Source organism: Salvelinus alpinus, chromosome 32, assembly GCF_045679555.1.
Source record: "Salvelinus alpinus chromosome 32, SLU_Salpinus.1, whole genome shotgun sequence".
Lineage (NCBI taxonomy): Eukaryota > Metazoa > Chordata > Actinopteri > Salmoniformes > Salmonidae > Salvelinus > Salvelinus alpinus.
The window spans coordinates 22656707-22728795 of record NC_092117.1 but is presented as its reverse complement, the minus strand read 5'-3'; the positions used below and the strand labels follow the sequence as shown (position 1 = coordinate 22728795).

The 72089-nt window shown below is 42.5% G+C and overlaps 2 protein-coding genes and 1 pseudogene across 2 annotated transcripts; all 3 read left to right on the top strand.

Annotated features, from left to right (window-relative positions):
- Window positions 1–13737: 13737 nt before the first annotated feature.
- On the top strand, window positions 13738–14993 carry LOC139562516 (beta-1,3-galactosyltransferase 2-like; annotated as a pseudogene).
- Window positions 14994–55998: 41005 nt separating this feature from the next.
- LOC139562457 (cytochrome P450 26B1-like) lies at window positions 55999–61947 on the top strand. The gene is made up of 7 exons (XM_071380175.1): window positions 55999–56332; window positions 56948–57202; window positions 57637–57861; window positions 58127–58402; window positions 58783–58938; window positions 59146–59589; window positions 60482–61947. The coding sequence occupies exons 2-7, from the start codon at window positions 56999–57001 to the stop codon at window positions 60815–60817; spliced, it is 1641 nt and encodes a 546-aa protein (XP_071236276.1). The 5' UTR covers window positions 55999–56332; window positions 56948–56998; the 3' UTR covers window positions 60818–61947.
- Window positions 61948–63522: 1575 nt separating this feature from the next.
- On the top strand, window positions 63523–71803 carry LOC139562493 (cytochrome P450 26A1-like). Its single transcript, XM_071380228.1, has 7 exons — window positions 63523–63844; window positions 64048–64272; window positions 64408–64689; window positions 64808–64957; window positions 65048–65182; window positions 70512–70664; window positions 71164–71803. Exons 1-7 carry the CDS (start codon window positions 63563–63565, stop codon window positions 71503–71505), a joined length of 1569 nt encoding a protein of 522 aa, XP_071236329.1. The 5' UTR covers window positions 63523–63562; the 3' UTR covers window positions 71506–71803.
- The last annotated feature ends 286 nt before the right edge of the window (window positions 71804–72089 follow it).

Genomic DNA, 72089 nt, shown 5'->3' with positions numbered 1-72089 from the left:
AGGACGGAGCTGACCAGCCAAGGCCTCCGCAGGATTAGCATTCATATTACCAGGGGAGAGAGATCACACTGACACGCACAGCGGCAGACTACCGACAGAGAACAAGGCGTAGTGGTGGGGCGTTGTCGGGTGGAAGTGTCAACGATTTTAGAAAGTAAACACAGTTGCAACCCCTTAAATCCATAATTTAGAAATAATTTCCTTCACAAAATTGGTATTCAGATACATATACTTTATTGTGGAATACAGAATGCACCACTGAGCTGCAAAACATGGCAGAGTTTCTGCTTCACTCGCACACATATCATGGGGAAAGGAGTGGGTGAGGTCCAGGCCAGTTCTCTTTAGCTCCCCTTACACTTGCACGGGTAAAATATGTGCACAGAATGGCGCGGAAGTAGTTAGCTCAAAGTTGCAATTAGACAGGCATTATATAAAGGATATTCAGATAACAAGGGGGCAGCTACGGCATCAATTAGGTCACTGTGCGTCTTTGTTGAAGAAATAATGAGATTTTTTTGATAAAACAAAATGTGCTTCCTTATTACGATGACCTAATGAGTTGTCCAGTATGTGGGAAAGTCTGGGGTCGCGCGGTCCCCCCTGCACCTGCGGCTCTGCTCTGCTACAGTGCAGTGGAGGTCCCCACATTTGATGTGAATCAGCCACCCAGTGTTTGTATTCAGCGGGAAATGAATGTTTAATTACCAGAAAAGGCTATCAGCATTTTGCCTCACACAATGAATGGCACATAGAGCTCATTGAGGTTATCAACAAGGGGCCCACTGGTCAATTGGGTCATTGATTTGAATTGTTTGACAGACCCGGAGGAGCAAGTAAAGTTCAAAAATCCCAAGTAAAATTGAGAAGTTTGTCACAGAATCTGTTAGAAAGGGCTGTCAGGAGTGATTAAAGTGCATGAAAGGGCCCAGCGATCAAACGGCCAAGTACCCCGCTGCAGATTTAATTTGAATTTGCATCCCTTTGTTCCTGACTCCTCATGAAGCATGATCTGATTACAAGGGTGAACAGTTACAACGGGGAATTGTGTGCTTATTTGTCTAATAAAACTGATCTTATTTTTTTCCGTCCATGTTATAGATGCCAATCAAAGTTTTTTTTTAAACAGAGGGCATGGTTAGATACACTTTACATTGCTTTACATGTAGTTTTATGTGACATGAACTTTTAGTGGAGTTAGTTGAGTTTGTTACGTAGCTGAGACAGTGCCGCCTCATTAATTGCGAGGCGCCTAGCCCTCTGACCTTGCTGATGTAGGGTGACAGGCCAAACGGGAGGAGGTGATTGGCCAGCAGGTTCAGCGGTTGAACGTGCCACCACTGGTGTCTCCGAAGAGAAAAACATACAGCCCTCCTCTCCGTTGTCAGATCCACTCATTCCATGGTCCTCAGCGCTCCTCACGTGAAAACAGCTTATCCCTGGTCCTTTCCACCTCATTTATGGGGGAAAAAGCATATTTGTCCCATCCAGGGCTGGCCCTAGTCAATAGCGCACATAAGCCATCGCTTAGGCCCCCTGGCTGCTTTTTAGGAACTCAGTCTGGGTCTCAACTTACTGTTGAGAGTTAGAATACAACATACAAGTTGCAATTTCAAAATTCGAAATGTGGTTTTGCATCAGCAGTTTCCCTCTTGTTATGTTAGCCCATGTCAGCTAACATTTTTTTGATTGATAAATTAGTCTAGCCAGCTATCTAAACTTATAGTAATCATTACCGAATTACCGACTGAACACGAAGAGCATGTGCCAAGGCAACATTTTCTCTACGTCCATTGGCAAGATCTGTGGAATTTAATGAAATTAACTTTAAAACTTAAAAATGTTCTCTTCCGCATCAAGGGGTGGGGCACTAAAATGCTTTGCCCGCGAGGTGGTGGGGCCCCCAACCAAATCTTACTTACTGTAGGGTTCCCGAAAGGCTAGTGCCAGCCCTGGTCCCATCACAACTTTAACGTTTATAGTTAACTTACAGCAAATGTATCACATTATTGTATTGGGTACAATCAATAAAGCCTTTAAATTGTGAATTATACATAAAAAAGAACACATGAAATTACCATGCATTTTTATTTTTAGATTTGAGTAAATGGAAATGTGTTCAATTGTCATTTTTGGAGGAACTGTAGTCTTCTGTGGTAGTCATTTTGTATTTCTCAAACCTTTAGGACATTTCCATCAGCCTCAATTGTTTCTTAATTTCCCACTTAGGATGGCTAAGAGAGAAATGACAAATGTCATATTTGTGTTTTCCTACAACATATACTGTAGTGCCTTCAGAAAGTATTCACACCTCTTGACTTTGTCCACATTTTGTTGTGTTACAGCCTGAATTTAAAATGTAATTAATGTAGATGTTTTGTCACTGGCCTACACACAATACCCCAAAATGTCAAAGTGGAATCATGTTTTTTGTTTATTTTGCAAATTAATAAAACATTTAAAGCTGAAATGTCTTGAGTCAGTAAGTATTCAACCCTTTTGTTATGGCAAGCCTAAATAAGTTCAGGAGTAAAAATGTGCTTAACAAGTACCCCACACATACAATTTTCTGTAAGGACCCTCAGTCGAGCAGTGAATTTCAAACACAGATTCAACCACAAAGAACAGGGAGATTTTCCAATGCCTAGCAAAGGGCACCTCACCACGAGGCCAATGGTGAATTTCGATCAGTTATAGAGTTGAATGGCTGTGATAGGAGAAAACTGACATTGTAGTTACTCTGCAATACTAACCTAATTTACAGAGTGAATAGAAGGAAGCCTGTACAGACTACAAATATTCCAAAACATGCATCCTGTTTGCAACATGGCACCAAAGTAATACTACAAAAAATGTGGCAAAGCAATTCATGTTTTGTCCTGAATAAAAAGTGTTAAGTTTGGTGCCAATCCAATACAACACATTACTGAGCACCACTCTCCATACTTTCAAGCATAGTGGTGGCTGCATCATGTTATCGGTATGCTTGTAATCGTTAAGGACTGGGGAGTTTTTCTGGATAAAGAATAAATGGAATTGACCTAAGCACAGGCAAAATCATACAGGAAAACCTGCTGCTTTCCACCAGAGACTGGGAGATGAATTCACCTTACAGCAGGACAATAACCTAAAACACAAGGCCAAATCTACAATTAGAGTTGCTTACCAAGAAGACAGGGAATGTTCCTGAGTGGCTGAGTTAGTGTTGACTTAAATCTACTTGAAAATATATGGCAAGAACTGAAAATGGTTGAATAGCAATGATCAACACCCAATTTGACAGAGCTTAAAGAATTTTGAAAAGAATAATGGGCAAATGTTGCACAATCCAGGTGTGGAAAGTTCTTAAAGACTTGCCCAGAAAGACTCACAGCTGTAACCACTGCCAAAGGTGCATCTACAAAGTATTGACTCAGGGGTGTGAATACTTATTTAAATGAGATTTTTCATTTTCAATCAATTTGCAAAACATTTCTCAAATCATGTTTTCACTTTGTCATTATAAGGCTTTGTGAGTAGATGGGTGAGAACAAATCAATTTAATACATTTTGAATTCAAGTAACACAACAAAATGTGTGTAGTTTCATGAGGAAAAAATATATTTAATCAATTTTAGAATAAGTCTGTAATGTAACAAAATGTGAAAAAAGTCAATGGGTATGAATATTTCATGAAGGCACTGTGTATATACAGTGCATTTGGAAAGTATTCAGACCCCTTGACATTTTTCATATTTTGTTAGGTTACAGACTTATTCTAAAATTGATTAAATCATTTTTTCCCCTCATAAAACTACACACAATACCACCTAATGACAAAGCAAAAAGAGGCTTTTAGAAATTGTTGCAATTATATTACAAATGAAAACCTGAAATATCACATTTACATAAGTATTCAGACCCTTTACTCAGTACTTTGTTGATGCATCTTTGGCAGCGATTACAGCCTTGAGTCTTCTTTGGTATGATGCTACAAGCTTGGCACACCTGTATTTTGGGGAGTTTCTCCCATTCTTTTCTGCAGATCCTCTTAAAGCTCTGTCAGGTTGGATGGGGACCGTCGCTGTACAGCTATTTTCAGGTCTCTCAAGAGATGTTTCGATTGGGCTCAAGTCCGGACTCTGGCTGGGCCACTCAAGGACATTCAAAGACTTGTCCCGAAGTCACTCCTGCGTTGTCTTGGCTGTGTGCTTAGGGTCGTTGTCCTGTTGGAAGGTGACCAGAGAATCATGTTTCTCGTGGTCTGAGAGTCTTTAGGTGCCTTTTGGCAAACTCCAACCGGGCCTTCATTTGCCCTTCTCCCATGATTGCTCAGTTTGGCCAGGCGGCCAGCTCTAGGAGGAGTCTTGGTGTTTCCAAACTTCTTCATTTAAGAATGATGGAGGCCACTATGTTCTACGGGACCTTCGATGTTGCAGAAATGTTTTGGTACCCTTCCCCAGATCTGTGCCTCGACACAATCCTGTCTTGGAGCTCTACGGCCAATTCCTTCGACGTCATGGCTTGGTTTTGGCTCTGACATGCACTGTCAACTGTGGGACCTTATATTGACAGGTGTGTGCCTTTTCAAATCAATCAATTGAATTTACCACAGGTGGACTCCAATCAAGTTGTAGAAACATCTCAAATATGATCAATGGAAACAAGATGCACCTGAGCTCAATTTTGAGTCTCATAGCAAAGGGTCTGAATACTTATATAAATAAGGTGTTTTTATTTTTAATACATTTGCAAAAATGTAAAAACCTGTTTTACGCTTTGTCATTATGGGGTATTGTGCGTAGGTTGATGAGGATTGTTTTTTATATACATTTTTGAAAATGTAGAAAAAGTCGAGGGGTCTGTAAACTTTCCGAATGCACTGTATATATATATACAGTGGGGAGAACAAGTATTTGATACACTGACGATTTTGCAGGTTTTCCTACTTACAAAGCATGTAGAGGTCTGTAATTTTTATCATAGGTACACTTCAACTGTGAGAGACGGAATCTAAAACAAAAATCCAGAAAATCACATTGTATGATTTTTAAGTAATTCATTTGCATTTTATTGCATGACATAAGTATTTGATCACCCACCAACCAGTAAGAATTCCGGCTCTCACAGACCTGTTAGTTTTTCATTAAGAAGCCCTCCTGTTCTCCACTCATTACCTGTATTAACTGCACCTGTTTGAACTCGTTACCTGTATAAAAACACCTGTCCACACACTCAATCAAACAGACTCCAACCTCTCCACAATGGCCAAGACCAGAGAGCTGTGTAAGGACATCAGGGATGAAATTGTAGACCTGCACAAGGCTGGGTTGGGCTACAGGACAATAGGTAAGCAGCTTGGTGAGAAGGCAACAACTGTTGGCGCAATTATTAGACAATGGAAGAAGTTCAAGATGACGGTCAATCACCCTCGGTCTGGGGCTCCATGCAAGATCTCACCTCGTGGGGCATCAATGATCATGAGGAAGGTGAGGGATCAGCCCAGAACTACACGGCAGGACCTGGTCAATGACCTGAAGAGAACTGGGACCACAGTCTCAAAAGAAAACCATTAGTAACACACTACGCCGTCATGGATTAAAATCCTGCAGCGCACTCAAGGTCCCCCTGCTCAAGCCAGCGCATGTCCAGGCCCGTCTGAAGTTTGCCAATGACCATCTGGATGATCCAGAGGAGGAATGGGAGAAGGTCATGTGGTCTGATGAGACAAAAATAGAGCTTTTTGGTCTAAACTCCACTCGCCGTGTTTGGAGGAAGAAGAAGGATGAGTACAACCCCAAGAATACCATCCCAACCATGAAGCATGGAGGTGGAAACATCATTCTTTGGGGATGCTTTTCTGCAAAGGGGACAGGACGACTGCACCGTATTGAGGGGAGGATGGATGGGGCCATGTATCGCGAGATCTTGGCCAACAACCTCCTTCCCTCAGTAAGAGCATTGAAGATGGGTCGTGGCTGGGTCTTCCAGCATGACAACGACCCAAAACACACAGCCAGGGCAACTAAGGAGTGGCTCCGTAAGAAGCATCTCAAGGTCCTGGAGTGCCCTAGCCAGTCTCCAGACCTGAACCCAATAGAAAATCTTTGGAGGGAGCTGAAAGTCCGTATTGCCCAGCGACAGCCCCGAAACCTGAAAGATCTGGAGAAGGTCTGTATGGAGGAGTGGGCCAAAATCCCTGCTGCAGTGTGTGCAAACCTGGTCAAGAACTACAGGAAACGTATGATCTCTGTAATTGCAAACAAAGGTTTCTGTACCAAATATTAAGTTCTGCTTTTCTGATGTATCAAATACTTATGTCATGCAATTAAATGCAAATTAATTACTTAAAAATCATACAATGTGATTTTCTGGATTTTTTGAAGTGTACCTATGATAAAAATTACAGACCTCTACATGCTTTGTAAGTAGGGAAACCTGCAAAATCGGCAGTGTATCAAATACTTGTTCTCCCCACTGTATATATATAGTTGAAGTCGGAAGTGTACATACACCTTAGCCAAATACATTTAAACTCAGTTTTTCACAATTCCTGACATTTAATCCTAGTAAAACAATTCCCTGTCTTAGGTCAGTTAGGATCACCACTTTACTTTAAGAATGTGAAATGTCAGAATAATAGTAGAGAGAATGATTTATTTCAGATTTTATTTCTTTCATCATATTCCCAGTGGGTCAGGATTTTACATACACTCAATTAGTATTTGATAGCATTGCCTTTAATTGTTTAACTTGGGTAAACGTTTCGGGTAGCCTTCCACAAGCTTCCCACAATAAGTTGGGTGAATTTTGGTCCATTCCTCCTGACAGACCTGGTGTAACTGAGTCAGTTTTGTAGGCCTCCTTGCTCACACACGCTTTTTCAGTTCTGCCCACACATTTTCTATAGGACTGAGGTCAGGGCTTTGAGATTGCCACTCCAAGACCTTGACTTTGTTGTCCTTAAGCCATTTTTCCACAACTTTGGAAGTATGCTTAGGGTCATTGTCCATTTGGAAAACCCATTTGTGACCAAGCTTTAATTTCCTGACTGATGTCTTGAGATGTTGCTTCAATATATCCGCATCAATTTCCTCCTCATGATGCCATCTATTTTGTGAAGTGAACTCGTAAACTGCTTGTCTTGTACTTTTCTGTATGTTGCTTGTTCATAAACAATTAATGTGTATAGAAGATTGGCAAGGTTTTATGAAGTCAAATTGACAAACTTGACGTCAAGATTACGGAAGTTGAAATGATATGATTTGATAAATTAAAATGGTTCGTTGAGGGGGAAAGAGCCTTCTGTTGTGAAGTACACTCTGAACTCTAAAATAATGACCCTTCCTTCATAAGCGTCTGCTTAGTCAGTCATAACACATCAGAAATGAGTTTAGTATTCCATCGCAAGACAATTGACCTTGTGTGTGCCCTTCTTCACCATAGAGCTGTCACAAGGCTTCATCCAAATTGAGGCAATTAGCGGCGATGTGTCTCTCCATTAAGCTGAGTCTCCACTGTGCGCTAATGACGGCGCCGGGACATGGCCTAATCAGTCTCGGATTCCCCCAGAGTTCACAACCGTCTCTGACTGGCTGAGAGGGGCCAAGCATACCACTCTCACAGCATCCAGCCCATTCAGGCCAGGGCAGCACGTAGTTCAGTGCTGCAAGCTTGTTGAAGAGCCCCTAGTGGACCTTTGGCATTTGAAATTGTATTTAGTTTAGCTACTGAGCCAGTAGCCTCCATGAGTTTTCAAGTCTTGTCATTCACAGTTTAATATAAATTGTTTTGGAACAGTGTTTTCCCTGCATTTTTCGTGGGAGCATCCTGTTGGCGAAGTGTAGAGAATGGATGAGCCAAGAATGAACCAACCAAGGAAATATGTCATTAAAACCCAGCTGAAAAACACTGCTTTGACAGTAGGCCTCACACTCTTGTGATCTTGTGTGGTGGTGTACTTTTGAACCAAGCACACACCCTCTTGCTTTATACATGTAATCTTTGGGGATTTGTCTGTCTGGGCCACAAGGGCGGAACAAGGTCGGGACAAGGTAATGTTCCCCTCTGCCTGCTGGGTAGGACCGCCACCGTCTCCTGTATGTCTGAAGGAGTAGGGGTTAACAACAACCATAATGCAACTCCATATATGACTCCACCCTTTAGTTATAGACACTGGTACACCTGGCTGGGAGAATAAGGGACTGGCCTCAGTGAATAAGGTCAAGTCCCTGTTATTAGAACTTGATTATTTGTTGCCATAGTCTAAATCTGTGTAGTAGTGAAACAGAAAATCATTATGATACATGCTGATTTGCATGGCTTTATGATTAGACTATCGTCCTTAAATATCACAATGTAATAACATCTAGGTGTATTTTGAGTACAGGCTTTGCGCATTACTCAGTTTCTGGTAACATTGAAATATTGCATATTCAGTGTTGTGACTTAAAGCCACGCAAAATCAACCTCAAAGGAATGATCAGCTGTAATGTTTTCAGACACTTTTTTGTCTTTAATTGCATTTATGAATTTATAGTTTTATGTTTTTACTACATCCTAAGCAGCCTGCTTTAATTGAATAATCTGTTTGCTAAGAATTCTAACTCGGAGCCAAAAAGGTATTTTGCAAAATGGAGACTGTTTAAATCTTGACCTGTAGCTGACCTAGAACAAGGCCCACATATTTTGGGCAAGGACCTGGCCTTCAGATAGATATAATTACTGTGAATCTGAGCTGGATAATAGTAATACTGATTAGCTTACTTGACACAACGCACACAGATACGCCCATCCGTATCATTCAAATTAAAACTTTTGATATTAATAAAAATGTTTATGCCTTTTTGAGGATTTAGAGTTCCTCTTTCATCTGTGTGCCTCTGTAAGAAGCGATAAGGGTGCAACCTATATGCAGAGCCATAGGCCTATGGTATTACTGAACCAAATCTGTGGAGGCGTCTGGGTCGGGGGCTGAGGGTGGTGGGGTAGGGGTGGGCACGGGACGTCTGGATCGGGGGCTGAGGGCGGTGGGGTAGGGATTAGAATGGGGCGAGTCTATTACATCCTACATTGGTGAGGGATAAGAGTCTTTCAGTTCAACCAGAACATGAATTAGATTTTTTCTTGGGTTTAAGGTTTAGGCCCTGTATGGGAAAGCACTGGCATGCTTTCCAGAGAAAGTGGTATATTTTTTCATCTGGTGTTTCCAATTGACCCCTTTTCTTTGTTGTCAGGTATGTCAGCAGCAGAAATTAGAATGAAAATGCATGTGACATTTATACTCTGAAGACATTGTAAAAAATCTTCAGAGGTGTTGCTAGATATGGAGAGAATAGTTTATGTAGCTGTTTTTACTAAATAAATCATATTGGTAAAATATGTTTTCAATACCTTCGAAAACACCTATTTCATATGTTTTATGGCAATCAAGACCTTTCATGGCAAGCTAGTTCTTTGTTCTACCAAAAGTAATAAAACACTCTCACACTCTCAAATAGGTATGGAACATTTTCTAAATCCATTGACACTACAGTTGACCCCTTACTCTCCCTGATCAATATAATTACCAGCCATTGTTTAGAAGACCCCTTTGATTTGCATGTTGTATAAGGTCATTACGTTACATAAGCTGCAGCTTTCCACTGTTTTTGACAGAAGTGTCAGCATCCTTACTGTGCTGTAAGGCTGAATTAAAACGTTTATTCAGCACAGGACTTTACTCTTTGTTTCATGCCATCCTCTAAGCCCAGTGACTGTTGTGAATTATTGAAACGTGTTCTTTAATACTGCAAACAGTTCAGAGTTTAATAGGTTTGACCTGTCAGTAACCTCTGGCAGGAGAAATAAAGAATGGGGGAAAAAATGAGCTTCTGTATTCATCTCATCTTGTGCACGAACTGCACTGCGCGGCAGATGAGTCAGCGTTGTGCTTCGGTGAAAAAGGGGGTAATAGGGGAGGGGAGGCGGGGGCTCCCCTCAATAGAGCCATTAATGAGAATACAGAGAGCGAGAGAGGGAAAGAGTTCAAGAGACCAGTAGAACGTATGAGAGAGCGACTGAAGGAGATAGGAGACAGAGAGGGAAAGAGTTCAAGAGACCAATAGAATGCATGACAGAGCAACTGGAGGAGATAGGAGACAGAGAGGGAAAGAGTTGAAGAGACCAATAGAACGTATGAGAGAGCGACTGAAGGAGATAGGAGACAGAGAGGGAAAGAGTTCAAGAGACCAATAGAACGTATGAGAGAGCGACTGAAGGAGATAGGAGACAGAGAGGGAAAGAGTTCAAGAGACCAATAGAATGCATGAGAGAGCAACTGAAGGAGATAGGAGACAGAGAGGGAAAGAGTTCAAGAGACCAATATAATGCATGACAGAGCAACTGAAGGAGATAGGAGACAGAGAGGGAAAGAGTTCAAGAGACCAATATAATGCATGACAGAGCAACTGAAGGAGATAGGAGACAGAGAGGGAGAAAGTGAGAAAGAAAGAACAGGAGAACGTCTGGGACAAACCAATGAGGTAGAAAAGGTAAATAAGAGGAAGGAGGTTACACGTTTGTACATCATTTCAAGTGGCACTAAGGTATAATTATGCTCAAAACAGGGGCACGGTCTGATGACCACGGTCTGTTTTTGGTTGAAGCTTAATAAACCCTGATCAATTTACATTCCGTCAGCAACATGAGCCTGACGTAAGGGTGTGGCAGTCAACCCACTACTACAGTATTCATTTTTTAAATACCTGTTGCTAGTGCAACATTTGGGCGAGGCTGCAACAGAAAAATACTAATGATTAGGAAAAATGTGTTTTCACTTGTCTTTACGAAGTACGTTGATGGTCAGAGTTAACTCTTAATTTTTAACCACTAGAGGCCACCATACACAAAACTCTGGCACCCCTACTGAGAGTTGAACTGCATTTACTAGACTAGTCAAGAAACCAACCGGATAAATATTGGACATGCATCTACAAGGTGGCAAACTACTTTTGTTGTGGTTTGGAAAGTTGCTGTTCCCCAAATAGCCACACTCATATCAGATCTGGGCAGAAAAGACATTGAACTTTTCATCCATTTTAATTCACTGTGAGGTAATGGATAGAGTATGACACCAGTTTAATTACAGCTGCTGTTGTGGAGTGTGCATCAAATAATACTCTCCTCACAGTTGCACTCTGGGCGTGGCTGGGTCCTGGATTCTCACGTCTTCTTGAGTCTTCTTGAACTCCGGAGCAAAAAGGATTTCTGCAAGAGGGAAAAGACATTCCAACCGAGGTGACATGTAACTTTTAGGCCCCATTTGTGTGTCTGTCCTCACTCTGTTGATGGCTGAGGGTTAAAAGGGCTCCTGAAGGTAGACATGGAGCTCCAAACATCTGTCAGAGACATCATGGACTGACCAAGGCCTCATGACTTTCCTTAAATTCTGTGTGGTGGGGTCCGGCACCGGGGTTTATATTTCAGCCACCTCTGACAAATGTCAGCTCCTCCTGACCCTCTCCTTCAGTCTCAAGGCGTATTCTCTCTCTCTCTCTCTCTCTCTCTCTCTCTCTCTCTCTCTCTCTCTCTCTCTCTCTCTCTCTCTCTCTCTCTCTCTCTCTCTCTCATTTTCTCTCACATCCTCTTTACGGTAAAAAGTGAAACTTCCTGTCGATTAGCAGGCTCTGTTCCAAGCCAAACAAAGTCTGGGAACTTTTCACCCCAAAGCCGACAAATAGTGAATTACGCATCTATGGAAAAAGAGCACTAGGCAGGAGAAGGAATGGTTTGGCTTCTGTACCATACCAAGCTCCATTTGTTGCTTAGTATCTAACACGTATGTGTTTGCTACTAAGCAACAAATGGTTAGAGTTGGGTATCTGTAAGGGTAAAGAAGCCTCTGGTGAAAATAGAGAAAGATTTGATAGATTACATGATTAGATTTACCATTACAAATAATGAGCACATTAATGTATTTGTATTTTGTATTTATAATGGATCCCCATGTATTATGGATGCCAAGGCAGCAGCTACTCTTCCTGGGGTCCAGCAAAATTAAGGCAGTTATACAATTTTTAAAACATTACAATAGATTCACAACAGATTTCACAACACATTAAGTGTGTGCACTCAGGCACCTACTCTCCTACCACATATCTACAACACCAAATTCATGTGTATGTGTGTGTATAGTGCGTATGTTTTAGTGTGTTTGTATGCATGTAGGGTATGCATATCATTCCACTCAATCTAACATGGACATACAGCTCAACAAAGTGTTTGTCTTCTCCAGTACCCATCAGTGTATTTCCGTAGAGGAGAAGGACAACTTATCTGGCCTGTGTTGGCAGATCCCAGGTGACCTCAAAGAGAGGCTGATGTGGTTTTAAGAGCCATTGTACAGGGCTTCACTCACTCTGTATACAATAACCTATGATATTTTCTGACAAAGCTGATACTGTATCCAATAATGTTTATAGCCCTGAGATTTCTAGAGCAAAGGCAAGGTTAAAGCAGCCAACTCAAGCCGGCTGTATGCCTATTTCCAAAGAAAGCGAGATGAACTCTTAGAGCAAATGGCAAGCATTAAGGGGGAGCCACAATGCTGTGACTGCTAGGTTTAAGAAGAGGAGGGAAACCAGTGTAGAGGGAGCAGTTTACCAGTGTGGCTACCTAATGGACTGGAAGCATGCCTAGTGAATGTGTAGTGTTTGTAGAAATGTTTGACATGTCATTTATAGTCCTTCAATCTTGATCTTTACCTACTGTAAGTATTTCCTATGTTAGTGTGATTTTGTTGCCATGTGTTCCACCTACCACTGCATTTGTTAGCCATTAGCTTAGTACCTAATCATTTATCCTTTTATAGCACATCTAATTAGGCCATCATCAATGTGTGATATAGTCTTTCCACAGTACGTGTGACTAAGGTCAACGTGTGACAGGTGCATTTGTTGCTTTTATTAACATATTATTTCCCTTTGCTTGCATGTTAATTATAGTATTAATATGTCACTATGTGAAACCCATTACCTGTGAAAAGCCCACCTGAGGTAGCGATTAAGAGGTCATTGGTGGTTCAGCACAAAACAGGAGGGCAATTCCATTGGAGGGCAATTCCACGATAACAGAGTGACAGACTCAGATTATTCACTTTAAAATGTGTGCCAAACAAAAAACAATGGCTGCAAAGTTAAGCAAACTATACAATTCTATGCACAATGACTACTTTTAACAATTTCCACTGAACATTTTACAAAAACAAATTAACTTAAAGAAGAGTGCAGATTTATAATGTGGTAACAGAATGACGGTTTGTGCTGTTTGTGCTATCATTCTGTTACCAAACTTTGCAGATGCACTGTTCTTCAAGTAAATGTGTTTTTGTTAAATTCTCTGTGGAAATTGTTAAAAGTAATCCTTGTGCACAGTTATATGGTTTGTTTAACTTCTCAATCATTGTTTTTTGTCTGACATACATTTTAAAAGTGTAAAATCTCAGTGGCACTCGTTGAGTCTCTTCCCAAAAAGCAATAATCCATTAAGCCCTCTCTCCTGCTCTGCTCCCAGTCAGGAGATGCCAGAAGGTGGGAGATACCGTCGGGTGTCCCGCTCCCACAACTATTTCCTCATACTCCTCCACAGTGATTATCATCATCTACACCAATCTCTCTGCAGAATGGGCTAGTTCAACAGTGTAACCGACTCCACTCCGCATTTCAACAAGTCAGAAACCTCAATTCAGAAACTCCAAAAAATAATGAAACCAGAACCATAATGACAGCACTGACCATAATCACTAACCTGACCACAGAAATCAAGGCAGTACTGACCACTCCAGCCCAGTATGTGTCCCCAGGATTGTACCATGTAGAAAAACCACATGAGTACCACTTCATCCTGGATGAGCCAGAGAAATGCCTGGAGCAGAACCCCTTCCTGATTCTGATAATACCAGTGGCGCCCGCAATACCAGTGGCGCCCTACGACAGGGTGGCTCGTGACAGCGCCCGCAATACTTAAGGTAGTGCTAGACAGGTACTGGGGAAAGAGGTGGGTCTGTTCTTCCTCCAGGAGAAAGGGCTGCAAGAGAGCAAAGAGCACTAGGATCTGCTGCAGAGTGATCTCAAGGACTGCTACAAAAACTTGACCATGGTGATGCTGGAGTGGCTGAGCTCTCACTGCCTCAACGCCTCCTGTGCCTTGAAGATCCACGCCGATGTGTTCCTCAAGGTGCACAACCTGATCAACATGCTGCTTAACGCTTCAAAGTTGAACTAAGTAACTGGACAGGTGATCTATTCAAACCCTGTTATAAGAGATCTCAACTCCAAATAATACATTCCCAAGGAGGAGTTTCCTGAGACTGTGTACCACAGGAGGCTGGTGGGAGGAGCTATAGGAGGACAGGTTTTGTAATGGCTGGACTGGAATAAATGGAACAGTCAAACAAAGGAAAGAGAAAGGGGGATACCTAGTCAGTTGTACAACTGAATGCATTCAACTGTCTTCCGCATTTAACCCTCTGAATCAGAGAGGTGCGGGAGGCTGCCTTAATCCACAACCATGTCATCGGCCCCTGGGGAGAAGTTGTTGTTGGGGGTTAACTGCCTTACTCAGGGTCAGAATGACAGATTTTTACCTTGTCAGCTAGGGGATTCGATCCAGCAAATATTCGGTTACTGGCACTAAGTTTGATACCGTTTCATTACAATGAGCCCGTCCTCCTTTAACTCCTCCCACTAGCCTCTTCTGCCTTATAAGCAACTAATACTGTGGGCCACAGCTATGTCTTCTCCATGGACCTCCCCAGGAAGCTTGTGGAGGCGTCCAAGCATTTTCAAGCCCTCTTCTTAGAGGATGTCTATATGGGACAGTGAATGAAGCACCTGTGCGTCCCACCAACTGACCCCTCCACTGGCCCCAGTGGTGCCCTCTTTCAGGAGGTTACAGGCACCCAGAACCGCTGTTTCTACAGCTCTGTCATCACAAGCGTCCTGGATCAGCAGTCACTGGACATACAGACAAATTAAACCACCTCGTCCAGGTTTCCCCCACCGCTTATAATCACTGCAGCTACAGTACGCCAGCCTGAGCGGTCACTGGTCAGAGTGAGTATGCTGACCCATGTGCTCCTAATTGAGAGCTTGTTAATTGCATTACATTTTGAGAAATGTGATGGGAAGGTACAGGTGACCCGGAAGCTGACGTTTGTGTTGAGAGGTAGCATCTCTTTTGTATGCCTTGGTTATGCCAAGAGATGAATTATTTTGATTGATTGACCCGAGTTAAAGTTCATGTTGAATCTAATTTTAGTTTTTTCTAATTGCTGCTTGGAGCTAGAATTGTGATCATGTATACTGTTCTAATACAGATACAAAAATACAGAGAACAAGCTACAATACAGTAAACTTAGCAAATGAGGCATTTGTGGTATGTGTACAGAGGCCGCCATCTTTATGCACGTCTGCCATTAATAAACATGAAATTCAGTTGACCCCAAACTTGAGACGCACTCACATACAATTACTGCTGCAGTCAGTGTTCATAAGGGTCTGACTGAGCTCATTATTAGATCAGGAGAACTTAATGAGCCGATGGATCACCGCCGGCTCATTAAATTCTCCGAACACATTTTTTTAACAAAATAAACTCCTCCTGTTTCTAACCCTACTGTTGCTAACCCTACTGTTGCTAACCCTACTGTTGCCAGTCCTACATTTCTTTTCACCACTTCACACATTTTTCAAAAGGAAGCGATGAGAGGATGGAAGAAGGTCGCAAGGAGTCACGAAATCCAATTGAGAAGAGGCCCATGGAAAGTGGAAATAAAATGGGCGCCTGCCTCCTGGGCTGATCACCTCTTTTGCTTTTTGTTTTAATTAACACATGGTTTCATGGTTACTAAAGTAAGAAGTCATTTTATACAACTTAAAGAATTAAGAGAATCTGAATGGAGAATGTGCTGAGAATTGATTGCAGTTATGAAAATAACCTTGCCTTAAAACGAAATGTTTGAAACTGGTATCATGTTTACCTGACATCTATTGTTAATGAAAAACATTTAATCACATACAGCAAAAAGATCACTCAGTCATACAGGTCCACAATGTGTGAAAGCTGCACAAAGGCTATGCCCTTGCCCCAACAATAGCTCAATTACAGGATAGGAAATACCAATCTAGTCTACGCTGTGTTAGTGAGTACTTAGTATGTGAACTGTTAACGGTGGGAGTTATTGTGGTCAGTGGAGAGACCTGCGCCCAGAGCTGCTGCGACGTGTCACAGCCAGACCTTTCCCTATTCAGCTAGGTGATTTACACACTCTCCCACACTGTCTGCCTCCCAGGCAGGTTGTGTGTGGGGGGGAGGGGGGCAGAAAGCAGGTCTGGGTGTCAATGTTTAACAAGGCAAACACACAGGCCCCACAGTCGCAAATCAACCCACAGACGCTTCTGTGGTAAAGGGTGGCTTTTGCGGAGCGTTGTCAGAGACAGTGGGAAGAGTTTTTACTTCTTTCTACATTGATTAATAACGGCTTGTATGCATCTTGTAGGGGTTGCAGTGAGGGGTGCAGCATTGATGAGGGTGTATCTAGTGGAAACGATAGCAGTATCTGTGTGTCCCTCAACCCAGAATCCTCTTTCGGCTCTCTCTTTCTATCTTTCTCTTTCTATCTTTCTCTTTTTTTCTTTCGCTCTCTCTTTCTTTCTCTCGTTCTCTTTCTTTCGCTCTCTCTTTCTTTCTTTCGCTCTCTCTTTTTCTCTCTCGATTTCTTTCACTCTCTCTTTCTCTCTCTCTTTCTTTCACTCTCTTTTTCTCTCTGTCACTTTCTTTCTTTCACTCTCTCTTTCTATCTCTTTTGCTTGCTTTATCTCACTCTCTCTTCCCCATTGTTTATCCTTGCTCCTGTTATGGGTTTTCTTCCTTCTCTTTTCTCTTTTGAAAGTGATCACTCTGAGGATTGGGACACTTTGGAGGCTTAGCTCCCTGTCTTATGAATAATGAACACTGGTTCAGACAATAAACTTACTTTGGAGATTCGTTTGAGAACCTCAAACACACACTGAGTTCTACGTTTTAATTTATAAGACCTGTACTATGTGCTCTATTAAAACATTTGTGCTGCAGTATTCTGTTTTAATTACTTATTTTAATAATGCCGTCAGATTACTTATTCTACTATAAATAGTTACATTGCCATAATAAAAGTTATAAAACATATGTGAGGAAGATCATCATTACAAGTGTTCTCTCAACAGGAGAATAACACAAAAATCCTTCTGAGGAATTAATATGCAATTACCTCACTAAATCTTATTATTTTTATAATCATATTTTGTTGTACTTTTTGTTCAATGTGCAAGCCCTGTTATAATGAGTCATCAAAATGCACATCACTGGTCACATACCCACACAACTTAAGTTCATAGACTCTCATGATGTGGTCTGTTTGATGTCAGATTTGCTTTCATACTCATACCCTCCTCTACCTTCTTCTGTCTAGCCCTTTCCTCCTAACCGTTCTTCTATGGTATTCCCCCTTTCCCCACTTTTAATTCCACCCCATGACCCAGGTATATAGGGCATGGCCCCAGCCCTGTAGTGGGGCCTCCTCCTTGAACATTAGGTCCCAAACACCTCAGAAGCCGCCCCATTAGACATCTTGCACCATCTCCTGATGCTAAGGACCCAAGCAGCGCCTTAAGCAGTCCCTGGGACACGTTTCTACGGTTACGAGGCCCCAGAACCCAGCCACTCTATATTAACGCAGGAGATTACTGGTGCGGAACAGTCGAAGGGAGATTCTAATTGACAGGCAGGACTTTCTGGCTCTCTGTAGTCTGCTCTGCTCATGGGGCCATTCTTATTAGTACACCCTGCGTGGGACTTGACCTATAACACACTTAATGTTTGGGGACCCAGGTTCACTGGACACAGGTTCACTGCCTAGTTTCATCCACAGATCAAGACCCCTGAGTGAACTATGTCAGGTATTACAAAGACTTAAAGGGAGGGAAGGTGTGTTGTTGAACTGCGCTGAACTCAAGATGCACTCTATGGTGATCAAACTATATAGCCTTTCATGTTTGTGAGCCTGGTATGTGGCACAGTGAGTTTTCATGTTGGAATTTGCAGGGACAGTGTTTGTTTCGTCAACTACAATGCAGTTGTTGAGCACCTTTCAGCACCAGGTAATCGTTTGGCCTGAACTGTGGCACTCCGTCGTTGCATAATACCCAGCAGAGTGACGGGAAATGGACGTATGTTTGTGTTTTACACAGAGGAGAGGAGAGGAGAGATGGAGACACGGAGACACAACAGAAGACATGACACAGCAGCAGTCTGGTCCCTGAGGAGAGGGGGGACCAAGAGGGGGGTGGGGGGAGCGAGGGAGGACGAAGAGTGTGTGGCGGGGGGGGGGGGGGGGTCAAATCCATCATCAGTGATTTTCCATTCTGTAATCCAGGGGATTGGAAGGATCTGTTGAGTGACTAGTAAGGCTCAGGCTTATATTTAGTCTAACCTTTGACCCCTTCACTAATTGCATATTGCTAAGAAAAAAGAGCTGATGGCAATGCACCTCTAGCCTGAAAACTACAGAAACCATGTCATGCAGCATTGCCAGGTTGTTTATAATGGGTACTGAGACTTTAGTACATCGGTTGTTTATCTGAAAGTCCATATGAAGTTTCCTAAAATTCCATCCAAAAACAACCTCTAGTCCATAAACCCCGTATATTTTGTAATGTTCTCTGCCCATGTAAGCACGAGACCCTGGGGTTAAATCATGTCATTTAACAGACGCTCTTATCTAGAGTGATTTACAGGAGCAAATAAGGTTGACTTTCAGTAGTTCATTACTTTTTACCATGTAACTACTAGAACTACCAACTACATAACAAAATAAATATACATATATGTATATACATATATCAAACTTTTTTTTGCAAAAAACTCCCTTTTTTTCTCTCTCACTGAACACTCAGCAAAGCCGACCCACTCACTTTCTAGCTGTCACACAGATCTCACTACACTGATAACATCTGACTACAGAATGATGTTCTTGCAGTTATGTTTCCTAACTTTTTATTATATGACATTTCAGATTTAGATATGATCATTTTTCATGAGGTACTGTAGTTTTGATGTAGTGAACTACTTTTTTAAACTATATTTCTCTTAAGGGTAGCTTTATTTCAGCTCAGCTTCTTCCAGTGTGAAGTAATTGGTAGTTTGGAAAACTATATTTTCAGAGTAGCTTCCCCAAAACTGCTTCATGTCCACACCCAGGCTCAACCCTAACCCTAACCCTAACCTTGATTTATCCTACTTTTATCCTACTTTTGTCTTTGGATTCATAAGGTGCTGGGTCTCAACTCTGCCTGGCTCTCCCTTTAATTCAAGGTGCAGGAGCCTGGCTCTGTTGCCTGGCTACCCAGACTCCTTGCTCCGGGCCAAACGCTACGCCATGCCCACAGACGTTAGTTTATTTTCCGCAATGAGTCTGCATCTGAGTACCTCCCTGACCCTTCACTGAATGCGAACACATTCGGGGCCATCTTTGAAATTTTGTCATAGGCTTTGATACTCTGATTGGTTAGAGACAATCCAATCGCTGATGACTTTGTTTTGTATAACGCCCATCGTGCCCCTCGTCACCACAAACGACTTCAATGATGGAAGTCTCAGACTAAAGTATGTAGCAAACGACAGAGGAAGAAGTTAGTGTGAGTTATCAGGCTACTGGCTATAGGTAGCTCCAGCTCAATTTACCTGATGAGAACCAACCTTGTCCATAGCCCTGTTGATAACTGTTGCTAAAATGCTTCATTTGTCCTGAACTTGTCCACATTCTGATTGTGCACACATTTTTGGACCGGTGTAGACTCATTGTGACATCAGGAGGTAGTCAGACACGCATTGAGTCTGAAAATCTTACAAGTGTAGACAGATCTAGACAGAGAAATCATTTAAATCATTATTATCCCACCTCTAAATTCATTGACAGGTGGAACCATTGACTTATGGCATCATGATGTGTTTTAAACAAATACATATTATTTTTGAAAGAATATGTCAAATCATTTGCATACAGGGAGGGACCAGGAAATCTGGTCACAATGCGGGCACAGTGGACAGATAAGAGACACATTTTCTTACAATGTGTAGATGCATGTCTGATAATTAGGGCACAAAAGTAATGTGGACAATATCAGGACAATGGACACATGTTAGCACAAGCCTACAGGTATAAACAGGGCTCTTGAAAAACCATATGCACGTACATGTACTTTGTCCTTACTAGGCATTTGCCGTTGTTTCAACCTGATGATGACTGTGCATGTGCCTACAAATTCAGTGGTTTCGGAGCACTATTGAGTAAATAGCACAGTGTGTATAGCACGCTGAAGTATTCCTGTTTTCAAAATACATGCCATAGACTAAGTATGTGTCTTCTGCAATAGGGACAGGTAAGGACAAATCCTTAGAGGGTAACACAGGAGATTTACACCGGTGAGAGAATCCTTTGCGTTCTTTCTCTTGTTATGAGAAGGATTCTCAGTACATTACAATACCTCATGTTCCTATTACTGGCTTACGAAAAGGGAACATACATTTTCCTTTTGTTGATGCACAAATATTAGCCAAGCACTAAAAATATTTGGTTTGAGCACAAACGTTTTATTCATCAACTTAACATCCTCTATCTGTTACAAACACATTAAACACCCATAGTGACAATGAATGAAAATAAGCCTTTCATCGCCTGCTAATTGCTGCTTTGTTGTGTCAACATTTGATCACAACTAGACTGATTCGCAACTGTCTGCCCAACACAGCTCAGTAGAAGCTGCTTAGTGGTTCTGGCTGTGAGAGGAGTCAATCAACTGAGCTGGAGAGAGCAATCACAGGCAGCTCTCTAACAGTCAGGTCATTAGCCAGGTAATTGGTGTTTGTTTAAACCACTGCTAATACAAACAAACTAATTAGATAAAGTCAGTAGACAATTTATAATGGTTTAGATTATATCAAGTGATTTAGCAGCTCATTTGAATCATTGATAGTTGTTTTGATAGGGGGTCAAAGGTTAGACTTTGACTGAACCTGAAAAACAATCTACTGTACTCTTGGATTTTCACACAACTGAACTTCCATTACTAGTAAAGTTTGTATTAGATTTACAATTATGTTATTACAACAACACGTCAAATAAATGTGCATATTGGAAATGATGTGCCCGCAAAGACGAAGACAAAGATGAAGAAGAAGAAGAAGAAGAAGAAGAAGAAGGGGTTTCTAGGGGTAGTGTTCATTAAAGGACAAGACCTCCATGTCTCCTCAAGGAATCTTTAAATCCACTGATGCTGAAGCCTGGGGGAGTGAATATACATTGTGTAATTGCTTGTAATTATTGCAATTAAATGGTGCAGCGTGAAGGTGAACAAAAAGGTAGAAAGAACTTTCCATCATAGTGGAGTGAGTGCGTAGGATGTGTTTTTGAACTCCTTGTAGTTGTAATTGTCTGTGGTCTTCAGTGGAGACATTGGCATCCAGTCAAAAATCTGCTATCGCTCAGACAAACGCTTGAGGTGGCGTGGGGGGTGGGAGGCACTGAGGTGCTGCTGGATATATGTTGCCTAAGGTATCCTCTGGCTGTTCTCTAAGAACCAAGAGAAGATCTAATACCCTTACAGTAGAATACTGTTTATCTCTCCTATTAGGTCATCATGCCTCATTCATCACCTGTTTAATTTACAACATTCAATAGGGTTATTATGGCTCTATGCAATTATCATATCAAGTTCAGAATGCTTGTGTCTAAGCTGAGCTCATTACCACTTAAGTTATGAGAGAAACCTGTTAGATGTAGGCCTATTTGCTGAAAGAAACCAGAGCTTTTTGTCACACTCAGTCCAATCATGTACACGCTAACCATGTTTCTGGGATGAGTCTGAAACTACTTCTTGCGCTGTAAGAGTACACGTTTCGGTTCATGTACAAAGCAATGTTTTTACAGACAGAAAAAATAAACTCCACAAACAGCTTGTTAAGTCAGACATGTATCAGAATGTTATTTTTGACTTATTCCGGAAAGACAGTTACCGGTTTGATTTGAATAGCCTCTGTCAGAACAGGAAGCGTTGCTGGTTGATATGATTATGGTTGCAGAAGGTACCGCAGCAGTTCACTGAACGGTTCAATGGCCCTTCTAGGTGGCATTTAATCCTATTACTGAATTCCATGAAAAGGGGAAAGAGACAATTACACTTATTTAGACTGGTTCACTTCGCAGCTCTGCTCCTGCAGCAGATTTAACTGCCCAAACAGGGTAGAAACAGCGTTTAAAGAACTTAACACAGCTAATCACAAATTGTTTTTACAGGGTTTGGTTTCAAAGGGTTTCTCATCGTATGATCCCACTCCTCTGTCATCATCTGTCTTCACTTGATATAGTTTTTGCTTTTTACATTCAGCTATTCGGGAGTACTTGAATATGTCTTTTGTCAACTGTCTCCAGAAATCAGCAAAACATTTTAATTGATTTAAAAGAATGGGTGTGTGTTCATGTAAGAGTGCATTTTCATGCATGCATGTGCGCACATCTGTGTGAGTGTGGAGCAGGAGGAGGAGGGTCCATTACTCAGCTGGAGGGATGGGGGGCAGCGGGCAGGGGGCAGGGGGCGCCCTGTTGTTCATTGTTGCTGTGATTGTCAGTTTGGGACCCCAGCTGGCACTGAAGTAGCCATCGTAGGAGAGTCCCCCCACACCACAACCCCTGGCTTCACACACACACACACACACACACTCACTCTCACACACACACATACACACAGAGCATCCCCCTCCACTATCCCCTGTCCCGTACCCCACCAGTAAGTTTGAAAGGATGTCAATCAGGGGTCCATTCTGGCCTGGGGCTGGGAGAATGGGCCTAGTGGCCGGACCAGGCTGATGTCACCTCACTCTGGGTTTGATTGGCATGGCCGGAGCAGGGAGGATGGATGGAGCTGTCACTGTCACGCCCTCACCTTAGAGATCCTTGTTATTCTCTATGTTTGGTTAGGTCAGGGTGTGATTTGGGTGGGCATTCAATGTTCTCTATTTCTTTGTGTTTGGCCGAGTGTGGTTCCCAATCAGAGGCAGCTGTCTTTCATTGTCTCTGATTGGGGATCATACTTAGGCAGCCCTTTTCCCTCTTTCAGTGTGGGATCTTTTCTTTGTTTGAGTGCATGTAGTTTGCACGACGAAGCTTTTTGTTCTTTGTATTGTTTATTGTTTTTTCTTGGTGGAACATTTAAATAAAAGAATGTACGCCTACCACGCTGCACCTTGGTCTCCTTCCGACGACAAACATTACAGTCACAGGGGCTTGGTTATGGTGCCGCTGCTTCAAGGCCCCAGAGCCGCCGCTCTTTACTCCCTAAATGGATCAATGCTAATGAAATTTGCAGATAGTAGTCATATTTCTCATTCAGGGAGCTCCCACGTCTCCCAATGCAAGATGTAAGTCATACTGACTGACGTTGCCCTCAATGATGAAAGCTCCCTGTCAGGCTCAACTTGTGGCAGTTCAAAAAACCGTGCAAATTTTTTTCCTCGCTACCTCCTCCTCTCTCTGTCTTCTGCTCGTTCCTCTTTGTTTTCTCAAGCAACCGAAAAAAGGAAAGAATGCATTGAATGGAAGTATGATTGACTCCATCGGAGACTCTCAGGAATGTTGCCTGAGAGCAAAATGTTATCTTTGTTGCAATTGTCCTTCCATTTTAAAAAGCTTTTCTCTAGGCCCAAGAAAGGTTTGATTGTGTCAGCAGATCTCCTTTTGAAATAGAAGTTGTTTGCTAAGGGGTTCTCTTCTTCACGTAGCCTGCTGCTGAAGACGGGTTAACGTGCCCATTGCTGATGGCAAAGTGTGAAGTCTTGAGCGTAGCCCCTGGAAATGCTTGGTGGTCAGTGTCCCAGTTCCACCAGATTTAATACCTACGTCTTGCAGAATCCATTCAAACAAAGGTCACATCAAAGGTCTACAAGGCAGGGATCCTTTACGTTTTCTATGACCGCCACCCTAATGAATATCAAGCTATATAAAGTATTCATTTCTTATTAATAGTATAACTTCAGAAAGATGGAATCTGTGTCTTCCACTCGGTATAGAAAAACGCACACATATACACAAACCCACACGCATTCACACTGACCACCCATGGCCACTTCAAGCAATCCCTTTAAAGCACACTCCTGTGCATATGCACCCAGATGTAATGGTTGTTTGAACTCTCCCTGACAGACGATTAATCTGGCTGTGCTCTTATTGTATTACAGAGAGGCAGAATGAATCAGAACGGAGAGAGCGAGAGGTGAGGGAGAGAGGGGCACCCCTATGCCATCCATTAGATTAAGACAACATTGTCTAATTAAGTATCTCCAACCTATTACTTCCTCATTTAATCACCCATTATTTCTCTGGCCAAACTTCCTCTCTCCTTTCATATTGATGGTGGCCCTCTTGGGTGGCGGGTTGGCATGGCTCTCCCAATATAATTACCAAGGGATGAGGGGGAGCCAAGGGGGACCAGGGCCCTCCATGCATGCTGACCCTGCATTGTTCAAGAAATTTCTTTTTAGCAGCTCATCTGTTCCTATCAATTTAGTTTGGACCATAGATTTCCTTACTTTGCAGTATTCACAAGTAATTGTGAATTATTGTGAATTGTGAAGGTATTGATAAGCCATCTATGCAGTTTCCAAGGAGTCTCCAGCGTTCTTTGTTTAATCTTCATTTTATAACACGTTTGAATGAACTCTGTTTCTGTTTCTTCCTTCAATTATCTTAGTCACAAGAATCTGAAGGCTTTTAACATTCAAACAATCATAGCTACTATTCAATTTTTTAGCAGGGCTGATTTGTGATATAGATTAAATGCTTATTGAATGAAGTTGTTTTACTTCTACCAGGGTTGGGGTCCATTTTAAGGCCTAGATTAAATCAGATCAAGTGTTAACCCGCGCTAACCGACACCCCCAAAGCGGGTGTTTGCCGGTGTCGGAGGTGTAACTGCATTGGAGCTGTCAAATCAGTGAGCTCCTGCTCGTGAGTTGACCACACACCACAGTAAGCAGAATTGAATTTGAATTTGAATTAAAAGGAAGTAGAATTTAATTCAATCAAATTTAATGAAATTCTATTTGTTAATTTATTATTCACATCACTATACAAATGTTAAAAAAATTACAGTGCAGTCTTGAAATATTCTAAGATAATTTTGTCATATTTGAAATTATGTCTATTCTCTGCATTAATAAGTGTCAGATGCTAAAAGGAATGAGACTTCATGTCCCAGTTGAATTTCTTTGAATTGCTTTGAATTAAATTCTATTTCCGTTAGTGCAAATTCTATTCAAATTCTGCTTCCTGTGGGGTGTGTCCAATTCAAATGTGAATTCATGGGTTGCGAAATTCTGAATTGACCCCAATTCTGACTTCTACTTTTACTGTATTCTCCCTATTTACGATCAAACAAATGGGATCAATGACATGTTTAGTCTCATCCTTTTAGTGGGTAATTATGTTGCATACATTACTTGCCTACTGTACTGCTGTAGATGTATTTCCTCCATATCGTCCATCATGTACGTGTAACCGATGTGAAATGGCTAGATAGTTAGCGGTGGTGCGCGCTAATAGCGTTTCAATCAGTGACGTCACTCGCTTTGAGACCTTGAAGTAGTGGTTCCCCTTGCTCTGCAAGGGCCGCGGCTTTTGTGGAGCGATGGGTAACGATGCTTCGTGGGTGACTGTTGTTGATGTGTGCAGAGGGTCCCTGGTTCGCGCGAGGGGACGGACTAAAGTTATACTGTTACATTGATGCTGTTGACCCGGATCACTGGTTGCTGCGGAAAAGGAGGAGGTCGAAAGGGGGGTGAGTGTAACCGATGTGAAATGGCTAGCTAGTTAGCGGTGGTGCGCGCTAATAGCGTTTCAATCGGTGACGTCACTCGCTTTGAGACCTTGAAGTAGTGGTTCCCCTTGCTCTGCAAGGGCCGTGGCTTTTGTGGAGCGATGGGTAACGATGCTTCGTGGGTGACTGTTGTTGATGTGTGCAGAGGGTCCCTGGTTCGCGCCCGGGTCGGGGCGAGGGGACAGACTAAAGTTAAACTTTTACATACGTACAGTAGCCTATCTCACCTCTGTTAGAGGTTCCTCTGGTTATTGTCCTATCTTGTCAGTGTCTGCCTCTATCTGGGCATGGGGGAGGATTAGGACTGGAAACTTTTACTACTGTTACCTGGCTGCTACATGCAACTGGTCCTGAGTGCTGTTGAAGAGCTGCATGGCCAGAACAAATCTACAGTGGTGGGTAATGCAAGTCGCTCAGGTTACAAATTAATAAATAGTAGAGGCTGTCTTAAAATCACCATGGCTGATCACAAGTCCCGTTTATACCTGGTGCTGACATGCCTTCTTTCTTTTGCTCACATTTTCAGACCGTCTTCACATGGTATTAAAATGTGTCTCTCATCCGTCCACTGTGTCCGCATTGTGTACCTGAACAAGGCAATTAACCCACTGCTCCTAGGCCATCATTGTAAATAAGAATTTGTTCTTAACTGACTTGCCTAATTAAATAAAGGTTAAATTTAAAAAAAAAAATCCCTGTATGTAATGATTTGTGAGATATTCTTTGAAAATAATATTTATTATTTATTTCAAGACACATAATGATACCCTGAGTCAATGGTGGCACCTGTCAATGATTTTAGAAGGCTGGATAATAATGTTTTAAATGCTTTCATTGTCCATGGCATAATCAGAATGTGGACAAGATTAGGACAACTTCTTATGAATAAAGAAGTTGAGGACTGGGGTGTCTGGTCAATCAACATCACATGAGGCCCAATTTTAATTGGATGGGCTCAGACGCCATACGACACAGTCATGAATGGAGGGTCGTTAGTACCTCGTTAAGTCTAAAGGCATTCAAGGATAAGGTTAAACGTCCCTCGCTCGTTAATTAGAGAGGGACCAGTGTTCACGTGCATGGCCTTAGAATGATTGACAAGGCAGCTGGGTGGTGTGAGAACATGCCTGGTAATGAAGGGGAGATCCCAGACTGTTTTCATAAGCAGGTGTGTCTATGGAGTCTACCAATGTACCCTGCTGTGGTGAGCTCCAAGAATGCATCACAATGGTCCATGTCAGAGCTATCTGTTTACAAAAATAGAGGCTTCTGGTCCATGTAAGTCAAACCCCAAAGCAAAGACACATATGCAAAGCTTCTCCTTTTGTCATAGATAGAATTTCCTTACATTTTGAATATGTATATATTTGTTACAATACCTTTGTTACTAAATGACCTCAACTGTAAATGCTATCAGTAAAAAAGTGTACTCACTTAGGTACCATTGTGGTATATCACCTCATAGTAGGTTCAAAAGAGTGAGTAGGTGGAGCCCCCTAATTTATCACCACGCAGTGTACAATTTCAAATAGCAGCTTGGCTATTAGCGGGTTTCCCCCAGACAATGTAATTACACCTTTCAACAATATAGAGTGATCTGATGCACTCTGAGGCAGGAGATGCACTGGGATTCAAAGGGAGAGTCAGAAGTGGGACTCTTTCGTCTCATATTGGGGAGGGTCCCACTGGGCTTTGAACCAGAGAGTGAAACTGAGCCCTTTCCTCAGGCCTGACCTTGAGATGCTAGTGTTTCTCCCTTTGGACCTTCTGCTCAGAAAGGTTCTCCCATACTTCCTGGTCTGCTGACTGCCGACAACAGACTTCTGATATTGTTTCCCCCGCAATAGAGCAATGGCATACAGCATATACAAGGTACAAAGCTGCAGCAATCTGAGACAGGTATTTTTTCAACATTGCACTTTCGGTGACTCAGTTTGAGATTTCAAGATAATTGGGTTCACTCACACACACACATACTCTTACAGACACACAAGCCAATGCCGAGTGTGTTGACAAAGTGCCACAGGGCAGAGAGAACCTGCTTGCAGTGCACTGAAGCTGGCTCTGGTAAGGAGGGGGTGGAGGGAGGTGGGAGGTGGGTCTGAAGGTGGAGGGCGGCACCAGATACTCTTCCTGGGGTCCAGCAACATGATGGCAGTTATATTCATTCACAAACTGACACATGCATTCCAGACACTGGGCCTGTTTTCAGTTGAGTTCAGAGGGGGAAGTTGTGAGTTGAGATTTATTTCCCCAACCCAGTGGCCCTCATCCGGCCTTCCTCCACGCATCAGGATTCCATTAGTATGGGGTTGTGGAGGTTGGTGGCTGGTGGCTGGGGTGTAGATAACCCAGGAGTGGCAGGTAGCCTCCTACTGTAAATGATAAATGGATTAGGGAGGGACTGAGAAGATTGGGGGAGGGCTCTGACTGCTGGGAGAGCGCGAGAGAGAGAGAGAGGTGTGGAATTTTCTCACTGTCTCTCTGGCAGTGCATGACCAGAAAGGACACTTTAGTATTTGATTCATGAAGATGTTATTGGTGCAGTATGTATATGCAAGCAATCCCAGGGGGAACAATCATGCATAGATTTTTTCTAATACGCACAGACACCTCTTGAGTTTCAAAGGTAGCTAAGCTCTTCAGGTCCAAACTCAATGAGCTGTATTTGGTTGGCATAACTGTTGCAAAGTGCTCCTATTTTCGTTGTTTTCGTTTTGAAAAGATGTTGGGCTTGACTGCAAAAGAGAGTCTACTTACAAGGGTCTACTTACCCAGAGTCAGATAAACTTGAGGATACCATTTGCATGTCTCTGTGTGCAGTATGAAGGAAATTGGAGGTAGTTTCGTGAGCCAATGCTAACTAGAGTTAGCGCAATGACTGGAAGGCTATGGGTACGCTAGTATGCTACCGTACCTGTAGACTTCCAGTCATTACTGTGCCTATAGACTTCCAGTCATTACCGTGCCTATAGACTTCCAGTCATTACCGTGCCTATAGACTTCCAGTCATTACCGTACCTGTAGACTTCCAGTCATTACTGTGCCTATAGACTTCCAGTCATTACCGTGCCTATAGACTTCCAGTCATTACCGTGCCTATAGACTTCCAGTCATTACCGTACCTGTAGACTTCCAGTCATTACCGTACCTGTAGACTTCCAGTCATTACCGTGCCTATAGACTTCCAGTCATTACCGTAGCTGTAGACTTCCAGTCATTACCGTGCCTATAGACTTCCAGTCATTACCGTGCCTATAGACTTCCAGTCATTACCGTGCCTATAGACTTCCAGTCATTACCGTACCTGTAGACTTCCAGTCATTACCGTGCCTATAGACTTCCAGTCATTACCGTGCCTATAGACTTCCAGCTCAGCTCTAAATCCCAGTTGCGTAGCGGGCTAAGTACATAACTAAAAAGTGTTTTTAGAACCACTTCCTTTATCATGGAAGTATGTTCTTAGAACATTATTGGAACATCATGTCATAACATTGCAGATTAACTTTATTAGACTCTCGTAGCAATGTTTGTTGTTTGTTGTTATAGGTGATTATTAATAACATCTCCATCAGCATTATCAGAATATTTTTTCCAGAACCTATTCATTTGAATCCAGACATAATTGCTGAACTACAGTGACTTCGGAAAGTATTCAGACCCCTTGACTTTTTACACATTTTGTTACGTTACAGTCTTGTTCTAAAATGGATTACATTTTTTTTAAATCCTCCGCAATCTACACACAATACCCCATAATGACAAAGCATTTTTTTTGCAAATGTATTAAAAAAAAAAAAAACTGAAATAACTTATTTATATAAGTATTCAGACCCTTTGCTATGAGACTCGAAATTGAGCTCAGTTCAATTCTATCTAAAGGTCTATTTAAAGGTCCACAGTTGGCAGTACATGTCAGTGTAAAACACCAAGCCTTGAGGCCGAAGGAATTGTCCATAGAGCTCCAAGACAGTATTGTGTCGAGGCCCAGATCTAGGGAAGGGTACCAAAACATTTCTGCAGCATTGAAGGTCAACAAGAACACAGTGGCCTCCATCATTCTTAAATGGAAGAAGTTTGAAACCACCAAGACTCTTCCTAGAGCTGGCCCCCCGACCAAACTGAGCAATCGGGGGAAAAGGGCCTTGGTCAGGGAGTTGACCAAGAACCTGATGGTCACTAACAGAGCTCCAGAGTTCCTCTGTGGAGATGGGAGAAACTTTCAGAAGGACAACCATCTCTGCAGCACTCCACCAATAAGGTCTTTATGGTAGAGCGGCCAGACGGAAGCCACTCCTCAATAAAAGGCACAAGACAGCCTGCTCGGAGTTTGCCTAAAGGCACCTAAAGACTCTCAGACCATGAGAAACAAGATTCTCTGGTCTGATGAAACCAAGATTTAACTCTTGACCTAAATGCCAAGCATTTAGGTCAAGGGCACGTCTGGAGGAAACCTGGCACCATCCCGACGGTTAAGCATGGTGATGGCAGCATCATGCTGTGGGGATGATTTTCAGTGGCAGGGACTGGGAGAGATCCTTGATGAAAACCTTCTCCAGTGCGCTCAGGATCTCAGACTGGGGCAAAGATTCACCTTCCATTAGGACAATGACCTTAATTAAAACTTCTTAGGGCTATTCCCCTTTTTTCTCAATTTCCGCCTGAATGATGTGCCCAAAGTAAACTGCCTGTTGCTCAGGCCCTGAAGCCAGGATATGTATATAATTGGTACCATTGGAAATAAAACAAAAATGTAGAATTGTAGAAATGTTAAAATAATGTAGGAGAATATAACACAATAGATATGGTAGGAGAAAATCCAAAGAAAAACCAACTGGATTTTTTTTTGAGAGACCATGCTCTTACAATGGAAAGTATAAGGGCATACAGAAAATTTGCTCCCTGGATGCAATTCCAATGGCTTCCACAGGGGGTCAGCAGTCTATGTTCAAGGTTTCAGGCTTGTAACTTTAAAAACGAAGAAGAAATATCAGTTTTAGTACAGGGACACATTCTTCGAAATTCGTGTTTGCCATGAAGACAGAACGCACCTGCTAAAATCAGTTTCCTATTGAACATATTTGCTTCCGTAAGAAATATTATAGTTTGATTGCATTTTAGTGAATCTGAGGAGTAAATTGAAACGTATTTTGACTTGTTGAAACAAAGTTTAGGGGTAGATTTTCGGATTCCTTTCTCTGCATGTTGAACGAGTGGATTACTCAAATCGATGGCGCCAACTAAACTGAATTTTTCGGATATAAAGAAGGATTTAACTAACAAAACGACATTGCATGTTATAGCTGGGACCCTTTGGATGACAAATCAGAGGAAGATTTTCAAAAAGTAGGTGAATATTTAATCGCTATTTATGAATTTATGAAACCTGTGCCTGTGGAAAAATATTTTGATGTGGGGCGCTGTCCTCAAACAATGAGGACAAATGTTATTTGTCACATACACATGGTTAGCAGATGTTAATGCGAGTGTAGCGAAATGCTTATGCTTCTAGTTCCGACAATGCAGTAATAACCAACGAGTAATCTAACCTAACAATTCCACAACTACTACCTTATACACACAAGTGTAAAGGGATAAAGAATATGTACATAAAGATATATGAATGAGTGATGGTACAGAACGGCATAGGCAAGATGCAGTAGATGGTATAGAGTACAGTATATACATATGAGATGAGTAATGTAGGGTATATAAACATAAAGTGGCATAGTTTAAAGTGGCTAGTGATACATGTATTACATAAAGATGGCAAGATGCAGTAGATGATATAGAGTACAGTATATACATATACATATGAGATGAGTAATGTAGGGTATGTAAACATTATATTAAGTGGCATTGTTTAAAGTGGCTAGTGATACATTTTTACATAAATTTCCATCAATTCCCATTATTAAAGTGGCTGGAGTTGAGTCAGTATGTTGGCAGCGGCCACTAAATGTTAGTGGTGGCTGTTTAACAGTCTGATGGCCTTGAGATAGAAGCTGTTTTTCAGTCTCTCGGTCCCTGCTTTGATGCACCTGTACTGACCTCGCCTTCTGGATGATAGCGGGGTGAACAGGCAGTGGCTCGGGTGGTTGTTGTCCTTGATGATCTTTATGGCCTTCCTGTGACATCGGGTGGTGTAGGTGTCCTGGAGGGCAGGTAGTTTGCCCCCGGGGATGCGTTGTGCAGACCTCACCACCATCTGGAGAGCCTTACGGTTGTGGGCGGAGCAGTTGCCGTACCAGGCGGTGATACAGCCCGACAGGATGCTCTCGATTGTGCATCTGTAGAAGTTTGTGAGTGCTTTTGGTGACAAGAGGCGCTGCTGCGCCTTCTTCACAACGCTGTCTGTGTGGGTGGACCAATTCAGTTGGTCCGTGATGTGTACGCCGAGGAACTTAAAACTTACTACCCTCTCCACTACTGTCCCGTCGATGTGGATAGGGGGGTGCTCCCTTTGCTGTTTCCTGAAGTCCACAATCATCTCCTTTGTTTTATTGACGTTGAGTGTGAGATTATTTTCCTGACACCACACTCCGAGGGCCCTCACCTCCTCCCTGTAGGCCGTCTCGTCGTTGTTGGTAATCAAGCCTACCACTGTAGTGTCGTCCGCAAACTTGATGATTGAGTTGGAGGCGTGCATGGCCACGCAGTCGTGGGTGAACAGGGAGTACAGGAGAGGGCTCAGAACGCACCCTTGTGGGGCCCCAATGTTGAGGATCAGCGGGGTGGAGATGTTGTTACCTACCCTCACCACCTGGGGGCGGCCCGTCAGGAAGTCCAGTACCCAGTTGCACAGGGCGGGGTCGAGACCCAGGGTCTCGAGCTTGATGACGAGTTTGGAGGGTACTATAGTGTTAAATGCTGAGTTGTAGTCGATGAACAGCATTCTCACATAGGTATTCCTCTTGTCCAGATGGGTTAGGGCAGTGTGCAGTGTGGTTGCGATTGCGTCGTCTGTGGACCTATTGGGTCGGTAAGCAAATTGGAGTGGGTCTAGGGTGTCAGGTAGGGTGGAGGTGATATGGTCCTTGACTAGTCTCTCAAAGCACTTCATGATGACGGAAGTGAGTGCTACGGGGCGGTAGTCGTTTAGCTCAGTTACCTTAGCTTTCTTGGGAACAGGAACAATGGTGGCCCTCTTGAAGCATGTGGGAACAGAAGACTGGGATAAGGATTGATTGAATATGTCCGTAAACACACCAGCCAGCTGGTCTGTGCATGCTCTGAGAACGCGGGTTGGAATGCCGTCTGGGCCTGCAGCCTTGCGAGGGTTAACACGTTTAAATGTTTTACTCACCTCGGCTGCAGTGAAGGAGAGCCCGCAGGTTTTGGTAGCGGGCCGTGTCAGTGGCACTGTATTGTCCTCAAAGCGAGCAAAAAAGTTATTTAGTCTGTCTGGGAGCAAGACATCCTGGTCTGCGACGGGGCTGGTTTTCTTTTTGTAATCCGTGATTGACTGTAGACCCTGTCACATACCTCTTGTGTCTGAGCTGTTGAATTGCGACTCTACTTTGTCTCTATCCCTTGAGGAGGGAATAGCTACACTGTTTGTATTCGGTCATGTTTCCGGTCACCTTGCCCTGGTTAAAAGCAGTGGTTCGCGCTTTCAGTTTCACGCGAATGCTGCCATCAATCCACGGTTTCTGGTTTGGAAATGTTTTAATCGTTGCTGTGGGTATTACGTCGCCGATGCACTTTCTAATGAACTCGCTCACCGAATCAGCGTATTCGTCAATGTTGTTGTTGGACGCAATGCGGAACATATCCCAATCCACGTGATCGAAGCAGTCTTGAAGTGTGGAATCAGATTGGTCGGACCAGCGTTGAACAGACCTGAGCGCGGGAGCTTCTTGTTTTAGTTTCTGTTTGTAGGCTGGAAGCAACAAAATGGAGTCGTGGTCAGCTTTTCCGAAAGGAGGGCGGGGGAGGGCCTTATATGCGTCGCGGAAGTTAGAATAACAATGATCCAGGGTTTTACCAGCCCTGGTAGCACAATCGATATGCTGATAGAATTTAGGGAGTTTTGTTTTCAGATTAGCCTTGTTAAAATCCCCAGCTACGGTGAATGCAGCCTCAGGGTGTGTGGTTTCCAGTTTACATAGAGTCAGATAAAGTTTGTTCAAGGCCATCGATGTGTCTGCTTGGGGGGGAATATATACGACTGTGATTATAATCGAAGAGAATTCCCTTGGTAGATAATGCGGTCGACATTTGATTGTGAGGAATTCTAAGTCAGGTGAACAGAATGACTTGAGTTCCTGCATGTTGTTATGATCACACCACGTCTCATTAATCATAAGGCATACACCCCCACCCCTCTTCTTACCAGAAAGATGTTTGTTTCTGTCGGCGTGATGCGTGAAGAAACCAGCTGGCTGCACCGACTCCGTTAGCGTCTCTCGAGTGAGCCATGTTTCCGTGAAGCAAAGAACGTTACAGTCTCTGATGTCTCTCTGGAATGCTACCCTTGCTCGGATTTCATCAACCTTGTTGTCAAGAGACTGGACATTGGCGAGTAGTATGCTAGGGAGTGGAGCGCATATGGCATGCTTTCGCTGTAATAGCTACTGTAAATCGGACAGTGCATAATTTTTATGATTATTTATTTGAATTGTGCGCCCTCCAGTTTCACTGGAAGTTGTCCCGCTAGCGGGATGCCTAGCCCTAAAAGAAGCACACAGGCAAGACAACGCAGGAGTGGCTTCAGGAAAAGTCTCTGAATGTCCTTGAGTGGCCCAGCCAGAGCCCGGACTTGAACCTGATCGAACATCTCTGCAGAGACCTGAAAATAGCCATGCAGCAATGCTCCCCATCCAACCTGACAGAGCTTGAGAGGATCTGCAGAAAATAATGGGAGAACCTTCCCAAATACAGGTGTGCAAAGCTTGTAGCGTCATACCCAAGAAGACTCAAGTCTGCAATCACTGCCAAAGGTGTTTCAACAAAGTACTAAGTAAAGGGTCTGAATACTTATGTAAATGTAATATTTCAGTTTTTTTATTTAATTCATTTGCAAAAATTTCTAAAAACCTGTTTTTGCTTTGTCGTTATGGGGTATTGTGTTTACATTGATGAGGGAAATAAGCAATTTAATAAATTTTTGAATAAGGCTGTAACGTAACAAAATGTGGAAATAGTCAAGGGGTCTGAAGGCAATGTAAGTTCAGGGAATGTTTTTGGAACAACATATCCTAACATCACATTATAACTTTATGAGACCATTGTAAATATCCCCCGCTTGTTGTATGGGGGTTTTGAACAGCATATCCATCAACATTAGCAGAATGTTCCTGTAATGTTCCCTAAGAACAACTTTTATTGCTCCCACATTTTGTTGTGGCAGAATGTGATAAGAACATTGCCGGAACATTGTGTTATTACAATGCCTGGCAACCTAATGAGAACTATTAGGGGAATGTTCTGTGGTAGTTTTTACAGATGTGTGCACATTTTAGTGAATGTTAGGAGAGCATTCCAAGGATATATCATTTCGAACCTGTTCTTAGAAAAAGTATTTGATGATAAAAACATTCTTACAATGTTTGTGGGAGGTTATCATGCTAATGTTAGCTCAAACCCTACCTAGAACCTAATGGGAATGTTAGCTAATGCCCTGGGAATGTTTCCGGTTTGCTGGGTTAACCCCATGCATTCTCCCGCAACTCTGTCTCGCCCCCATATGTCTGCTCTTACTCTGTTTCTCCAGAGGTGGGGGTTTAATTATTTGTAAAGTGTATTGAGACTTGTTAACCCCTAAAAGTCTAAGCCTTGAAGGAAAAGGGAATTGCCATGGAAACGCATTGGGAAAGGGCTGTGGGGGAAAGATCCCAAATATCCTCATTGCCCTCCAGCAAAATTTGCCTAGATTTAAGCTATTGCTTATATGTGTATTTCACACTATGTTGAGGTAAGAATCAGAGTATAATGCTTGTATGGACGTCAACTCGAACACATGTTCATGTCATCGTCACCAATTAACTGCACTACAGTTTAAAATGACTTTCACTACCCCCACTGATTTCTGAATGCTAGCTATGCTAACCAGCTTATACAAACAGGAGTTAGCTTTTAGAAGTCACTTCTAAATGTTATGCAGCGAAAACAGCCAATTATATCCAAAACGGTCTTAAGTAACCACATTGTGAGCCTGTTACAACACATAAATCATGACGGATGGCGAATATCCACTTTGTTAGATCAGATTTGTTGAATGTACATCAATCTGTTACCGCATCTGTAGCTAGGACAGAAGAGTGTAGGGCGCGAGATGTGACTGAAAGTTTGCGAGTGGGTAGAGAGCGAGAGAGGATTGAGGAGTTGGAACACTGGACATCTTGTTGTTATGACATGCATTATCTGAATTAGGTCCACAGAATTATACCTACGGAGGAGCAGCTTCTATGAGGAACTTTGAAGGTCTTTGAACTTCAGAGAGTAATCGTAACGTTGGACCAGCCAGCTAGCTAGCTAACAAGCTTCTGTGTGCATAGCGGCACCAGAATTAAAATAAAAACACATCTTACCTTTTTGTAGTTAATAAATCCAATGTGAAGGGTGATAACTATGGAATCCTTAACTAGCATTAAAAAGGTTAAAAAAATATTTCTCCCTAATTTCTGAACCACTCTTGTAACATCAATAGGTTGCTAGACTTTACTCTGGTGGGGGAGGGGCAGGTTGCCTACACACGCATACACACTGACTGGCAAAGATTTTCAGCTAGCAGGCAGGAAGGCAGACATTGGAATAAGTTTCTGAGTGACAGTGTGAGGGCTTTGCATAGGCGCTATGTGTTTTTTGTGAAAATGGAAAAAAAATGCCCGGATTGTAAAAAAACATTATTATACATAAAATACCGGTTCTGTTCCGAAACAGATTAGGTCACTTTCGTTCACGGTTCTGATTCTGTTTCTCGTAAAATGTCTTTCGTTTCCAGTTTCAGTTCTGTTCCCTTGTTTTAAGATGGTCATCTTGGTCTTTGATTTATAATTGTAGGATCCCTGTAGGTATAAAAATTAAATATTGACAAATGATTTGATAAAATATAGAATGCGGCCTTTGCTATAGCCCATAGAAACGCATTGAATTACACATTCATAAATGGCAAAAAGGTTTTGAAGTGTCTGTCCTAAATCTAGAAGATATAAGAAAGCTCAGAAAAGACATAACCCTTGCAAGGCCGCCGGCCCAGACGGCATCCCTAACCACATCCCCAGAGCATGCACAGACCATTTGGCTGGAGTGTTTACGGACATATTCAATCTCTCCCTATCCCAGTCTGCTGTCCCCACATGCTTCAAGATGTCCACCATTGTTCCTGCACCCAAGAAAGAAAAGGTAACTGAACTAAATGGCTATTGCCCCATAGTACTCACTTCTGTCATCATGAAGTGCTTTGAGAGACTAGTCAAGGATCATATCACCTCTACCTTACCTGGCACCCTAGACCCACTTCAATTTGCTTACCACCCCAATAGATCCACAGACTATGCAATCGCCATCGCACTGCACACTGCCCTATCCCATCTGGACAAGAGGAATACCTATGTAAGAATGGTGTTCATTGACTATAGCTCAGCATACAACACCTTAGTACCCTCCAAGCTCATCATTAGGCTAGGGGCCCTGGGTCTGACACCGCCCTGTGCAACTGGGTCCTGGACTTCCTGACGGGCCGCCACCCAGGTGGTGAAGATGGGAAATAACACCTCCACTTTGCTGATCCTCAACACAGGGGCCCCACAAGGGTGCGTACACAGCCCCCTCCTGTGCTCCCTGTTCACCCATGACTGCGTGACCATGCACGCCTCCAACTCAATCATCAAGTTTGCAGACGACACAATAGTAGTAGGCCTGATTACCAACAATGACGAGACGGCCTACAGGGAGGAGGTGAGGGCCCTGGGAGTGTGGTGCCAGGAAAACAACCTCTCACTCAACGTCAACAAAACAAAGGAGCTGATCATGGACTTCAGGAAACAGCATAGGGAGCACGCCCCCTATCCACATCGAAGGGACTGCAGTGGAGAAGGTGAAAAGCTGCAAGTTCCCCGGCGTACACATCACTGACAAACTGAATTATTATAATTGTTTTACCTTTATTTAACTAGGCAAGTCAGTTAAAAACAAATTATTATTTACACTTACAGCCTACCCCGGCCAAACCCTAACCCGGACGATGCTGGGCCAATTGTGTGCCGCCCTATGGGACTCCCAATCACGGCCGGTTGTGGTACAGCCTGGAATCGAACCAGGGTCTGTAGTGACACCTCTAGCAATGAGATGCAGTGCCATAGACTGCTGCGCCAATCGGGAACCAAAAACCTCCAACAGTGCTTTTGGGCTCCTGAATGATAGCGGGGTGAACTGGCAGGGGCTCGGGTTGTTGTTGTCCTTAATGATCTTTTTGGCCTTCCTGTGACATCCGGTGCTGTAGGTGTCCTGGAGGGCAGGTAGTTTGCGTTGGTCAGACCGAACCACTCTCTGGAGAGCTCTGTGGTTGTGGGCAGTGCAGTTGCCGTACCAGGCGGTAATACAGCCCGACAGGATGCTCTCAATTGTGCATCTGTAGACGTTTGTGAGGGTTTTAGGTGCGAAGCCAAATTTCTTCAGCCTCCTGAGGGTAAAGAGGCTCTGTTCACCACACTGTCTGTGTGGGTGAGGTAGCCTAGTGGTTAGAGTGTTGGTCTAGTAACCGAGAGGTTGCAAGGTAGAAATCTGTCGTTCTGCCCCTGAACAAGGCAGTTAACCCACTGTTCCTAGGTCGTCATTGAAAGTAAGAATTTGCTCTTAACTGACTTGCCTAGTTAAATAAAGGTGAAACGAAAATGAAAATAAAAAGTCGAGGTCAATACAGGTGCATCAAAGCTGGGACGGAGAGACTGAAAAATTGCTTCTAGTTCAAGGCCATCAGACTGTTAAATGGCAATCACTAGTTGGAAGTCGGAAGTTTACATATACTTAGGTTGGAGTCATTAAAACTCGCTTTTCAACCACTCCACAAATTTCTTGTTAACAAACTATAGTTCTGTGCATGACACAAGTAATTTTTCCAACAATTGTTTACAGACAGATTATTTCACTTATAATTCACAGTATATCAATTCCAGTGGGTCAACAGTTTACATGCACTAAGTTGACTGTGCCTTTAAACAGCTTGGAACATTCCAGAAAACGATGTCATGGCTTTAGAAGCTTCTGATAGGCTAATTGACATTATTTGAGTCAATTGGAGGTATACCTGTGGATGTATTTCAAGGCCTACCTTCAAACGTAGTGCCTCTTTGCTTGACATCATGGGAAAATCAAAAGAAATCAGCCAAGACCTCATTAAAAAAATTGTAGACCTCCACAAGTCTGGTTCATCCTTGGGAGAAATTTCCAAATGCCTGAAGATAACACGTTCATCTGTACAAACAATAGTACACAAGTATAAACAAAATGGGACCACGCAGCCATCATACCGCTCAGGAGGGAGACGCATTCTTTCTCCTAGAGATGAACATACATTAGTGCGAAAAGTGCAAATCAATCCCAGAACAACAGCAAGGGACCTTGTTGAAGATGCTTGAGGAAACAGGTACAAAGTATCTATATCCACAGGTAAACAAGTCCTATATCGACATAACCTGAAAGGCCACTCAGGAAGGAAGAAGCCACTGCTCCAAAACCACCATAAAAAAGCCAGACTACGGTTTGCAACTGCACATGGGGACAAAGATCGCACTTTTTGGAGAAATGTCCTCTGGTCTGATGAAACAAAAATTTAACTGTTTGGCCATAATGACCATTGTAATGTTTGGAGGAAAAAGGGGGAGGCTTGCAAGCGGAAGAACACCATCCCAACCGTGAAGCACGGGGGTGGCAGCATCATGTTGTGGGGGTGCTTTGCTGCAGGAGGGACTGACGCACTTCACAAAATAGATGGCATCATGAGGGAGACAGTACCCCGCCCCCCCCCCCCCCCTCTAGGGATGCCACCTGGCATCCCACCTGGGCGAACCGGCCGAGACATAGTCGCTGGGCAAGCCGGTTGGGGCGTGGAAGCCCGACGAACCGGCAGAGGCATGGGAGCCTGGCGAACCGGCTGAGGCGTGAAAGCCTGAAGATCCCGCTGCAGCGTAGAAACCCCACGAGCCGGCTGAAGCATGACGTGGAATGGGAGCCTTCCGAGGCAACTGGGGCAAGAAAACCTCTCGAGCCAACTAGGGCATGGAAGCCCAACGAGCTGGCTTAGGCACCCCCGGTTCCATTGGTGGCAGCCCCCGACTCCGACGTCACCCACAAAACAAAAAGAACTCCCCAATGCTTCTTGTAGTGGTGTCCGCATTCTGTCACATATTGTTTTGAGAGCGATGCAGGAAATGAGAAGCAGGTACGGCGAGTGAAGGTTTATTAGCTGACGGACATGAAATGGAACAGGAACAGCGTCTGGACAGGAACACATAACAAACACAATACAAAACAATGCGGACACAGTGAACACAACCAAGGAACAGACAGATATACAGGGGGCAATCAACAAAGTGAAGGAGTCCAGGTGAGTCCAATGAGCGCAGCTGCGCGTAATGTTGGTAACAGGAGTGTATGATGATGGGTAGCCTGGCGCCCTCGAGCGCCAGGGAGGAGGAGCGGGAGCAGTCGTGACAGTTCCCACATATGCTGAGCACATATTGGCTGCTTTTCCTTCACTTTGCGGTCCAACTCATCCCAAACCATCTCAATTGGGTTGAGGTCGGGTGATTGTGGAGGCCAGGTCATCTGATGCAGCACTCCATCACTCTCCTTCTTGGTCAAATAGCCCTTACACAGCCTGGAGGTGTGTTGGGTCATTGTCCTGTTGAAAAAGAAATGATAGTCCCACTAAGCAGAAACCAGATGGGATGGCATATCGCTACAGAATGCTGTGGTAGCCATGCTGGTTAAGTGTGCCTTGAATAAAATAAAAAAATCACAGACAGTGTCACCAGCAAAGCACCCCCACACCATCAAACCTCCTCCTGCATGCTTCACGGTGGGAACCACACATGCAGAGATCATCCGTTCACCTACTCTGCGTCTCACAAAGACACAGCGGTTGGATACAAAAATCTCAAATTTGGACTCAGACCAAAGGACAGATTTCCACCAGTCTAATGTCCATTGCTCATGTTTCTTGGCCCAAGAAAGTCTCTTCTTCTTATTGGTATCCTTTAGTAGTGGTTTCTTTGCAGCAATTTGACCATGAAGGCCTGATCCATGCAGTCTCCTCTCAACAGTTGATGCTGAAATGTGTCTGTTACTTGAACTCCGTGAAGCATTTATTTGGGCTGCAATCTGAGGTGCAGTTAACTTATCCTCGGCAGCAGAGGATAAGGTCTTCCTTTCCTGTGGTGGTCTTCTTAAGAGCTAGTTTCATCATATCGCTTGATGTTTTTTTTTACTGTACTTGAAGAAACTTTCAAAGTTCTTGAAATGTTCCGCATTGACTGACCTTCATGTCTTAAAGTAATAATGGACTGTCATTTCTCTTTGCTTATTTGAGCTGTTCTTGCCATAATATGTCTTTTACCAAATAGGGCTATCTTCTGTATACCACCCCTACCTTGTCACAACACAACTGATTGGCTCAAACGCATTAAGGAGGAAATAAATTCTACAAATTAACTTTTAACAAGGCACACCTGTTAATTGAAATGCATTCCAGGTGACTACCTCATGAAGCTGGTTGAGAGAATGCCAAGAGTGTGCAAAGCTATCATCAAGGCGAAGGGTGGCTACTTTGAAGAATCTCAAATATAAAATATATTTTGATTTGTTTAACACTTTTTTGGTTACTACATGATTCCATATGTGATATTTCAGTTTTGATGTCTTCACTATTATTCTACAATGCAGAAAATAGTTTAAAAAAGAAATACCCTTGAATGAGTAGGAGTGTCCAAACTTTTGACTGGTACTGTTTATATATATTTAACCCCTTTTTGGCACAAAACTACTACTAATTTTTTTTAACCAGTACTGGGTTACCTTCAGACGATGGGGTCATATTAGTTTGTAGCCCAAACCATTTGGACTTTGGCACATTGGCGGTACCAACTTCAGACACGTCTGGTGGGGCCTGTGGGGGTTGTAGAGCAAAACCGAGAACACCATCGTGTTTGTGAGAGTCTCATCTTTCCATAGAGTTTATTCGTTGTTTATAGCCCAAGCTGTTCACACGCTACATACGTTTTTATGAGAAGACCGATTTTTGGATGCCTCCTGGCTGTGCTCCTGCCACCTTAGACCGCAGATGCGGAAGGCCAACATAGGCAGATGGGATAATTGAGACTCAGCCCATACAAAACAGAGATTTTTATGAGGATTTTTTATTATGTTAATTAGATTGAAGCGTGGACATCAACTCTGAGATGAGCTTTAAATAAAGTGTGACTTCACTTGACTGATGTAGAGTGGTCAAGCAGTGGTAAAGCAGTGGTCAAGCGATTGCGACAGAAATGCCAGAGAGGAGCTTGAACCAGTGATTTGAATGACTTAAGTTTAAGATGACAGCTATTTTCAGCGATATTGCAATCAAATTGCACCTGTACACTCAGATCCACAAAGAAGGCCCTCTGTTTCGAGAAATCAGCTCACATGATGAGCAGGGCCTTTTATCATACCTGTGCCCTCACTTTTGTTGTCAGGAGGATTTTCTTACAGAGGAGAAATTCTCTGTGAAAGAGGGCAGGAGGCAGGGGAGGCAGACATTCCAGTCCAGCGATGACGGGGCTACTCCGAGCATTCCGCTCCTCGTCTGCAAGTTTGAAGAGTCCCCGGGCCACCGCCTACTTTCCCCTCTGCCCTGCGGCCCGCCTGTAATTGCTGTTTGGCTGGAGGTAACGTTAAAGGGGTTTTATTGAGCAGATGCTGGAACAAAAGCAGATGTTTGAAGCACGCTGACAGAGATGGAACCTGTGTCCTGCACTCTGAATGCTCCTGTAATCATCCTACCCCCGGGCTAGAAAAACACGCACAGAAACACTGTGAACACACATACACACAACTCTCTCTCTCTCACACACACACACACACACACACTGTAAACACACATACACACATAAAAACACATACATAAACACACAAACCACAGTCAAAACTCCCTCCTGGTCCCTATGAACGTCATGTCTCCCAGATTGTGATTTTTATAGAGGTAAACTCCACCAAGGTTGTATAATGAAGATTGTGTGTAATTCATCTGGGGATTTCAGAGATGTTTGTGGCAGAGGGTGTGGGGTGAAAAAATGCGTAGACATTCTCATTGCACTGTTCTGAGATTGGCGCTCCGTCTCTCTGTGTCAGCTGGAAGACTGGCAATGATACCATGATAGGTAGAGCCAGCCAGCCCACAAAGCGACAGTATAGACCGCATGTGGCCCCGCGGCCACTAAGGGGTCCCTGACCAAACTGTTGAGAGTTTGAATAGTAGAATACACAAGGTCCAATTGCAAGATTTGCATCAGCAGTTTTCCGATTGTCAGCTAAAGTTTTTGCTAGCTAGCTAGGTAAATTAGGCAACCGAGCTATCTAAACCTTACAGTGATAATGGCTGGATTACCAACTGGGCATGTGCCAAGGGGCCCTGACCTCTAAGGGGGCCCAGTCAATTTTGTTATAGTATTTGAGTCAGTTGGATTTAAACACAGCATAAGCTATGTAAAAACACAGTAAACCACATTATAACCCGTCTGTTCAGAGGAAATGCAGGTTAATTTGGTCTATTAGACCTATATTTCCACATATACCTTAGGGCAATTAAACAAGTGGAGCGGGGACGGTGGTTTGCTTGAAAGCAAACAGGGACCAGCGCTTGAACATTTTGTTTTTTATCTTCGCACAAGAATGATTATTTGTGGCGAAGTGTCCTGTCGTCCAAAAGGGGTCCTCTGAAAAAGCAAGGAGTTGTTTTGCTGTAAGGCTAACTGTATTGTGGATAGGATAACCATATTATGAGTCAGCAGGTATCCTAGAGGTTAATCGCGTTGGGCCAGTAACCAAAAGGTTGCTGATTCGAATCCTTGAGCCGACTAGGCGAAACAACTGTTGAGCAGGGCACTTATCCCTAATTGCTTCTGTAAATCGCTCTGGATGAGTGTCTGCTAAATTACAAAAATGTAAATCTACCTAACACAGATGGCAACCAAAACTCACTTAGGGCCCCCAAAAGGCTAGGGCTGGCCCTGATGATAGGCCCTGTATGTGGTTACTTGCTGAGGTCCCAGCCAACAGTGTCTCATTCCTTCATATCTCTCTCTTCCCTTTCTTTGTAGAAGTGATTGTACTGATCGACAAGAATAGGACCTGTGGCAAGGATCAATTCACCACAACTTGACACACTGCAGGCCACTCTCCAGATCCTGTCACTCCCACCAGTCTCTGTCCTTTATCCGTGTGTGTGACAGAGACCAGGGTGGTAGGGGACTTAATGGATTATGGCTTTCCCCTTTGAAAGAGACTCTGCAACTGAAGAAGCCTTTTCTGCCATTGTTCTCCTCTTTCCCCTCCTATGTGTGTGTCTGTTTGGTGCTGAACCACTGCTGACCTCTTAATCGCTGCCTCAGGTGGGCTTTTCACAGGTAATGGGTTTCACAGACAGCAGCTTCTGAGCCTAATGCCCACTCTTCCTTTTAATAAAAGGACTTCCTTCTTATTGTTGATTCACTCAAAACATAAACACTACACCTTTTGCAATACTCATTGTCACAAAGGTTAGGAACCGTTTCCCCCCTGAGCCTTTGAACCCTCAGGAGAGAAAGCCTTCCGCTGCATCACACTTAAAACGCCACGCCACCCTCCTCCTCCTTGTGTTCAGTCGTTATCAGACACCAATGTCATCCAAGGCAATGCAGAATGTTAACTGTGAAACTCAAACCAAATATATGCACAATTGCAAATATAAAAATAAATTTCACATGCCAGAGTTGTTCATTACTAATATAACAATCCAGGTAGCAAATCTATCATCATTAGAGCTATTAAGATCTAATAGCATATCATATAGTAGATCTAGACCATGTCTGGAAGATAATTATCCTAACTCAAACAGACACATTCTGTGACACTGTCTGATGTGTTATACAAAACTCTTGATTAGAAATGCAAAAACATGTCAAGAGGCGTGTCATAAATGGGCCGACACGAGGGAAGGGATCCGGGTTCCAGCGTCTCAAACGGTATGCTGTAGTTAGCTGGTCTGTCTGACAGATATCATCTGTATTTCCTGCTCTGTGTCAAAGAGACCTGTCTGTGGAACATTCAATGGAACATTCCTCACACAGCCCAGACAACTGACTGTCAACTCTTTCTGAACTGCCCTCTTAGGTGACAATTAGTAACGGTATGAGCATATAATGTTGAAACTGTGCGTCGGAAATACTCCAGTTGTCAAGCGAGAATGTGATTTAAATTCAACTGCAACCTGTTTGTTTAACTTCAATAGCTATAGCTAACTATTATTAGACATTGTGATATTTTTTGGAAGCTTGAGCTTGATTTTTTCTAATTTTGTCACACATCTGTCCTCATTGATGAAATATGTTCATCAGGACTGAACTTTTCCAAAGTATTCAGCGAGTGGAGGAAAGTGGAGGAAAGGTCTTTCATTTTGAACTTTTACCATAGTTTGTCAGAAACAGTCTCCCTTTCTAAAGGAGGAACAGTGGCCCTTGTTCGAGGAGCACCTCCGATGGGGTCATGACACTGCACCTCAGCCAAAATTCGATACCCTGGCTTGCTCGCTACGCGGGCCCATGAAAGATAAGGAAATGGGGTCCGGTAGTCAGACGTTACCCCCTCACCCTGGCCTTGCCCTGGGGGTCACCAACACACCCCTCCCTTCCCACCCATCCCCCAGGGACGAGCTGATGACAGGTAGCTGCTTAGACGAGGGGAAAGGGTCTGCAAATCAAAGAGACGTGGTGGGGAGACTCAGGGAGGAAGGAGGGGGAACGCTGTGTGCGATGAGAGACGGTACCCAACAGACAAGATCAGTGAGACGGAGAGAATCTCCTGATTCCTAAGCCTGGTTAGTAACAGAGACCGCTTATCTCTACAACCGTTAGCTTATCTAGAATATGGCTCCCCTTCCAATGATCCCTACCACGTACCTGTCAAATGGATTCTCAGAGATCTTTCCTTTATTACTCGTAATCGGCCTAATGAAGCCAGGATATTTGGTCAATAATGTCTCAGGTTTAAAATTGTTCCATTCCTTTCTGTTTTGGCCAACATGTTAAGCTGAACATTCTCTTTCAGATTGTGTTGAGAATATGAGCCACAAACAGAACTCATTGTGAAACATATTGTCAATCTTCATCGCCAACTCATAGCAACTTTAAATGTGCAATTCTGGAAGTGATATTTAAATCCATGTTGACATGTGGAAGCCTTTTAACCTTTGTTAGGATATGTATTGTATCCTGTCAACTCTCGGGGTGGTTGTTTTTGGGACGTGGACAACTTTCTCTTTCGCTAGTTGGAAGTTTCCCTGATTGATAGCTTGCGGATGTTGATTGAGGAGTGTTAGATTTCGAGACAGAGTGCTATAGAATAACCTCCACTGTTTCCTCTGCAAACTGACTGCAGGACCAAAGAGTATACTCCGAGTTCACTAGGCTGAAATTATCTTATAGTAAGACCAAAAATATGTATTTGAATTGGATTGGATTCAATGGATACTTCATTATTTCAGTAACAAATCCCATTACATTTTCAGAACAGGAAAGAACATGGAAAGCAAAGGTCACAGAAAACCAGACTCCTCTATTTAAAACGGGAGAATTTGATTATCACGTAGGCTACTATTTTACCAACTGCAGTAGGCAATTCATTATCTTATATGTTACGTTAGAACTTGCATTTACAAAACAATCTGTTCTGACCTTTTACACTGGACTACAGGAGATATCCACCAATGTCCTTTTTATGCCATATTGTACCTCATATTTAGGCCATATTGTACCTGCTTTTTAGACCATATTCACCGAAAACAGATTGCCAGCAGATTGCCAACTCAAGCCCCTACAGTATATAGTAACACTGCACTAACACAAAGGTTGCCATGGGGAACACAAGCATCTCATAACACAAATGTAATCTCCATCACAATCTAGCGTTACCACAAACATGACAAACTTAAAGGTAACTGACAAAATAAAGGAAACAACAGTGTCTTAATAGGACGTTGGACCAGCACGAGCCGCCAGAACAGCTTCAATGTGCTTTGGCATAGATTCTACAACTGTCTGGAACTCTACTGGTGAGATGCAGCACAAGTTTTTCCACGATAACTAACATAATTTGGTGTTTTGTTGATGGTGGTGGAAAACGCTGTCTGGGACGCCACTCCAGAATCTCCCATAAGTGTTCAATTGGGTTGAGATCTGGTGACTGAGACACACACACACCCTTTAAACCCCCTATGCTCCATTGAGACCCCTCTTTGAAATTCCCTGAGATCTCTTCTTCTAGCCATGGTAGCCAAGATAATGGGCAACTGGGCATTTGTATACATGACCCTAAGCATGATGGGATGTTAATTGCTTAATTGACTCAGGAACCACGTGTGTGGAAGCACCTGCTTTCAATATGCTCTGTATCCATCATTTACTCAAGTGTTTCCTTTATTTTAGAAGTTACCTGTATATCCTACGTCAATGTTTCCCAACTCTAGTCCTCGAGTACCCTTAACAGTACACATTTTTTGTTGTAGCTACAGACTAGCACAATTGATTCAACTTGTCAACTAATCATCAAGAAAAGTTTTAAGGAAAACGCTGCATTTGTTACAACGTTTCAACACTTAGGTCTTCATCAGGCATCCAATAATATATAATATATGATCAAAGGAAATTGAATGCACCTGAGCTCAATTTGGAGTGTCATAGCAAAGGGGTGTGAATACTTATGTAAATTCGATATTTGTGCTAAAATGTCTAAAAACACATTTTCATTTTTTCATTAGGGGTATTGTGTGTAGATGAGTGATTTAAAAAAAAATGTAATACATTTTGAATTCAGGCTGTAACACAACAAAACGTGGAATAAGTCATGAATACTTTTTAAAGACATAAAACTACTGCTGTACACACCTTATATACTGTATATATATATAAAATGGTGTGTATGGGCAGTATATGAACATAAAAGGTGTGTACAGCAGCAGTATATAGGATGAGCCATGACTAGAATACAGTATATACATATAAAGTGGGTAAAAAAGTATAGAATCATTATTTAAAGGATCAGTGTTCACGGACCCTATGTACATAGCGGGCAAAGCAGTCTCTAAGGTGCATGATAGAGTACATGGTGGTAGCCGGGTAGTAACAGTGACTAAGGTTCAGGGCAGTGTACTGGGCGGAGGATTGCTAGTGGTGACTTTTTAACAGTCTGAAGGCCTGGAGATAGAAGCTGTTTTTCAGTCTCCCTGTTCCAGCTTTGATGCACCTGTACTGTCTCCGCCTTCTAGATGATAGTGGGGTGAACTAGGATGGCTGTGACACCGAATGCGTGGCCTTCCTGTGACACCGGATACTGTATATATCGTGGAGGGCAGGCAGTGTGCCCACGAAGATGCGTTGGGCTGACCGCACCACCCTCTGAAGAGCCCTTTGCGGACGATGCAATTGCCGTATTAGGCGGTGATACAGCCCGGCAGGATGTTCTCAATGGTGCATCTGTAGATGTTTGTGAGGGTCTTAGGGGCTAAGCCAAATTTATTCAGCCTCCTGAGGTTGAAGAGGCAATTAGTGGGTCTTGTGTGTAGATGGGTGAGAAAAAAATCTATTTAATCCATTTTGAATTGGTCTGAGGATGCGGCTTGGGATGCTGTCTGGGCCGGCAGCCTTGCGAGGGTTAACACACTTAAATTACTTACTCATGTCGGCCACGGAGAACGAGAGCACACAGTCCTCGTAAGAGGAGGGGCCGCATCGGCAGCTCAATGTTGTTTTCCTCGAAGCAGGCGAAGAAGGTGTCCGGAAAGTGGTTGGCTTTCCCTTTATAATCCATGATTGTTTGGAGTCCCTACAACATACGGCTTGTGTCTGAACCTTTGAATTGCGACTCCACTTTGGCCCTGTACTGTCGTTTTGCCTCTTTTAAACCTTAAGGAGATCATAGTTGGTCTGTTTGCACATGTTCCCAGTCACTTTGCCATTGTTAAATGTAATGGTTCGCACTTTCAGTTTTGCGCAAATGCGGCCATCTGTCCACGGTTTTTGGTTTGGATAAGTTATAATCGTCATAGTGGGAACAACATCCTCTATGCACTTCCTGATGAGCCCAGTCAATGTATACTGTACATCGATACTATTCTCAGTGGCGACCCGGAACATTTCCCAGTCCGCGTGATCAAAACAATCTTGAAGCATAGAACCAATTTGTCAGACCAACATTGAGCAGTCCTTACCACGAGTGCTTCCTGATTATGTTTTCTCCCTATAGGTGGGGAGGAGCAGAATGGAGGCGTAATCTGAAGGGAGGGTGGGCGAGGGCCTTGTAGCCATCCTGGAAGGGAGATTAGCAATTATCCAGAGTATGTCATGAGCGTGTAGCACAGGAAATATGTTGATAGAATTTCGGTAGCATTTTCCTCAGATTTCCTTTATTAAAGTCCCCAGCTACAATAAATGTGTCCTCGGGATAAGCAGTTTCCAGTTTGCACATAGTCCAGTGTAGTTCCTTGAGAGATGTTGTGGTGTCGGCTTGGGGGGGAATATACACAGCAGTGATGATGACTGCAGAACATTTTCTCGAGAAGTAATGCGGTTGGCATTTGAAGGTGAGTTATTCCAGATCGGGAGAACAAAAGGACTTGAGTTCTTGTACGTTATCACAATCACACAATCACACTTTCTTTTTCCTGGAGTTCTTTCTTCCTGTCCGCACGATGGACAGAGAACCCCGCTGGCTGAATGGACAGGACAATATATCCAGAAAGAGCCATGATTCTGGAAAACAGAGTATGTTACAGTCCCTGATGTCTCTCTGGAAGGTGATCCTCACCCTGAGCTAGTGTACTTTATTGTCCAGGGACTGAACATTAGCGAGTAATGTACTCAGAAGCGGTGGATGGTATGCAAGCCACCTGAGTCTGACTAGGGCCCCACTTCTTCTTCCTCTTCTCCGACATCAGCGTTTTGGTGCAGCCCCCGGGGTGAATAGAGCTGGTTCGGGAAGTTCAAACAAAGGATACAGGTCAGGGAAGTCAAATCAAATCAAACTTTATTTAGACAGCACATTTCAGACATGGAATGCAACGCATTGTGCTTCACAGGAAAAAACAAATAAAAACAATGAAAATAAAAACAGAAATATTTACTACAGAAACATAAGAGAATAAAAATCTAACAAATAACAATAAAAACTGAACGACTGAAAAGCATCCTAAGGAAAATCTAAACTAAAAAGGTGTGTTTTAAGATCTCTTTTAAATATGTCCACAGTTTCGGCCCCCCTCAGGTTCTCTGGCAAGCTATTCCAGAGGCTGGGGGTATAATATCTAAAGGCTGCTTCTCCATGCCTCTTCATCCTAGCCTTTGGGATAGTTAAAAGGCCAGTGCCAGAGGACCTGAGGGACATACTGGGTACATAACTTAAAAGCATGTTTGACATGTATTGGGGTGCACAATCGAATTTCTGCTAGAATTTCTGGTGAGTGACCGCCAATCTAATGTCCAAAAGTAATTTTCGGCTGTAGGTAATAATACAAGAAACGTTCTGAGCAGATAATGTAAGAAATAACAAAACACTTATAGTAATACTGCAAAGTTGGCTAGGAGCTAGAAAAAGGGCAACCATGTCTGTCAGTGTCATCTTGTCTCAGTCAGTAGAGCATGGTGCTTGCCACCCCAAGTGTTGTGGGTTCAATTCCTGCTGGAGCCACCAATATGAAAAATGTATGCACGCATGACTAAGTCACTTTGGGAAAAAAGCAGCTGCTAAATGGCATTTCTTATATTATTATATAAACCAGATCAGCCCAGTGCTCACTGTGTGAACTTATGTGACATGACAGACAGCCACAATTCTCAAAATTAAAGCACATTCTCTTTATTCTACCTCACTGTGAGATCACGGGATATCTCACCCCCTTTGAACTTATTCTCACTCTGTCTAACTTGATGGACAAATAAAAATATGAAAGCTCCATTTGAGAGAACAGGTCTTGATAGAACGGCAGGGGATTTCAAAGTTGTCCGTGAATTAAACCACGTGTGTGTGGTATAATTACCGATCAAAGACGTTGTGGTAATAAGCATGAAAATGTAAATTAAATATCCTAGAGCAAAGGTATTCAAATCTTACCCTACGAGGTCCGGAGTACTGCTGGTTTTCTGTTCTACTTGATAACTAATTGCACCCACCTGGTGTCCCCGTTCTAAATCTGTCCCTGATTAGAAGGGAAGAATGAAGCAAAAGAAAGCAGTGGAGATGGCTTTAAATGTACATTTGAGTGACCCTACAGAATGTTTAATATAGCAACAGAAGAATAAAGAAACAAAAAAGGATGGGATCAACCGTTTTATTTTTCCCTGTTAATTATATTATTGACAGAAATAGCTGCCATTCATTTATTCACCATATTGTCTGTTAACGTTAACACCTAGAATCATAACCTCAAATTTTGTAATGCTCAAAGGAAATGGGAAATTTACCTCAACGCCCTTAATTCCTTGACTAATTGACCAAAGGATTGGTGTCAGAACAAGTTCTTCCAAATAAAGTATCTATCAAAATATCCCCCCTCTTGACACTACGTTTTCAGCACAGTGTTTACCAAATTCATTCAAGACGTTTTGAAAGTACATTGCTATCCCATGGATCAAAAATGTGTTTTACTGTTGTCCCCCCAAAAATCTGATGATCTCTATCCATGACAGTAAAGTACACAGCACTCCAGTAAGAGGTACATTAGCTGTATTCATGTCAGTAAAGGTTCCAGACACATGCCATTGCAATGTCTCTAGGGTAGTAGGTGGCATAGTTCACTTTCTTTCTCGCAGTGTTTACACTGTCTTCTTCTTTGTGGACAGCCCTTGCATCACTTTTCATTCAGCTGCTTTGTCAAGTCTTTTCCATAACACACCTCAAGTAATTTAGTATCCATACTTAATTCAATGTTATGTTGGAACAAATAATATAAAGCAGTCATTTATTCTTGACATTATTTTGTGTTGGGGCATAATCATCATTAGATGAAAATTAACTATATATATTTTTATAAGAGCATTACGGGTTATTAATCATTGTAATAGCCTTATAAACTACTGTTGGGAAACAAATTCAAAATCCCCTCTTGAGATGATGTTGTTAGTGAAACAGTTATTTTACACATTAATTTATCATCCTAACATTGAGCGTTGTGTTCTTATCTAGATGAAAAGCTCCCTCCACATGTCTGACAAGTTCCTACTTGTCTCCCACAGCCATAGCTGATAGCTTCTTCTTTGGTATTCGGGTTCCCGGCTGTTAAAATTAATAATGGCATTTCCTAAATATCTAGACAAGAGAATACCCCCCCCCCTCTCTCTCTCTCTCTCTTGCTCACTCTCACACACACATTCTCCCCCTGCCCCCCGTAAAAGGTTGAGTGGAAAGGTACCTGAGTTGTTGCCTCTCACACTTCAAAGTGAGACTGGGTCACAGTGACTACACTTTGAAAGCTGTTACAGATTTCTCTCAAGACATTGCCTAACCATTAAGTATTCTTCACCATTTTGCCTCCTACTGAAGCCAGGGCAGACGTCTGTTCCCTGATTGATTTGATAACTAAGTCAATCATGGGAAATGGTTTCCATCGTAATAAATTGGTATGTGATGCCATAATTATGTAAATATTGACTTAGTTATCAAATCAATCAGTGAACAGACCTCTGACCTGGCTTTAGTAGGGGAGTCGTATGACAGCACGGTGGCAGTGAGAGAAGAGGACAGGAGGGGAGCTGCTGGGTCTCAGGCAAGTATTCTGCCCCATGGGAGAGATTAGTCTAAATCCAAATAACGACTGCAATCCCTGTCTGTTTACCTGCTGAGGGGGGTATATATATCTCTCTAGAGCAGCAGCCCACGGGGCACCAAGGGGCACAGAGATGGGACTTGCCTCTCAATCACCTGGGGACTTGGCATCTAGGAGTGGCATTAAGCTGGAAGTATGAATCATATATCAAATGCTGAGTTTCATCAACATCAGAGCAGGAAGAGGGAGTGGAGCAGGTTATCATTACAACCCAACATAACACGGAGGGCTATACTATGTGTTTACCATCACTACAGCATTTCAAACACAAGTTGATCCATGACTAACATTGAGGGCAGAGAGGGTTTCTCGATGACATGTATGAAGCAGTGGTAGTAAAATAACCGAAGGTCTAGCAACCCAAATGTTGCGTGATTAAATCACATGATGGAGAACTTTAACATTTTAGCTAATTAGCGACTGCAAAATAGATGGGTTGGTTGTTTAGCAACAAAACCGAGACGTTTGCAACTCTGGAGCAAAGGCTTAGATTGTTGACAAATTGTACATTTTGTCTCCAAATATTTATTGAAAACAGTAATACATTTGCACAATGAGCATGTTTTCTCTCAAATACATCATTACAGTTGTTGGTTAGCTAGCTAGCGAATTTGAGTCATATTAGAATTGACATGAAATAAGTAAAAACACCTCCAAACAAGACATAGTATCAAGAACAAAATATTACTAGCTGAAACGAGCCACCTACGATTCCCCACATGGCAGCTTCTTGTCATTGTTGCTAGCTATCTGACCGTTCAGAATCATAACAAAGCACGGCTACCGGCCACATCGATGTGGGCGCATCACTTCCATGACGTTGTCAGCCAACCCATCTATACTTTTTAACTACGTACCTAGCATGTTAGCTAACCCTAACCTTAACCCAGGGGAGAACGACTGCCCCCTCTCATTGAAGCCACGGAAGTTCAAGGCTGACCACAATACTGCAGGCATTATTAGACGAAAACAGGATCCTCCATTATAGTGAATGGGAACTTGTTGATCTTTGTGGTCAATCTTAGCGTGAGTATAATAATTTTTTGAGGACAATAATGTATCAATAATTGCTTCTAATACACCAGATGTATGTCCTTGAACCGATAATATTTCCATCGCACACAGAAGAACTAATAAGGAGAATTAAGTTGCTAATGGAGCCCCGGTCAGCCTTCGACTTGAATTACTCAATGAGAGGGGGCAGCACTGAGCTAAACTGCAACGTTACTTCCTGGAGTAATTCAAACTATGCCTGTTATGTCTCCATCTTAACCGGCTTCATTTGTCTTCAATGAGCTAAACTAAGATTTGCCACCTTTCTAACCTAGCTAATTTTAGCCACAATAAATTTGAATTTTAAAGATAAAATTAGTTAGAAAATTGTGTGGTGGACATGAAAAAATCGTGTGCCTGTCACGAATATCTAATTAGTAATTTGTATCTATTTCACAATCATTTGTGATGGTGTGTTTTTAGGGTAGGGATAGGCGATAGGTGCTCACGTTGCCCCTAATGGACGGTAGGATAATGACTACGGAAATAAAGGCCATAATTTCACAATTTAAAATGATTTGACAGTAATCCACTAGAGTCTCCATAATCAACTGGCGTTGAGGTCGCATGGGTTGTGAGGTGGGGGTTTGTAACTACGCCGACAAATTACATTATCCATCTGGACCATTGCCACCTAGGAAATTTGTGATGGACCCTCCACTAAAGTTTGGCCTGGCTGAGTTATGTAACAGTGGGAACAGCACAACAGACATAGAGCATGCAAAGACCAAGGTCAGCTCATATAGTGACTATGTAATGGCAGAAGCCAACACATACACTGTCACTCAATCGGACAGTAACATCAGCAATCTCACAATTAAGAGGAACATATTCACTATAACATGGCTTGCAAGGCTCAAATAAGATTTGTTAACATAGTGCATCCTTCTATAACTGATGCCCTCCACATAGCCTAACAGGCTTATGAGAAATGTTGGTAAATTTGATATGGTTGATATAGCTGTTATAACATCGGCCTATGTTATTACCTGTTAACAGTTTTGTGGTAGTTAACAGGTCCTAATGGTGAAAATTACGTGACCCTTGTTAACTGGCTATACAAAAAAGTTTTCAAACTTTTTCACCAGATGTTTGGATTTAACCATAAAGGGTCATTACACACCCATTTGTCATAGAGAGTGACACGGTTGGTTAATGACATGTTTACAATGTGAGGCCGCAGTCTAACATTTTATTTGAAATCAAACTGAAGATAAATGTACCCTTTTCATCTCACAATAAAAAAAATAGGCAGACTATTTTGCACCACATTGATCTACTGTATCTATTTTTTTCACATGTTATTTCATTAGATACAAATATTTGTATATATATTTTTTAATGAGACTGTAGGTTACCCTCTTGTATTGAAATTCTTTGTTTAAACATTCAACTGACGAATTTGGCCACCAATCCAAAATGTGTGCAACAGGTTCCTTCTGTTCCCTGATCGAAAAAGGAATCCTCCTTGAAGAACTGAGGACACCAGGTAGCGGCATCTCTGGGGCACGCTTCCACTCCGCCATCACTCATCAACACTAAATATGAGAGAAACACAATTCTAACCAGAGGAATGTTAACACAACCACGCGTAAAGCATTCCCCGAAGTTTTGAATTGAAGCTAATGTTATATTTACATTTCTTTTGACATTTGTGTACCAGTTTCTAAAATGCTATATTGTGGTTTTAATCTAACACGTTCAACCTGTGATTTCAACATTAAATATGAAGAAATTCAACTGCGTAAAATTACAGGACAAATCATCCGGAAACCTAGATTTGTTATAATTTGCTCACGTTAGATTAGGTTCTAGAAAATGTAAATAGTGCTATTTATCCGAGAAAATAAATATTACCTATAATTACCTATAATTGGCCTATATGTATTATTATTCACACAGGTTGACAGGGCATGCAATACAACGGCTTGCGCCATGTCCATGCCAATTGAGAACTGGTCTATGTGAACAGGGTCCGTCAAACTGAAGGGTTTCAGTGATTGGTTGGTTACCTGTCTCCTCAATCAGCTGCCATTCGATCCCCATACCCTACACGCACTTTCAAAGCCGCCTCGCTCGCGCTCACTCAATCTCCGAGTGCTATCACAAACTTTTCTCCAATCCTGGCAATTTATCGAGCTCTTTAGATATATTAAAAAAACGTTATACGTCATCTGCGAAGGTGGATCATGTAGTGTTCCAATATTTATAAAGCTCCGTGCGAACAATACATTGTGGAGGAGGAAAGAGACCTTTAAGGACGAGTTTCTCGCTGCTGTCAGCGACTTGGTTCCACGTTTAAGACAAGGTAAGGCTCTCTACACCTCCTTATTAAATATTCCAGTTGTTTTCTTTGATGTTTTTGTGTTTTTCTCAAGCTACAAACACTTTTAAAATAGGCAACTTTTTTCAGTGTTACTTTCTTAAAGGAAGATACTATACTATTATTAGTCAGCATCCGCCTTACACGTCTCAAACGTTGGCCAACTGTAGGCTACTGTATTTCAATCAATGTGAGTGTACCCCTGCTTTTGCTTGATTTATTACAATGCACTATAAAACGCTGGACGCCTTGGGAATATTGAACCCCCTGACCTGTATAAACGCACATAAATAGACAAGCCGACGTATGTGTAACCTGTACAACTATTTGGAATACTTGTCAGTTTCTCGTCATTCAAGGGGAAGTAAATTGAGGCGGAATGAAGGAGACTTCCAGTAGATTTAAATCAGGATCATCTTTTTCTTTCGTTTAGCCTACTTCAACCATGTCTTCTGCATAATTATCAGAAACCATGCTTGTCATACAAATATGTGTCTATGAAATGCCTTTTAAGATTGGAAAGTAAGTTGCATGAATAACAATTGCAACATAAAAGCTCCATTAACGTTTTGGGAAATTATTTCTCTCTACTCTGGACAGAGAAAAGAAGCACGAGTCAGACTTCACACAGTAGCACGTGGATTTTTGGAGATGTTCCTTCTGGAGCTCAGTCACTTGTCAGCGCTGGTCACTGCGCTCACATCTGTGGTCTCCGCCCTGATCCTGCTTGCCGTCTCCAGGCAACTGTGGACCTTCCGGTGGACCATTACGCGGGACACAGAGAGCAAGTTGCCGCTACCCAATGGATCCATGGGTTGGCCCCTGGTGGGAGAAACGTTCCACTGGCTCTTTCAGGTATGATGAGTATTGTTTCGTTTTTTTACAAGCGTTCCAAGATAGACTATATGTGCCTTTTACGCGACGTATGTCACCATGCATTAGATGAGCTAAAGAGTTTGTTTGTGTTAAAATGTGCAAAGAAACAGCACACAACTTATGAACACATTACATCTCAGTTCAGTATACTGTATACTGAATATAATGCGTCCATGGTACTATACTTGTGTGGACTTGATGAGCGTATGTAATTCATTCTTGCGGTGAAAAACAGACGCTTTCACTTCAATTCCACACCGCGCTCCTGTAGGAATGCATCCCGCTTCCAGACTGGGCGTAAACTAGGAGGCACGGGGTAGAGCCTTAAGGCTATGGGTAGAACGCGCCCTCTTTATACACATGAAATGAACACCTCCTTTACCGCTTTTGTGTGTGTTTGTGTTTTATGACAGGGGTCCAACTTCCACATCTCCAGGAGAGAGAAGCATGGCAACGTTTTTAAAACTCACCTTTTAGGAAAGCCTGTTATCCGGGTGACTGGTGCCGAAAACATCCGTAAAATCTTGCTTGGAGAACACAACTTGGTTTGCACGCAGTGGCCTCAGAGCACCCGTATTATCCTGGGACCCGACACCCTGGTCAACTCTATCGGAGATTTGCACAAGAAGAAGAGAAAAGTAAGGATGAAATAAAGACGAGTAAAACCCCGCAGGGGACATAACTTGGTGAGGCATGATCATCTTCTAGGCCTGTTACTCGCCAGGGAGGCAAATCAAGGCAATAAAATATGCACATAATTCCCTGCTGTTGTTATTGAGTTATTATAGGTAATAACTAGAGAAGTATCGGGATGATTAATTTTGTCTCAAGTATTATTCAATTGTTGTCTGGAGTACCTTGTAGCCTACCAGGTGATAACTTTTTATTATCCTTTCCTTTAAGATCTTGGCAAAAGTGTTTAGCCGCGGGGCCTTGGAGTCTTACCTACCTCGCTTGCAAGATGTTGTCAAGTCTGAAATTGCAAAGTGGTGCTCGGAGCCTGGCCCAGTGAATGTTTACGTCTCAGCCAAGTCTCTCACATTTCGCATTGCTGTCAGCGTCTTGTTGGGACTGAAGATGGAGGAAAAACGCATAGTTTACCTGTCTAAGATCTTTGAGCAACTCATGAACAACCTCTTCTCACTACCAATTGACGCACCTATGAGTGGCCTCCGCAAAGTGAGTAAGCCTATAGCCAACAATGTTATTATGCTGTAAAATTATTCGCATATTTATTTTATGTTTTAATCATTGTAGAAATGATAGTCCAGGGAAATGATAACCCTGAAATTATAATACGTTTATTTATTATTAATATCTTTACATGTTAAAAAAATATATATGTGTAGCCTAATTCATATTGTATGGTGTGGCATGATAACAAAACTATTTTGCTAACTTCATTGGTAACAAAAAACTTGCACATCACATTAACTCCCAATATGTTATTAGAATGGAAAATAATAAATATAATATAATTTCAAACACTGGATGGAAATATCCCATCAAGGCAGCTAAAAATCCATTAGACGCCATGCTGATGTATGTTTTCTTCTCAGGGAATAGAAGCCCGGGAAATCCTACATGCGTGCATGGAGAAAATCATAGAGGAAAAAATGCAGAAACAACAGTCTGATGAGTACTATGATGCTTTCGATTACATGTTGATCAGTGCCAAGGAAAATGGAAATGAACTCAGCATGCAGGAGTTGAAGGTAAATTATTGTATTCTTCTGTTTAACCATTCTGTTTTGGTCATCTGCATATACAATCCCACATTTGCAATTGTGTAGTCAGTCTTATTTGGAGGTTTATAGCCTACTAAGGTGAATTTACAATTTATTTACTTTGGACGACCAAAACAAATGTCCAAAATTATAGCTTAAATTAAATGTTAATTGTGTTCTGTTTCTGGTGTCTAGGAAACCGCGGTGGAGTTAATATTTGCTGCTCACTCAACTACAGCCAGTGCCTCCACTTCGCTTATTCTTCAACTCCTGCGGCACCCCGCTGTGGTGGAGAAAGCCCAGATAGAGCTGGAGTCCGAGGGTCTCGGCTACGAAGCACATAGCGCCCACAGATGCTCCGGCAAAGAAAATGGTCTGAAAGGTCCTCTTGCGGCGGAACTTGAGGAACATCGGCCTCTAGACGCAGACGACACCCTGTTGATGAATGGTAACGGGACTGTTAATTGCGCACTGGATGAAAACGAAGAAGCACGGTGTTCTCGGTCTCATATTCCTTGTTTAACTTTGGAGAAACTGAGTCAGCTACGTTACATTGAATGTGTCGTCAAGGAGGTCCTGCGGTTTCTCCCGCCAGTGTCTGGAGGATACAGGACGGTGCTACAAACATTCGAATTGAACGTAAGTATATAATTACGCGCCTTTTTTACACACTACGGAAGCGCACTACACTCTTTAAAAAAAAAAAAATCTGGAAAGAACCAAAAAGGTTCCCTTTTGTAGGGTTATGTGATCAGAACCCCAGGGGTTATTCTTCACTGAACCATTGGGTTGCATACAGGGTTATATTTGAAATAAATGTCGGTTCTATATACAACCTTTAGTGGTGCTATGTATGAAGCATTGAACACTTTTTGGTTCTATCCAGAAGCTTTTTTTCTAAGAGTGTATTGAAGCTGACCTTAGATCAACCCCATGACCAGGCCACACCGCATCATACTTTAGATTTACTGTGATGTCTGGCAATTAGTCCCTCAACTGGCTAGAACATAAACCATTATTCGAAAGCAGATACAATGCGATGTCAGTATTTTTTTTAAGTAATTGAGCGAGTTTTCAATACACCATAATGCGTGCAGCGCTCAAGTGCATCTCCCAATCATTGCTCCATATAAAGTGACCAAGAGATTCACATAGGCTTTTATTTGAAATGAGGGATATAGTGAACTGAGGACCCTAGGGTAAAAGTAGAAATAACTTTGAAGCCGTCTGGATATCCTGGAAGGCTATGTCATAGCCTATGCCCGATGGTGGATACGATTAGATATATTCTAGTCGGATTATGAAAACTTTATTCATACTGATTAATAATTGACTTACAATGATAAGATTCATATTGATGTTTAGGGTCCATGTGATATGTTGTGAGATACAGATGATGCTGAATATGCCTTAACATTTCCGGAAGTCAAAGAGCATTCAATCTGACTGTAAAGCGGTTGTCACTTGCCAATAGCAACCTTTACCTTGTAAAGTTTCATTTTTGTTTTTGTTTTGTCTCTCTACTTCCAAGGGCTACCAGATTCCTAAAGGATGGAGTGTAATGTACAGTATCCGGGACACCCATGAGACAGCTGCAGTGTTCCAGAGACCGGAGATCTTCGACCCAGACCGCTTCGGGCCGGAGCGTGACGAGAGCAAGACTGGGCGCTTCAATTACATTCCATTTGGTGGCGGAATAAGGAGTTGCGTCGGAAAGGAACTTGCCCAAATGATACTTAAAACCCTGGCAGTTGAGGTGATTGGCACGTGCAAATGGACACTCGCCACGGAAACATTCCCCAAGATGCAGACGGTGCCAATAGTCCACCCCGTCAATGGACTGCATGTGCATTTCAATTACGCATAGCCTACTCCGATAGTTTAGAGATGTCATTGTGTTATTATTAAAAACATTAAGCTCATTAACTTTCCGCAATTGCAATATTAAGTTATTCAATCTGAATACATCAGCAAGAACCCTATGCTGTGAGAAACATGGTGGTCATTGTAGAGTGGAACCAATGCATGGTGCCAGTGACCTGTGATGATCTGCTTATCGCCAAGATCGCCTTTTTACGCACTGGGAAAAGTGACTGCATACATTTGCTATTCTTCACGGACATCCGGGCGCCCACTTCCATAACATAGCAAATCGAAAGATGATAGCCTATATTTCAGCACCATAATGCAATATACAATGGACGAGTAGGGCTTTCCTCTCAGAACAAACATTATCTGTGCTCAGGACTGATTATAAATATCCGTCTATAATACGAAATTGTCTTTCAGATCTTGCACTTGGTCTCCACGAAATACATTCAGAAATACATTCCAAATGTATGTGTTTATGTCCAGTATGTAAGTAGATATAAATGAGATATAGGCCTACATTTATAGGCTAAATAAGTGTATGTGTGTATGAAATGAAGTAGTATTACAAATAAGCTTTATTTATAGAACACTTCGGATAAGTCTGTGTACATATGGAATAATAATGAATAGGACTAGTTATTTATAATCAATGTAAAGCATAGGCCGTTAAAACAAACCATAGGCCTAGAGTATCGCTAATTATTTGATTATTTAGAGTCTATAAATCAAAATGCAATTATATAAACTTACCTAGTGAAAATAACCAATTATTATTTGTATTCTTATTATTATTACATGTTCCATCATTATGAATAATCGTTTGTTGATTTTAAAGCATGATGGAAGCGCTGTGAAATGACCCGGTTAAGATGGATTCATGGAAGGAGATAGCACTTTTTCTCCTTTACGGAGTGTGTATATACAGTATTTGTTCTATTGATTGAATGTGTGTATTTTTGTGTAGATGATGCTCGTATTATCTATAGAACGATGTAAAGGGTAAATTACAAAAAAAAGTGTATTTCTGCCATAGAATAGGACATTTTACCATACAAAATGTGCTTTTGCTGCCATCATGTTAACCACAATGTATAGATTCCCGTTCTATAAAAAGACCAATATGAACTTGTTTATAGATAAAATTGTTAAGGTTTTGATAATATGACATTTGAAAAGTGTGCCAGTATTATCACAGTATAAGCCTATATAATATATTATGAAATGTGTTATGTTTTTAATATGAGATGCCAAAATATAGTCAATTGTAAGCGTAGTGTATAGTCTTAGTGGTTAGTTGGGTCTGTTTTCGTTCGCCAACTCATATCATTGAATTCCATAACCACAAGAACGATTTGCATATCATTTGACAGGCTCCGCCCCCGAAGATAAATGGAACCTGAAAGGTTACACCTTCAGAGTGAACTCGGATTGCAGTGTTACCCTCTAGTGAACCATTTAACTCTGCCCTATTGACCCTCAGTTTAGGTGACGGCTTTTTTAACTGTGCGTTCACGAGCAGTGACCACAACACCAATGATATCTCACAACATAATTTCCACACCAAAGAATTCTAGACCTACAGCTCACTATCTGACTTTCCTCCATAGACGACTGAAATTATTCATTGTAGGTAAGACACTTGATTTAAACCCTCAGACCACCCACGTTTAACAGAACTACCCCCTCCCTTCCACCCACCCACCCAACTACACACACACACACACACACTCCCTCTATCTTCCTCTCTCTCGCTCTCTCTTACCAATTTAAAACCGACAGTGTAAAATGACCCTTCTCAAATTACCCTCAAAAAGGTTGAAATTATTCTAAATTGTAGGCTATATACCCTATAGGTTAATTGAGACATTGAAAAACAATGTATGAACTCCTGACGTAAATAGGCTTATAGATTGAGATAAGGTATGATTATGCACTCAATTTGATTGTCATGATTGACAGAATAGACGACTGTGAAGAAAATGGCGCGATCCTAATTATGAGTGGTAAAGGGCCATGTAACTCGTCATTTGGTGGGCAGTGAACTTGGCGACGTTTTGGCACCAGAGTTCACACGGATGTCACGGTCCGTGTTGTAGGTCACATGCAGGTCAACGCATAGGAATGGGACAGAGCGTCCCTGCCCCCAAATCTGTTGGAATCGCGCTGCGGTAATGGGTTTTAAACACAGGGTGCACAGAGGACGGTGATTTGGAGAGTGTTAGATGGCATCTCCATTCCAAAGTAATCTATTCATTAACAGTAAACCCCGTAGAGTAAACTAAATACAAAGCATGAATCCGTTGCCGCCAGAAAAATATAGGACAATACATTGATATGAATACAAAGTGAACACAGAGGCAGCGCTTGTCCTAGCCTATTGACACGTGTCAAGCCTGGATGTCCTCTTCATGGACACGAGTCTCTCTCGGAAGTATAATAGGCCAAATGTTCTATTAACACAATCAAGCCCGATCAGTCTCAGACTAGGGGATTCACGCTGTAAACGAAGAACACGATATATTGGGTAACCGATGAGGTATTTTCTAAAGTAAAATGATTGTATTCTATTGTGGGGCCGCGCACCAATAAATGGTTAAACATTCGTACCAGTCCACTGTGGGCGGAGCACGGGGCGCGAGCAAAAGCAACACAATTAAAGATGAACTCTGAGTGAACTAATTTGTCTGGCCCAAGGTAAGATGAGGCATGGTTGGGGGAAACGGGCGTATAAAAGCGCAGAATGGAGGGTGAGACACAACAGTCAAGTGCAACACTTGGCTACTTCCACTCCCCGCCGTCCATCTTGCACTTGTTTCACAAGATTCTCCTAGAGATGGGGTTCGGCGCTTTATTCATAACATGTTTTTGCACTCTCGTGCTCCCACTCATTTTGATCGTTGCGGCGATGAAACTGTGGGAAATGTACGTCATTAGTGGAAGTGATCCAACCTGTCAGAGTCCTCTTCCTCCGGGTACCATGGGACTGCCCTTCATTGGAGAGACGCTTCAGATGGTCTTACAGGTAACTGATGATGGAAACATCAATTGCAAACTCTGATCCTGCCTATATTTGCAGTGTGCAGCAGGCTGCTGTCGATTAGTTGGGGTTATGCATCAGGCTGAAATGTCCTCTATTGAATAAACTGAAAGATTGTTAAGTAGACTAATTCAAGCAATTTAAGTATGCAATTGATAGTGTGCATTCATACACGATTTATTTTCCAGAGAAGAACATTTCTAAAAATGAAACGTCAGAAATATGGATATATTTATAAGACGCATCTCTTTGGGAGTCCAACCGTGAGGATAATGGGTTCAGAACATGTGAAACAGATTCTGATGTCAGAACACAAATTGGTCGCGGCTCAGTGGCCAGCATCAGTGCGACTCATCCTCGGGTCGCACGCCCTCTCCAATGCGCACGGCGCGCTCCACAAGAGCAAGAAAAAGGTAGGCAATGTTGAGTAGCCTACAAATCTGTGTAGGCATCTCATGGTTTATACTTATAATGAAAAACACATTGTAATTTATCACGCCTTTTCCTTATAGCATACACTTAAAGCGCTCTCTCCTGTTTGCCTGCAGGCGATCATAAAAGCCTTTTCCCGGGAAGCCATGGAACAGTATATTCCTGTGATCCGGGAGGAGGTGAGATGCGCCGTGGATAACTGGCTGCAGAGCGACTCTTGCGTGCTAATGTACCCAGAGATGAAGCGCCTCATGTTCCGCATCGCAATGAGGATCCTGCTTGGCTTCGAGCCCGAGCAAACAAAGACCGACGAGCTGGAATTAGTGGAAGTGTTCGAAGAAATGATAAAGAACCTTTTCTCCCTACCAATCGATGTTCCTTTCAGCGGCTTGTACCGGGTAAATTGCCTGTGAAATGGTAGGATTGATTGATTGAAGCAGCCCTGGAATGCGTCACATGGGGCTACAGTGTGCGCACAACATTATTGACCGATATTTTTCACCATTCCGTTTATAGGGTCTGAGAGCGCGCAACATCATCCACTCAAAAATAGAGCAAAACATCAAAAAGAAGCTGTCCAATATCGATAACAACAACAATTATAAGGATGCGCTGCAATTTTTGATTGAGTACGGTGAGAGGAAGGAGGAGCGAGTAAGCATGGAGGTAACAGATGCCTTTCATTTTCATGGTCATTTGATTCTACACACTGCCATTTACTCCATGTATGAACCATTATTTATGTATTTCCAACAGGAGATAAAAGAATCTGCCACAGAATTACTATTCGGTGGCCACGAGACGACAGCGAGCACTGCGACCTCTCTGGTGATGTTTCTCGGGCTGCATGCGAATGTCGTGCGTAAAATGCGCCATGAGCTTCAGGAGAAGGTTGGTATCGCCAGAGGAAGAGGCGAAGCGCGAGGTATAACTGGGCCCAAAATCTGTCTTCTCCAGCAGGTGGCGTTTTTTCGTATATTTTTCGCTCACTAAGTAAGGAATTTTTGTATGGAGGTCAATGAGTGTCGAATTTGGTTAACAAAAAATGTAATAGCTTATTTGCTATGTGTGGTTCATTTGATCGACTAGAAGTTTCGTAATGCTTGGGTTGTTATATTAGGTTGTTATAAGTGTACTAATATAGCCTAAGTAGGACACGTGACATCCCAGCAACTTTGAGAAAAACACTTCATATTGGAGTTGTGCCTGTTCACGCTCATATCTGCCCTCTCATTGGCTAGACTACCGTCCATTTTTTAAGACTTTTTTCATTGTTAGAGCCCCCACTTGAGTAGCTGGGCCCGGTTTTCCAAAAGGATCTTAAGGATAAGTTTATCGTTAGATGCATTTGTAGGAACATCGTTAAATCTCAGAGCTGTTTCCCAAAATCATATTTATGGACGTTGCACTTGAAAACGCTCGGAATCTAACGCCTGCCTCAGAACACTCAGCTAGGTGCGTCATTAGATGCTTTTTTGCCCTCCCGTATCACTTTATACACAGAAGATCTCTAAACGTAGTATCACATGGGTTATCTGTCTGTGTCTTCTGATAATTTAAGAACAAAGTTGACAAAAAATACGAAGTTGCCAGTGTCTTTGCAATTGATACAAACAAGCGACGTAGGCTATAACAAAATGCCTAAAATAAAACCGAGATGACTGCATCAAAATATAAATAGTAGGCTATAGGCCTATTTCAAACATATTGAAAGAACATTTAATGTTCAATCAATTGAGTTCTATTTTGCAACTTCTAGGCTACTGTAGTTTAACATGTGCGCAATGATTTGCGACATTGGGGATTTTGTGCATTTTTATTAGGTAATCATCCAAATAAGCCGTCTTAATATTTGCAGCCATAGGTGGTAATATCTCTCTAGGGGTTGATCCGTCATCAGTATTGTGAAATAATTATAATGTTAAGGAAAGATTTGAATGGAGAAAGCTTATCTGAGAGCAGCGCTCCCTATCTATCTTTCGATCCTATCAGTATAGACACATGCTCCAACGACGCACGTTGGGACCGTTCTTTCTGCATGATTTTTTGGGAAACACATGTTGTAGGAAAGATGCATCTTTAAAACACTCCTAAACCTAAATTCCATCGCTCTCGGGAAACCGGGCCCTGGTCAATATAATGGATGCTGGCTGGATAATCTGTGGTATCGCTATGTATCTTTTATTTATTTCACCTTTATTTAACCAGGTAGGCTAGTTGAGAACAAGTTCTCATTTACAACTGCGACCTGGCCAAGATAAAGCAAAGCAGTTCGACACACAACAACACACATGGAATAAACAAACATACAGTCAAAAATACAGTAGAAAAAGTCTATATACAGTGTGTGCAAATGAGGTAGGATACGGGTGGTAAGGCAATAAATAGGCCATGGTGGCTAAGTAATTACAATATAGCAATTAAACACTGGAATGGTATTTGTGCAGAAGATGAATGTGCATAAATACAGTATGGGGATGAGGTAGTTGGATGGGCTATGTACAGGTGCAGTGATCTGTGAGCTGCTCTAACAGCTGGTGCTTAAAGCTAGTGAGGGATATATGAGTCTCCAGCTTCAATGATTTTTGCAGTTCGTTCCAGTCATTGGCAGCAGAGAACTGGAAGGAAAGGCGGCCAATGGAAGAATTGACTTTGGGGGTGACCAGTGAGATATACCTGCTGGAGCGCGTGCTACGGGTGGGTGCTGCTATGGTGACCAGTGAGCTGAGATAAGGCGGGGCTTTACCTTGCAGAGACTTGTAAATGACCTGGAACCAGTGGGTTTGGCGGCGAGTATGAAGCGAGGGCCAGCCAACGAGAGCGTACAGGTCGCAGTGGTGGGTCGTATATGGGGCTTTGGTGACAAAACGGACGGCACTGTGATAGACTGCATCCAATTTGTTGAGTAGAGTGTTGGAGGTTATTTTGTAAATAACATCGCCAAAGTCGAGGATCGGTAGGATGTTCAGTTTTACGAGGATATGTTTGGCAGCATGAGTGAAGGATGCTTTGTTGCAAAATAGGAAGCCAATTCTAGATTTCATTTTGGATTGGAGATGCTTGATGTGAGTCTGGAAGGAGAGTTTAGTCTAACCAGACACCTAGGTATTTGTAGTTGTCTACATATTCTACGTCAGAACCGTCCAGAGTAGTGATGCTGGACGGGCGGGCAGGTGCGGGCAGCGATCGGTTGAATAGCATGCATTTAGTTTTACTTGCATTTAAGAGCAGTTGGAGGCCACGGAAGGAGAGTTGTATGGCATTGAAGCTCGTCTGGAGGTTAGTTAACACAGTGTCCAAAGAAGGGCCAGAGGTATACAGAATGGTGTCGTCTGCATAGAGGTGGATCAGAGAATCACCCGCAGCAAGAGCGACATCATTGATGTATACAGAGAAGAGAGTCGCCCCGAGAATTTAACCCTGTGGCACCCCCATAGAGACTGCAAGAGGTCCGGACAACAGGCCCTCCGATTTGACACACTGAACTCTATCTGAGAAATAGTTGGTGAACCAGGCGAGGCAGTCATTTGAGAAACCAAGGCTGTTGAGTCTGCCGATGAGGATGTAGTGATTGACAGAGTCGAAAGCCTTGGCCAGGTCGATGAATATGGCTGCACAGTAATGTCTCTTATAGATGGCGGTTATGATGTCGTTTAGGACCTTGAGTGTGGCTGAGGTGCACCCATGACCAGCTCTGAAACCCGATTGCATAGCAGAGAAGGTACGGTGGCATTCGAAATGGTCAGTAATCTGTTTGTTAACTTGGCTTTCGAAGACCTTAGAAAGGCAGGGTAGGATAGATATAGGTCTATAGCAGTTTGGGTCTAGAGTGTCTCCCCTTTTGAAGAGGGGGATGACCGTGGCAGCTTTCCAATCTTTCGAAATCTCAGACGATACGAAAAAGAGGTTGAACAGGCTAGTAGTAGGGGTTGCAACAATTTCGGCAGATCATTTTAGAAAGAAAGGGTCCAGATCGTCTAGCCCAGCTGATTTGTAGGGGTCCAGATTTTTCAGCTCTTTCAGAACATCAGCTATCTGGATTTGGGTGAAGGAGAAATGGGGGAGGCTTGGGCGATTTGCTGTGGGGGGTGCAGGGCTGTTGATCGGGTTAGGGTTAGCCAGGTGGAAAGCATGGCCAGCCGTAGAAAAATGCTTATTGAAATTCTCAATTATAGTGGAATTATCGGTGGTGACAGTGTTTCCTAGCCTCAGTGCAATGGGCAGCTGGGAGGAGGTGCTCTTATTCTCCATGGACTTTACAGTGTCCCAGAACTTTTTTGAGTTTGTGCTACAGGAGGAGAATTTCTGCTTGAAAAAAGCTAGCCTTAGCTTTCCTAACTGCCTGTGTATATTGGTTCCTAACTTCCCTGAAAAGTTGCATATCACAGGGGCTATTCGATGCTAATGCAGAATGCCACAGGATTGTTTTGTGCTGGTCAAGGGCAGTCAGGTCTGGAGAGAACCAAGGGATATATCTGTTCCTGGTTCAACATTTTTTTAATGGGGCATGCTTATTTAAGATGGTGAGGAAGGCACTTTTAAAGAATAACCAGGCATCCTCTACTGATGGGATGAGGTCAATATCCTTCCAGCATACCCGGGCCAGGTCGATTAGAAAGGCCTGCTCGCTGAAGTGTTTTAGGGAGCGTTTGACAGTGATGAGGAGGGGTCGTTTGACCGCAGACTCATTTCGGATGCAGGCAATGAGGCAGTGATCGCTGAGATCTTGGTTGAAAACAGCAGAGGTCTATTTGGAGGGCAAGTTGGTTAAGATGATATCTATGAGGGTGCCCGTGTTTACGGATTTGGGGTTGTACCTGGTGGGTTCATTGATAATTTGTGTGAGATTGAGGGCATCAAGCTTAGATTGTACGATGACCGGGGTGTTAAGCATGTCCCAGTTTAGGTCACCTAGCAGCACGAGCTCTGACGATAGATGGGGGGCAATCAATTCACATATAGTGTCCAGGGCACAGCTGGGGGCAGAGGGTGGTCTATAGCAAGCGGCAATGGTGAGAGACTTGTTTCTGGAAAGGTGGATTTTTAAAAGTAGAAGCTCGAATTGTTTGGGTATAGACCTGGATAGTTAGACAGAATTCTGCAGGCTATCTCTGCAGTAGATTGCAACACCGCCCCCTTTGGCAGTTCTACCTTGTCGGAAGATGTTGTAGTTAGGGATGGAAATTTCAGGGTTTTTGGTGGTCTTCCTAAGCCAGGATTCAGACACGGCTAGGACATCCGGGTTGGCAGAGTGTGCTAAAGCAGTGAATAAAACAAACTTAGGGAGGACGCTTGTAATCTTAACATGCATGAAACCAAGGCTACAGTTAACTGCCAAAATAAAGGAAACAATTGAGTAAATGAGGGACACAATATATTGAAAGCAGTTGCTTCTACACAGGTGTGGCTCCTGAATTAATTAAACAATTAACATCCCATCATGCTTAGGGTCATGTATAAAAATGTTGGGCAGGCCATTATTTTGGCTACCATGGCTATGCCCCCATAGAATGATACTGCCCCCATCCACAGTGCACAAGTGGTTACTGAATGGTTTGATGATCATAAAAACGATGTAAACCATATGCCATGGTCTTCTCAGTCACCAGATCTCAACCCAATTGAACACTTACGGGAGATTCTGGAGTGTGCCCGAGACGGCGTTTTCCACCACCATCAACGTAACACCAAATAAAGGAATTTCTCATGTAAGAATGGTGTCACATCCCTCCAAAAGAGTTCCAGACAATTGTAGAATCTATGCCATGGTGCATTGAAGCTGTTCTGGCTCGTGCTGGCCCAACATAAGACACGTTGTGTTGTTTTTTCATTTATTTTGGCAGTGACTTGTATTATGCATTAAAGCAACACTATGCACAATAGGCTAGCATTAAAAGCACATGATTTTTGTAGTGCCAATGACATGGCATAATATTTTTTAAACATGATTTGAAACCATAAATCATTCGTTTACAATGTTTTCTATGACAAGAAAAGTATAATCAATAGAGGCCCATCGTTTTTTGGTGATGATGAGATTAAGATCAGACACAAATCTCATTAAGGTATTTATAAATCATGTTCTTCCAAATCTAGGGCTATATTTAATTGATTGAATTTGCTGTACACCTCACCCAGACAGTGGTTTTAATAAGAGTACTTTCCATGCAAGAAGCATGTCCCCCTATCTCTGTGTAATTAAATAGTAATATATTTACAGCATTTGTTGGGAGCCCAATCAGAGGACAACCCGCTGAGTACTGAGTTGTTGGAGCAGTTGAAGTACATCGGCTGTGTCATTAAGGAAACGCTCCGGATCAACCCTCCTGTCCCTGGTGGCTTCCGTGTAGTACTGAAGACTTTTGTGCTTAATGTAAGTAAACTTCCGTGTAGGTCCTTAAAAGGTCCTGAAATAACATTTACACAAGATTTTAGGCTAAAAGTTTAAAGGAGGCATAATTGATTGTCTTTTGAGAGACACAAAATGGAAACCATGTCCTGTTATAGCATATGAGTTTTTCGACAAATATCTCACACACAATATGGCAGAAGCTCTACTATATGTATTAATATAGAGCTCCTTGTATACATAACAGGAGGCTGCTGAGTGGAGAATGACTCATAATAATGGCCAGAACGGAGCAAATGGAATGGCATCAAACACCTGGAAACCATGTGTTTGATGTATTTGATACAATTCCACTCATTCTGCCCCAGTCATTACCACAAGCGCGTTCTCCCCAATTAAGGTGCCACCAACCTCCTGTGATATACATCAATGCCTTCAGAAACTGTATAACGATTGGAATAAAATGATTTGAAGTCATTGCCATCCCCGCCCCAACCTAACAACCTATATTGTGTCTCCTCAGGGCTACCAGATTCCCAAGGGATGGAAAGTCATCTACAGCATCTGCGACACTCACGATGTGCTGGACACACTTATTAATAAGGAGGAGTTTCAGCCAGAGAGGTTTATGGACAAGTCACCAGATGACTCCTCCCGGTTTGGTTACATCCCCTTCGGGGGTGGTGCGAGGACATGTGTGGGTAAAGAGTTTGCTAAAGTTTTACTTAAGGTGTTCCTGGTCGAGGTGGTCACCAGATGCGACTGGACTTTGTTGAATGGACCACCGACAATGAAAACAGGCCCAACCGTTTATCCAGTGGACAATCTGCCCACAAAATTCACCAAATGTATCCAGACCTACTGATAGTGAAATATTGGCATTTATGTATTGGCATTTATGTAAATACACTTAATATTTAAGATAGACATATTATGTATTTTTTATATTACATATCTTTTGTACGACAGATATTTATGTCAACCCCAGTAGCATTGTAAAAGCAACATTTTTAAAAGCACTTCATGTTGCACACCAATAGTTCTGAGGCAAATAATTTTATGGATATTTTGAAATACAATTGTTTTAAAGCTGTACTTTATCATTTTCACGCAGCTTAACTCTGTTGCATATGGAATGTTTTCAATAAAAAAATGGAAAACTATTATTTTGTACAGTTGATTCTCACTTCAAATCTTTCAAAACCATTTCCATTTTCCCAATATTCTGACTTGGCATTGATAGAGCCCACCCACTGGGCACATTTGGTTGATGTGAATTCAATGTGAAATCATCAACAAATTTCACCATGCCATTGAATTTATATTAAAAGTTGGGTGGAAAAAAACGGAATTCCCTTACGTTGATGACTTTTTGCAAATCCAATCAGTTTTTCACGTTGATTCAATGTCATCATATATAGTTGTTGAAATGAAGTCGAAACAACATTG

Excerpts from the sequence above, each read along its gene's own strand:
- LOC139562457 (XM_071380175.1), top strand. The coding sequence starts at position 56,999 with ATGTTCCTTCTGGAGCTCAGTCACTTGTCAGCGCTGGTCACTGCGCTC. Across the intron at positions 57,862-58,126 it reads TGCACAAGAAGAAGAGAAAA|ATCTTGGCAAAAGTGTTTAG; the intron begins GTAAGGATGAAA and ends CTTTCCTTTAAG. Across the intron at positions 58,403-58,782 it reads CTATGAGTGGCCTCCGCAAA|GGAATAGAAGCCCGGGAAAT; the intron begins GTGAGTAAGCCT and ends TTTTCTTCTCAG.
- LOC139562493 (XM_071380228.1), top strand. The coding sequence starts at position 63,563 with ATGGAGGGTGAGACACAACAGTCAAGTGCAACACTTGGCTACTTCCAC. Across the intron at positions 64,958-65,047 it reads AGGAGCGAGTAAGCATGGAG|GAGATAAAAGAATCTGCCAC; the intron begins GTAACAGATGCC and ends TATTTCCAACAG. Across the intron at positions 65,183-70,511 it reads GCCATGAGCTTCAGGAGAAG|CATTTGTTGGGAGCCCAATC; the intron begins GTTGGTATCGCC and ends ATATATTTACAG.